The sequence below is a fragment of the Nuphar pumila genome, chromosome 7 (assembly GCF_984573655.1).
Source record: "Nuphar pumila chromosome 7, dmNupPumi1.hap1.1, whole genome shotgun sequence".
Classification (NCBI taxonomy): domain Eukaryota; kingdom Viridiplantae; phylum Streptophyta; class Magnoliopsida; order Nymphaeales; family Nymphaeaceae; genus Nuphar; species Nuphar pumila.
Window position 1 is genome coordinate 108,661,264 of NC_143255.1, and position 72,089 is coordinate 108,733,352.

At 38.0% G+C, this 72,089-nt stretch overlaps 1 pseudogene; it reads left to right on the forward strand.

Moving 5' to 3' along the window:
- Positions 1-16,946: 16,946 nt before the first annotated feature.
- On the forward strand, positions 16,947-22,435 carry LOC149832856 (uncharacterized; annotated as a pseudogene).
- The last annotated feature ends 49,654 nt before the right edge of the window (positions 22,436-72,089 follow it).

Genomic DNA, 72,089 nt, shown 5'->3' on the forward strand with positions numbered 1-72,089 from the left:
GTTTACTTGTTTCCTGTCAAAGAAATAACATAAACTCGTTGCACTTTACATATGGGGCTCTAGACCAAATTTAGCAGATTTTGCTGTCTTTGGTGTTTTGAGACCAATCAGATATCTAAGAGCTGGTAGAGACATGGTTGAGAACACACGAATTGGTGACTGGTACAGGAGAATGGAAGAAGCTGTTGGAGAGTCTTCAAGAATTAAATCTTAGAGAGGCAGGTAAGCGGTCACATGGTGTCTCACCCTCCTGGCAGCTTTTGACATGCAGGTTGCCTGCGGTAATTTTTTTCAGAGAACTGCTTTTCTAAAATTTTTCACACACACACAGCTTTTGACATGTGTGTGTTAACGTTTTGGTAGGATACAGTACGGCCTATTCCATGCCATGATATGCATTGCGGAATGAGGTAAATCCTGATTGGAGAGCTCATCAATGTATACTGTTGCCTATTAGGATGTTGGGGGAATAATCCTGGTTAATAATTTTTTTTCTATTATAACTTATTTGAAATAATGGTGCGGAATCTTCATTTTGTGATATTTGCAAGGGTGATGACGAGGCCTTTCTCCAATTTTATGCTCAAGTACAGCACCAATATTTGGCTGAGTTACATAGGATTGTATTTGGTTCACTTAATTGTACAAGATCTTGATTGCAAACTCTGTTTGAATCTGACCCCACATTTGTTTATTTGGAAGTGCATAAAGTGCACATTGCATTGAGTGTTTTTGATGTAGAAATATAATTTTTTTGAATCATGAGATTAAGTTATATTGTGTATGTTGTACAGTTGGACTGTAGATAAGATCTAGTAGAAAAACGCCACTTTGTTCACTTTTTTTGTTGTTGTGTGTGTGTGGATCTAACCCTGCAGATGTGGTTTGTTTAGTAGAAAACGGCTATGCATCATGTGTTTGCAATGTCTAAGAAAGCTTTTCACGGAAACCTCATGACTCAAGTGATCATGTTTTTACGTCAGAAAAACATGATAAGGTGCAAACAGTAACAGATAAACCGTGTTGAACAACCTGGGGTTAGATTGAGCGGATACAACTTGTATATATATACAACTTGGGGCGAATTAGTTTAGAGGCATTGTTACACAAATAATCACATAGGCGCATCTTTCCATAGATCTAGTGTATCCATGGACATCAATTAACTGCCCCTGCAAAAACGTTGTGATCCCCTCGAAGACGTCTCTCGTCCAACATTCTGTAGAAAGTCATGGCAGTCGGATCCATTGGAAAACCAGATTCGATGCCTTAAGCTTCAGTTCCATTCCTGGAACCAACTGATTTGCCACTAAGATGAGGCTTTCTATCATCCATGGACCACCGTAAAGAACACGAGCCATATCCTCTGCATTTCTTAATCGGATGAGAAAGAGTCCTTGTTGAATAGATGCAAATTTGATCGGGGTGACAAATTTTCACAGGGATCGCTATTCTTGGAAAGCGAATTGATACTCAAGGTGTTTCCTGGGATTTCTTCCTGAGAATCCGGACAGAAAAGGCCATCTAAACGGAATCAGTATTTCATCATGGCGGTCTGGAGAGATCTCCAAACGCAATGAGTCTCCATGATGAACCACTGAGGCTTTTGGGGAGAGTGCATGAGAGGGAGGACACTGTAAAACGAGAGAGACAGAGAGCGTGAGACAGAGAGGGAGTGAGAGTGAGAGTGAGAAAAGAAGAGAGAGAGCCTCAGTGGAAGTTGCATAGACGATGCTTGTTGGGCCTCCAATCATCTCCTGGCAATAGTGGAATCAGAGAGAGAGAGAGAGAGAGGATGCTGCAAAAGGAGAGAGAGAGATGAAGAGTCTCTTTTGTGGTAATGGTGAAAGCAAGAGATGACTCTGCAGAGAGAGAGAGCCGAAAAGCGATCAACGTTACTTAAAAGTGAAACTCAACAAAGCGTTGAGACCCACAAGCACAAACACAACAGCATAACATGAGAACACCAATAACACAAAACAGAACACTCATAGAACACTCATAGAGGACCACAAACATCTATATGAGGATCGGTTTGTGGCAGAGGCAGGTCTTTGAGATATATGCGTAAGATAGCATACACATCAGCCAAGACCCTATGGGTCAAACAGTTAAGGTTGAACAGGACATCCTGAAAAGTAGCATCATTTCTGGCCATCTATATGAACCACCACACTGTAAACAACCAAACTCTCCAAATAGTCCTCCACTTCTTTTCGCGTCTACTTATAGCAGGGCCGAGGATAAGATCTAACGCAAAGCAACCCTCCTGCTTGCCTTTTTTCACGTCCGCAGAGAGAGAGAGGAAAAGGAAAATTTCTTTTTTGCCTTTTTTCGTAATGATTTTTTTTAATGCGGTCATTAGCGGCGTTGCCATTAACGACGTTTGGACAGGAAAACATGAGTGCCACGTGGGATAATCATAGTATATCTTTCAATTGACAGGATTGTCAGATGAAAAAAAATCCCATTTGACAAATGATCTGAGGGTTAGGATCAGGTTGACAATCTTGTACGTTGAGAGATATGCTATTTATAGTTTTTTTTAACGCAGTCGGCCTTACTCCGTCAACGACATTTGGGCGAAAAAACAAGTGTCACTTGAAATAATTGTAGAATATCTTTCGGCGGACAGGATTATCAGATGAGAAAAAATATCATTTGACAAATGACCTGATCTGAACCCCAATGATATAAGTTATCAATACTTTTATAACAAAAAGGCACTATTTATTATCCAGCTGATCCAATCTCTAGTACATCGAGGAGATACATGCTCAACATAATGAACTACTTAGAGAGAGAAAGAGATGGAGAGAGAGAGAGATCTAAGCTTCAGAATCTCCCCACTTTCCCTCCATACACGTACCGATTCATTAATCAGATGGGTGATGGGGAAGGGGATCTAACCACCCCACAAGCCGACTCTAGTGACTTGGCGACGGTCTCAGTGGTGTTCAACACAAAGGGCAACACATCTAAGCATTCTTGTGGAAGATGAACGAGGGCCTTAAGGGCCTCACAAGCCGAGTCACTTGGGGTCTTTCCCTTCTCTACAAAGTCTGAATACTCTGATCCATATTTGCTTAAGGTCAACAGACACGCGAATATTTGGTCTGCTTCATCGGGAGCAGGAGAGCTGGAATCAAAGGAAAAGGGCCCTGGAGCCCACGGACCCGAAGCCCAGGAACCTGAAGCCTGTGCCTGCAGTGGGCTCACCAATGCACCCAGCACCAATAGCAGCAAAAGCAACACCTGAGCACTCTTCATACTGATATATTGCCTTTGAGATGTGCTTCTTGATCGCTCCTTCACACCACGACTTCTACCTCATAAGCCTTGTACATATTTATAGTTGGGCTTGGAGATGAAATTGCCTTCTGGCATTCAGCATCCAACTTAAATGACAAAGTCATTAGCCAACATTCATTGCACAAATTAAATAACAACAATTAATGAAAAAAACTCATTGAATATTATGGTGAATCTCTCTCTCTCTCTCTCTCTCTCTCTCTCTCTCTCTATATATATATATATATATATATATATATATATATATATATATATATATATATATATATGATAGGGTGCTTGCGGGGTCCTACTTACTCTTATTAAATGATTGATTATTTTCAATCTAACAGTTGAAATGAATGCTAAAAATTGATTTCTTGAAATCATAATTATTATGCGTTACAAAAGGGGTGGAGAAGCGGTTTTTAAAGACAAAAACATAAATGAGCTATTAACGTTTTTCTCACCGGGAGAGGTCATGGCTCGCTGTCAGAAACATTCTCTATACATCCATTGATATTGTTTGGTTTATAATTATATTGAAGTTGGCAATACTTAATTGATTTAAATGGTCAGAACATTCCACAAATGGCATTTTTGAAAATATATAATTATTTTAAGATTGTTTTTTTCTTGTTTTGGAAAAGAAAAGTAAAAAAAGATAATAAAAAAACTACAAAATACATGAGTGGTTTTAATTTGAAAAATGAAAGTAATTTTTCTAACCCTAAAAACGACTGTAGTTTTAAACATACATTGCTTTTGAGGGCGTTTTGTCACTTTAATATATCGAACACTGCTAATGTTGATATATATAATATAAAGGCCAAATGCTAGATTAACTTACATGTATATCATTGGCTTGCTAATAATTAAAATCAGTTGTTTTCACTGGTTTATTACAATATTTTTGTAGATCAACCTTTATAAAATACCTGGTTTTTTAATCAAGCATATGTTTTGGGTTGTTCGGGCGTATTGCATAACCAGGTTTCTTAAGAGCTTTTAAATCAAAAAAAAAAAATCCATGTTTGACAAAAATCATGTCTTTATGTTAAAGCTGGGGTTAGGCAGACCCCCACCAGGTATTATTTAACGTTCCACTGGGGTTTGAACCTGCAACATCCCACCACAAGGAGACGTGCACTGACAGCTCTTCAATGAAGTTCCTGATCAATGAACCACGTTGAATGCATCTATCGGTTGGATTGATCATAAGATGTGCCTATCGGTCGGATTGACCATTTTTTTTTGGGAGATTGACTAGATAGGGTTAGTCCGACCCCGACCAGTAAATAAAATCAACAATAAGTTACACATAAATGTGAATGAAAACGAATCTGGTGAATTATTCTTCCAAACTGGAATACACTCGAGGACTCTTAGATTTACTTAGCTTTTGGGGGCATTGTTACACTCTTCAGTAATCCAAATGCATAAAGAATGTGAGCACACACATTCCACGAAAAAATTTTCACGGGAGGGTCAAGGACATGGAACTGTCCTGTATGTTGAGATCCGGCAAATAACTAAAATTATGCATGATTTTAAGTTTGGTGCCACTTATCATGGCGGATTCATCTTGGAAACTCCCTTGAAGTTAGGGATTTTCATTGATTGAACCATATCTAAAGAAGCAACATCAGACCCCATACTAGGTTCTGGCATCAGAATCTTTAGCTTTAGACTTTCAAAAAATAATTGTGTTATAGTGTTGTTCACTGTAGGATTCCAACACTGTATGTGGTTATAGTGGTTCTTCAAGCATGATAACTTCAGTCTTTCACTTTTAAATGCATTTTTCTTCACACCCAAATAAACTTTACACGTACTTGAAATCTTCTCACAGATGCATATTCACTAGCTCTTCATGTTACTTAAACCCTGTGATTTGTGGCACATCTTTCAACATTATGGTCATCTTACTATCTATAAATTAAAATATGTTGCTGCTGAATTTTAAAACCAAACAATGGACTCTAAGAGATTGTGATTGAGGTTCCATGATGTGACCTTCAAGAATATTTAAAAATGTATTTGACCATCCTTTACTGGACTGTTAATGTTAGGAACAACTCATGTGCTTGGAATTAGTAACATCGGTGCGTGCAGGATGTGCCACATGGAATAATCATAGCATATCTTTCAATGGACAAGATTGTCAGACAAGAGAAAATCCCATTTTGACAAATGATCTCAGGGTTAGGATGAGGTTGACAATCCTATTCGTAGAGAGACATGCTATTTATGATTTTTTTTCAAAACGAGGGTGTCACCTGAAATAATCTTTGAATATCTTTTAGCGAACAGGAATATCAGTTGAGAAAAAATATCATTTGACAAATGTCCTGATCTGAACCCTTACCTAAGTTGTATGCTGTGTCGTGCCCATATTTCAATGATATAGGTTATCAATATTTTTCTAACAAAAAAACACTATTTATTAGCATAATCCAGCCAATAGAACATCAAGGAGATACATGCCCAAGAGAGGGTGGTGTATGTCCCCCCCGATGATTTACTGAATCCCACGTCTGTGTTCGGGGCTTTGAATGAGCACCACGTATACAAGCACATGGGGCTCGTATTCCTGTGTATGTTGACATAACTTTGCATCGGACTCTGGTGTTGTTGCAAAGACTTAAGTACCATTTCTTGCTATTCTTCTCATAAAGTGATGGTTTGAGAAAATGACAAAAATGTCCTTCATTCAAAAAAGAAAAAACAAACATTTCAAAAAAAGGACAAACATGTCCTCCATCCAGAAAGTCGAGGATGATGTTGACTCTTCAAAGTCTTCTTCTTCTTTCTCCGTAAAACACTGTAAAACCCCCTCTCTCTCTAGAGAAGAAATCAAGGGAGGATTCTTGACAAGACTTAAGTGCCCCAAAGATGATTATTTAAAACTCAGTCTTTGCACTGCAGGATTATCCGAGAAAGAAATCTCCCCTGAAGGAGGCCATGAACATCAACCCTCTCACTCTCTCTCTCCCTTCTCTTTCTGCTTCTGTGCACATCCAGCAGAAGATCCTACATTGCTCCATCAAGCACCGACTGACCTGCACATTGACTGTTGTGGAGCTTGATTCAGAGTTTTTACCCTTACAGGAGGAGGGTTTGGGGGCTCCTCTCAGCGTGGGTAGCATCATTCAACTAAATGAGTTGTAGATCCTGATTCAGAGTTTTTACCCTTACAAGAGAGGGGTAAAACCTCATCTCACTCTCTCTCTCTTCTCTCTCTACTTCTGTGCACATCCAACAACAAACGATCCAACATTTATTCATCAAACACCGACTGACCTGCACACTGACTGTAGCATCGTTCAACTTGATGAGTTGTGGAGCCTGATTTAGAGTTTTTGACCTTACAGGAGAGGGGTTTGGGGGCTCCTCCCAGCGTGGGTAGCATCATTCAACTTGAAGAGTTGTGGAGTCTGATTCAAAGTTTTTACTCATTCATATTTTAAGGCATTAGATCTCATGTTTGAACATCCACGCATGTGCAGTTTGCTTTCATCATGTTCAGTTGCTTTCTAGATTATACTTTGAATTCTGATGCATTTTAGATCTATCGATTTGTATGTAACAAGAGCTCATTTTAATCTGAATGTTTTACTGCAACTTCATGCATATGTCTTCATGCTCTCCACCAAAAATCAGATCATTTTGAGTTTGTTTGACCCACTTTAAAAACCGAGATTCAGAACCTGTTATTTTGCATCGTCAGGATTTTAGCAGAATCAGGACCAACTTGCGGGAGTGATTTCTCATTAACCAGAAATTATCTTTCCAATCCGTAAAAAAGGTTGTTTTTTAAATTGAATCTAGTTTGTTCATACCAAATTTCAACTATTTCTATGGTGTTTTCATACCAGTTTTGGGTCAAAAACCATAACCCTGTCACCCCGTGTCATTTTAACGGCTCAGATTTTGATCCATTTTGTTTGAATTTTATTTCCCTAATGGAAGACCATTTTCCAATTCTGTAAAACGGTTCTCTTTTTTTATGTGTCTAGTTCATCTTTGTAAATTTTCAGAAATTTTCATGGTCAATTACTATTTTATTTTGATTAAATACCAGAACCTTGTATCCAGATTTTATAAATGTTCTGATTTTGGCCCCATATCATGACTGTTGTAGCACTTTTTCAACAAATCGCTATTTGATTGGCAATTTTCTTCAGCAAATCGTTGTTATAATTTTTTTGGGTCTCTAATGAGTCCCTACTATGATTTGTAGTATTTTTGGGTCTCCAACGAGCCTCACAATGATTTATAGTGTTGTCCGGTCTTTTAACTATGATTTATAGTGCTTTGGGGTCTTGAACGAGCCCCACAACGATTTGTAGTGGTTTTTGGTCTTTTAACTATGATTCATAGTGTTTTCGGGTCTCTAACGAGACCCACATCGATTTATAGTGTTGCTGGATATCGCTATAGCGATTTGTAGTGTTTCTCGCTAAACACTACAGCGATTTGTGATACAAATCGCTATCTGAATCAGGACCAACTTGTCAGGGCCATATCTCTTTAACCAGAGATCAGATTTTAAATCCGTAAAAAATGGTGTCTTCGTTATGAAATCTAGTTTATTCCTGTCAATTTTCAGCAATTTTTATGGTAATTTGTACCCTATTTGTATCTAAAACCAGACCCCTATCAGTCTACCTTATTTGAGTGACATAGGTTTTTATTTCATTTTGTAAGAGTCATATCTCCCCAACGGAAGATCATTTTCCAAATCCGTAAATAGGGTTTTCTTCCTCTATGTGTCTAGTTTATATCTGAAAAGTTTTATAACTTTTTATGCTCATTTGATATTTCAAACCTGTCAAAAACCGAGACATGTTATTATTCCCTTTTAACTGAGTGGATGAAAGTTAATTATAACTTGTTAGAGACATGTCTCGGTTTTTAACAGATTTGAAATATCCAATGAGCATAGAAAGTTATACAACTTTCCAGATATAAACTAGACACATAGAGGAAGAAAACCCTTTTTATGGATTTGGAAAATGATCTTACGTTGGGGATATATGACTCTTACAAAATGAAATAAAAACCTATGTCACTCAAATAAGTCAGACTGATAGGGGTCTGGTTTTAGATCCAAATAGGGTATCAAATGACCATATAAATCACTGAGAATTTACAAGAATAAACTAGACTTCATAACGAAGACACCACTTTTTACGGATTTGAAATCCGATCTCTGGTTAGGGAGATATGGCCCTCACAAGTTGGTTCTGATTCAGATAGCGATTTGTATCACAAATCGCTGTAGTGTTTAGCGAGAAACACTACAAATCGCTATAGCGAGATCTAACAACACTATAAATCGTTGTGGGTCTCGTTAGAGACCCGAAAACACTATAAATCATAGTTAAAAGACCAAAAAACACTACAAATCGCTTTGGGGCTCGTTGGAGACCCCAAAACACTATAAATCATAGTTAAAAGACCAGACAACACTATAAATCATTATGAGACTCGTTGGAGACCCAAAAATACTACAAATCATAGTAGGAACTCATTAGAGACCCAAAAAAATTATAACAACGATTTGCTGAAGAATATTGCCAATCAAATAGCGATTTGTTGAAGAAGTGCTACAACAGTCATGATATGGGGGCCAAAATCAGAACATTTAAAAAATCTGGATACAAGGTTCTGGTATTTAATCAAAATAAAATAATAATTGACCATGAAAAATTCTGAAAATTTAAAAAGATAGACACATAAACGAAGATAACGCATTTTACAGAATTGAAAAATGATCTCCCATTAGGGAAATAAAATTTAAACAAAATGGATCAAAATATGAGCCGTTAAAATGACACAGGGTGACAGGGTTATGGTTTTTTACCCAAAACTGGTATGAAAATACCATATAAATCGCTGAAATTTGGTATTAACAAACTAGATTCAATTTAGAAAACAACCTTTTTTACGGATCGGAAATATAATCTCTGGTTTGGGAGAAATCACTCCCGCAAGTTGGTCCTGATTCTGCTAAAATCCTGACGATGCAAAATAACAGGTTCTGAATCTTGATTTTTAAAGTGGGTCAAGCAAACTCAGAATGATCTGATTTTTTGTGGAGAGCATGAAGACATATGTATGAAGTTACAGTAAAACATTCAGATTAAAATGAGCTCTGGTTACATACAAATCGATAGATCTAAAATGCATCAGAATTCAAAGTATAATCTAGAAAGCAATTGTACATGATGAAAGCAAACTGCACATGCGTGGATGTTTAAACATGAGATCTAATGCCTTAAAAGATGAATGGGTAAAAACTTTGAATCAGACTCCACAACTCTTCAAGTTGAATGATGCTACCCACGCTGGGAGGAGCCCCCAAACCCCCCTCCTGTAAGGGCAAAAACTCTAAATCAGGCTCCACAACTCATCAAGTTGAACGATGCTACAGTCAGTGTGCAGGTCAGTCGGTGTTTGATGGAGAAATGTTGGATCGTTTGTTGGATGTGCACAGAAGTAGAGAGAGAAGGGAGATAGAGTGAGATGATTGATGTTCATGGCCTTCTCCAGGGGGAACTCTTTGTCTCCCTTGATTTCTTCTCTAGAGAGGGAGAGAGAGGGTTTTACAGTGTTTTACGGAGAAGGAAGAAGAAGAAGATGACGATGAAAAGTTCAAACAGACATTTTTGATGACCCAGGTTTGTTTCGTCGGATGACCACGAGAGGAGCCCCCAAACCCTTCTCCTATAAGTGCAAAACTCTGAATCAGGCTCTATAACAAATCAAGTTGAACGATGCTATCCACATTGGGAGGAGCCCCCAAACCCTCCTCCTATAAGGGTAAAAACTGTGAATCAGACTCCACAACTCATCAAGTTGAATGATGCTACCCAAACTAAGAGGAGCCCTCAGACCCCCCTTCTGTAAGGGTAAAAACTCTGAATCAGACTCCACAACTCTTTAAGTTGAATGATGCTACCTACGCTGGGAGGAGCCCTCAGACCCCCCTTTTCTGTAAGGGTAAAAACTTTAAATCAGACTCCACAACTCTTCAAGTTGAATGATGCTACCCACGTTGGGAGGAGCCCCAAACCCCTCTCCTATAAGGGTAAAAACTCTGAATCAGGATCTACAACTCATTTAGTTGAATGATGTTACCCACGCTGGGATGAACCCCCAAACCCTCCTCCTGTAAGGGTAAAAACTTTGAATCAAGCTCCACAACAGTCAATGTGCAGGTCAGCCGGTGCTTGATGGAGCAATGTAAGATCTTCTGTTGGATGTGCATAGAAGCAGAAATAGAAGGGAGAGAGAGTGAGTGAGAGGGTTGATGTTCATGGCCTCCTCCAGGAGAGATTTCTTTCTCAGATAATCCTGCAGTGCAGAGACTGGGTCTTAAATAATCATCTTCGGGGCACTTAAGTCTTTACAACCACTCCTTTTCAAGAATCGTCATTTTTTTTTGGCACCAATGGAGGAGAGGGTACTTAAGTCTTTGCAATCACATCAAACTCCAACGCTAATTAATGCTGACAAACATGGGGATACGAGACACACATGCTTACATACGTGATGCTCTTTGGGACCCCCGAACATGAGATGTAGCTAACTGCCCTGTTGGGGGGGGGGGGACATATAACCTGCTTTGCATGCCCAACATCAATGAACTACTTAAAGAGAGAAAGAGATGAAGAGAGAGAGAGAGAGAGAGAGAGAGAGAGAGAGAGACAGATTCATTAATTAGATGGGTGATGGGGAAGGGGATCTAACCACCCCGCAAGCCAACTCTAGTGACTTGGCGACGGTCTCCGTGGTATTCAATAGAAACGACAACAAATCTAAGCATTCTTGTGGAAGATGAACGAGGGCCTCACAAGCCAAGTCACTTGGGGTCTTTCCCTTCTCTACAAAGTCTGAATACTCTAAGCCATATTTGCTTAAGGTCGACACACACACAAATATTTGGTCTGCTTCATCGGTAGCAGGAGTGCTTGCATCAATGGAAGAGGGCCCTGGAGCCCACGGACCAAGCCTGTGCCTGCAGTGGGCTCACCAATGCACCGAGCACCAAAAACAGCAAAAGCAACACCTGAGCGCTCTTCATATTGATATATATGATGATATATTGCCTTTGAGATATGCTTCGTGATCGCTCCTCCACACCATAAGCCTTGTACATATTTATTGTTGCGTTTGGATTGAAACTGCCTTGTGATGGCATTCACCATCCAACTTAAATGGCAAAGTCATTAGCCAGCACTCATTGCCTAAGTTAAATAACAACAATTAACAAAAAAACACTCATTGAATGTCATGGTTAATCTCTCTCTCTCTCTCTCTCTCTCTCTCTCTCTCTATATATATATATATATATATATATAGCGCGAGAGAGAGAGAGAGAGAGAGAGAGAGAGAGGGTGCTCCAGGGGCCCTACTTACTCTTATTAAACGATTGATTATTTTCAATCTAACAATTGAAATGAATGCCAAAAATTGATTTCTTGAAATCATAATTATTATGTGTTACAAGGAGTGGAAAGGCGGTTTCTAAAATTGAACACACAAATGAGCTACTAACGTTTTTCTCAACGGGTGAGGGTCACGACTGGCTGTCAAAAACGTTCTCCAGACATTCATTGATTTAAATGGTCAGAACATGCTAAAAATGGCATTTTTGAAAATATATAATTATTTTAATATTGTTTTTTTCTAGTTTTGGAGAAGAAAAAGTAAAAAAAGATAATAAAAAAAACTACAAAATACATGAGTGGTTTTAATTTGAAAAATGAAAGTAATTTTTCTAACCCTAAAATCGACTGTAGTTTTACACATACATTGGTTTTGAAGGTGTTTTGGTCACTTTAATATATCGAACACTGATAATGTTCATAAAGGCCAAGTGGTAGATTAGCCCACATGTATATCATTGACTCGCTAATAAAACCAGTTGTTTTCACTGGTTTTTTAAAATAGTTTTGTAGATCAACCTTTCTAAAATACCTGGCTCCCCTAATCAAGCATATGTTTTGGGTTGTTCGGTTGTATTGCATAAGCAGGTTTCTTAAGAGCTTTTAAATCTAAAAAAAAAATCACAACTTTATGCTAAAGCTGGTGTTAAGCAGACAACCACCAGTAATTATTGAGCGCTACACTGGGGATTGAACCTGCAACGTTCCGTCACAATGCTACGTGCACTGAGAGATCCTACCAACCATGCAGAGCCCCCCGTTGGTTGACAATCCTATCCGTTGAGAAAAATGCTATTTACGATTTTTTTTTAGGTGTCACTCCGTTATCGATGTTTGAGAAGAAAAAACAAGTGTCACCTGAAATAATCGTAGAATATCTTTCAGCGGACAAGGATTATCAGATGAATAAAAATGTCATTTGACAAATGACCTGATCTGAACCCCCTACCCAAGTTGTATGCTGGGTCGTGCCCATATTTCAGTGATATAGGTTATCAATATTTTTTTAACAAAAAAGGCATTATTTATTAGCACTATTCAATCTCTAGTACATCGAGGAGATACATGCCGAACATCAACGAAATACTCAGAGAGAGAAAGAGATGAAGACAGAGAAAGAGATGAAGATAGAGAGAGAGAGAGGGATCCAAGTTTTAGAATCTCTCCCATTTCCCTCCATGCACGTACAGATTCATTAATCAGATGGGTGATGGGGAAGGGGATCTAACCACCCCGCAAGCCGACTCTAGTGACTTGGCGACGGTCTCAGTGGTGTTCAACAGAAACGGCAACAAATCTAAGCACTCTTGTGGAAGATGAACGAGGGCCTCACAGGCCAAGTCACTTGGGGTCTTTCCCTTCTCTACAAAGTCTGAATACTCTGAGCCAGATTTGCTTAAGGTCGACAGACACACGAATATTTGGTCTGCTTCATCGGGAGCAGGAGCGCTTGCATCAAAGGAGAAGGGACCTGAAGCCTGTGCCTGTAGTGGGCTCACCAATGCACCCAACACCAAAAACAACAAAAGCAACACCTGAGCGCTCTTCATATTGATATATATGATGATATATTGCCTTCGAGATGTGATTCGTGATCGCTCCTCCACACCATAAGCCATGTACATATTTATAGTTGGGTTTGGAGATGAAACTGCCTTGTGATAGCATTCACCATCCAACTTAAATGGCAAAGTCATTAGCCAACATTCATTTCCCAAGTTAAATAACATCAATTAATAAAAAACACTCATTCAATGTCATGGTGAATCTCTCTCTCTCTCTCTCTCGATATATATATATATATATATATATATATATATATATATATATATATATATATATATAGGGTGCTCCCGGGGCCAATTCACTCTTATTAAACTGTTGATTATTTTAAATCTAACAATTTAAATGAAGGCAAAAATTGGATTTCTTAAAATCATACTTATTATGCGTTACATAAGGGGAGGAGAGGCGGTTTCTAAAGTCAAAAACATAAATGAGCTATTAACGTTTTTCTCATCGTCGTGGCTGGCTGTCAGAAATGTTCTCCATACATCCATTGATGTTGTTTGGTTTATTATATTGAAGTTGGCAATGCTTAATTGATTTAGATGGTCAGAACATGCTTAAAATGACATTTTTGAAAATATATAATTATTTTAAGATTGTTTTTTTCTTGTTTTGGAGTAGAAAAAGCAAAAAAAGATAATAAAAAACTACAAAATACATGTGTCGTTTTAGTTTGAAAATTGAAAGTACTTTTTTCTATCCCTAAAAACGACTTTAGTTTTAAACATACAATGCTTTTGAGGGTGTTTTGGTCACTTTAATATATCGAACACTGCTAATGTTGATATAAAGGCCTAATTCTAGATTAACCTACATGTATATCTTTGGCTTGCTAATAATTAAAACCCGTTGTTTCCTTTGGTTTTTAAAAATATTTTTGTAGATCAACCTTTATAAAATACCTGGTTTGTTTAATCAAGCACATGATTTGGGTTGTTCGGTCCTATTGCATAACCAGGTTTCTTAAGAACTTTTAAATCGAAAAAAAAATCCATGATTGAGAAAAATCATGTCTTTATGTTAAAGCTGGGGTTAAACCCACCCCCATCAGGTATTATTTAACGTTCCACTCGTTTTGAACCTGCAACATCCCACCACAAAGAGACGTGCACTGACAGCCAGGGGCGTAGCTAGGATTCATGTGAGGGGGGGCAAACAGGGTTGTAGAAAAAAAAATTATTTGTGTGATAGTTGGGGGTTCGGGGGAGCGCCCCCGAAATTTTTTTTTTTGAGATAAAATAAAAAATGGCTACAATTATTAATAAAAATCTATTTCATATGGACAAATCAAACTATTTGCTGCAGTCAGGGCTGGGCTAAAAAATGGATAAAAATCTATTTCATATGGAATCAGGGCAGGGCTAGGACTGGGCTTTTAAAAAAAAAAAAATTTAACTGTTTGGGGAGGCAGGACTGGGCTACAGCCCAGTCCTGCCCCCCCCTAGCTACGCCCCTGCTGACAGCTCTCCAATTCCAATGAAGTTCCTGATCAATGAACCACGTTGAATGCATCTATCGGTCAGATTGATCATATAAGATGTACCTGTGGGTTTCAAAACTAAACAATGTACTCTAAGAGACTGTGATCGTGGTTTCATGATGTGAACTTCAAAAAATTTTAAAAATGCATCTTATCTAGCCAGTCCTTTATTTCCTCTATCAATGATAAGAAGCAGTCATGTGCTTAGAATCAGTAAAATTGGTGTATGCAAGATGTGTCACGTGAAATAATCTCCCGTAGCATATATTTCAATGAACAGGATTGTCAGGTAAGAAAAAATCTCATTTGACAAATGATTTGTGGGTTATGATCAGGTTGCTAATCCTGTCTTATGAGAGATATGCTATTTATGGTTTTTTTTACTACAGTCGCATCACTCCGTTAACGACGTTTGGGAGAAAAAACAAGTGTCACCTGAAATAATCGTGTAATATCTTTCAGCGAGCAAGATTATCATATGAGAAAAAATATCATTTTGACAAAAGACCTGATCTGAACCCCGTACCCAAGTTGTATGTTGGGTCTGTGCTCATATTTCAGTGATATAGGTTATCAATATTTTTCTAACAAAAAAAGGCACTATTTTATTAGCAAGATCCAATCACTAGTACACTGAGGAGATACATCCCAACATCAATGAACTACTTAGAGAGAGAAAGAGATGAAGAGAGAGAGGGATCTCAGTTTCAGAATCTCTCCCATTTCCCTCCATTCAGGTACATATTCATTAATCAGATGGGTGATGGGGAAGGGGGTCTAACCACCCCACAGGCCGACTCTAGTGACTTGGCGACGGTCTCAGTGGTGTTCAACAGAAACGGCAACAAATCTAAACATTCTTGTGGAAGATGATCGAGGGCCTTAAGGGCCTCACAGGCCAAGTCACTTGGGGTCTTTCCCTTCTCAACAAAGTCTGAATACTCTGTGCCATATTTGCTTAAGGTCGACAGACACACAAATATTTGGTCTGCTTCATCGGGAGAAGGAGCGCTTGCATCAAAGGAGAAGGGACCTGAAGCTTGTGCCTGCAGTGGGCTCACCAATGCACACAGCACCAAAAACAGCAAAAGCAACACCTGAGCGCTCTTCATATTGATATATGTGATAATATATTGCCTTTAAAATGTGCTTCGTCCTTCACACCATAAGCCTTGTACATATTTATAGTTGGGTTTGGAGATGAAACTGCCTTGTGATGGCTTTCACCATCCCACTTAAATGGCAAAGTCATTAGCAACATTCATGGTTCAAGGGAAATAACAACAATTAATAAAAAACACTCATTGAATGTCATGGTGAATCTCTCTCTCTCTCTCTCTCTCTCTCTCTCTCTCTCTCTCTCTCTCTCTCTATATATATATATATATATATATATATATATATATATATATATATATATATATATGATAGGGTGCTCCCGGGCCCTACTTACTCTTATTAAACTATTGATTATTTTCAATCCAACAATTGAAATGAATGCAAAAAATTGATTTCTTAAAATCATAATTATTATGTGTTACACAAGGGGTGGAGAGGCGGTTTCTAAAGTCTAAAACATAAATGAGCTATTAACGTTTTTCTCACTGGAGAGGTCGTGCTTGGCTGTCCGAAACGTTCTCCATACTTACATTGATGTGGTTCATTTTATTATATTGAAGTTGGCAATGCTTAATTGATTTAAATGGTGAGAACATGCTAAAAATGGCATTTTTGAAAATATATAATTATTTTAAAATTGTTTTTTTCTTGTTTTGCAGAAGAAAAAGTAAAAAAAGATAATAAAAAAAACTACGAAATACATGAGTGGTCTTAATTTGAAAAATGAAAGTAATTTTTCTAACCCAAAAAACGACTGTAGTTTTAAACATACATTGGTTTTGAGGGTGTTTTGGTCACTTTGATATATCGAACACTGATAATGTTGACATAAAGGCCTATGATTCGCTAATAAAACCAGTTGTTTTTTTAGGGTGTTTTGGGTTGGTCGGTTGTATTTCATAACCAGGTTTCTTAAGAGCTTTTACATCTAAAAAAAATCATGACTTTAGGTTAAAGCTGGGGTTACGCAGACAACCACCAGTAATCATTGAACGTTACACTGGCGATTGAACCTGCAACGTCCCGTCACAATGGGACGTGCACTGAGAGCTCCTACCAACCATGCAGAACCACCGTTGGTGATGTCCAATGAAGTTCCTGATCAATGAACCAGAATGCATCTATCGGTTGGATTGATCATATAAGATGTACCTAATTAAGGGTTCTTACTAGAGTACGGTGAGTGTGACCAACTTTTTTTTGGGCGATTGACCAGCTGGGGTTAGTCAGACCCCGACGACTACATAAATCAATGATAACTTGCATATCTAAATCTGAAGGAAACCGATCTGGTGGATTATCCTTCCAAACTGGAATACTCTAGAACACATAGATTTACTTAGCTTTTTGGGGGCATTGGTGCACTCCCTAGGAATCCAAATGCATAAATTATGTGAGCAAGCTCTCCACAGGCCTTTCACATTCCCCGAAAAAAAATCTTACGGGGAACAATCAGGAAGGAAGGTCGACGACATAGAACTGTCCTCCTTGTTGAGATCCGGCAAATAACTTAACTAAAATTTGGCATGATTTTAAGATTGGTGCCACTTGTCAAGGTGGACCCGTATTGGAAACTCCCTTGAAGTTAGGGATTTTCATTGATTGGACCATATTTGAAGAAGCAATATCAGACCCTTTACTAGATTTTGGCCATTGAAATCTTCACTTCCAAAAAATAATTGTGTAATCGTCTTGTCCACCAGTGGCGGAACCAGGGGTGGGCATGGGTGGGCGGCCGCCCACCCTAAAATTTGAAACCGAGTCGACTCATGACTCGAGAAACCGAGTTGAATCGGGACTCGTGAAACCGAGTCGACACGGGACCCGGGCTCTCGATGAGTCTAGAGCCTGCCAAAAGGGATGAGGGGTAAAACCTTCGCCAGTTTTCCTTTCTCCTTTGTGCTCTGCCCCTCCGTTCCGCCGTTCCCCATCTGTCATCGGCAACCCCATTCGTCGGCTCTCCTCCCCTGTGCTCTGCAGTGCCGCCGGCCTCCCTTCGGTGAACCCGCGGTGCCCCCCTCCGAGCTTCTCCCTCTCTGCTGCAATCTCTGGCGATGCGAAGCACCGATGTCGCAGTCAGTCGGACCTTCGCCATATTCCTTTCGCCGGCGACCATCGCTAGCCGCCGGTCGTCGCACTGTCGCAGGTAACCTCCCTAGTCCCTACCCCCTCTCTCTTGCTTTCTAGTCGATCGGCAAACACGATAACCCTGTTTGCGGTTTATGAGAAACTGAAGCCTTCAGTTTCTCAGAAACCGCAAAGCATCAGACGACCCATGTCACCCATGTCGCCGACCGAAAGACCTGTCGGCAACGACTGCCAACACGACGCCCAACCATGCCCACCCCTGGCTCTGCCACTACGCCCAACGGACTTTGCCGACGTCTGATCCCCTGTACTTTCCGGCGATGGCAGCTGGATGGCCAGCCAGAGCTTAAAAGTTAAAATCCCCTTGACCTTACAGAGGGGAAGCCATTAAATCTCCGGTGAAAACGGCGACGCCCAACGATAGAAATTATTGTTGGCTCCCCGACAACGATCCACAGAATTGTTTGATGATTATAAGGATTGTACATACTGAAGAGCCCAAAGGCACATTATATGGCCCCATAGAATTGTTTCTCCTTCACGCTCGTCTCTTTTTCAGTGCATTTTTTGATAGTGGTGGTTCTTTCAGTTTATGGTTTGTATGAATTTATTCAATTAAAATGGGGAAAAAGGTTCTACCCCAGGCTACTTATCTACTGCTCGATATTTTCCAATGGTTTTGGTATTGGCATGGTGCTTTGCTTTGATTTATCAGTCATTGGAGATGCACAATTTTTTCTAGTATGAGTTCATTTTCCGTCTTCATGAAATGGATTTTAAATTGGTATAATATATGTTATCTGGATTTAGGAGTCATATTCATCTAAATTTCAGGATACACTAGCATGCATTTGATCAGCAGACTTTTTCAATTCATGTTGATTCGAGATTTTATATGTTAGTTATTAAGCATTTTTTATATCATAAGTGAATGATGGCTTTCTTATTTCTTCTCTGCTTTGCAGTATGGAAAAAATATTGCAGAATGCTTATGACAATCTATGGCCAGAGTAGGACTGCATATGCGTATTGCTGCATTAGTATGATTGGGCGTTGTTGTTTGTGGCTTTATTTTTTGTATGTTTATGTGACTTCTGCCAAAAATGCTTTTTAGATATAATGAACTGTTATGTTTTGCTATGTTGTCAAATTAGGACAATTATAACATGCATGTTAAGCTCATTGTTTTTCCTTTTTGTTGGTATAATTCATCAAACCTTTGTAGCTAACTTTTGGTAGATGATTTAGGGTCAAAAGTTTGCCTGGCCTTGGGATGTTCTAGGATCTTAACAATAGAATATTGGGTTAAATATATAAATCCTTGGTTTGGACCATGTGACATCTTGTTTCTTCTTTGTGTTTTATGACTAATTTGATGTTCATAATTTCCAAAAAAGGGCCTCCATGTTTGGTTGGTGATACCAAGTCTACCACTAGAAACAACTAAGACTGGTTAAAAAGAATCCAATATTTTGCAGAGATCTCATATCTATCACGAAAAACAGCCAATAGTATTCAGAGAAAAGTCTTTTAAATAAGTAAACAAGTATTGGCTAGCAAGCTTATGTACCTAATATTTCATTATTCAGTTTCTCTAGTTTTAGGCTCAGCCTTATTTACTTTTATGAAAAGAAGTTATTAAAAGTTAAGAATTTGATTGAGTTCTACTGTAGGCTATGTCGCATGGGTACTCCATTTTGACTGTTGTTCCATATCCCTTTATATACAAGTCATACTGGAAACTTCATAAAAATAGTTGTATTCCTGTATTCGCAGTCGTATCCATGTGACATAGGTTGTAGGCATTCTGACAGCTTGTTATGAAAGAAGGTTAAACCTATTTATCTTGATTTCAATGGCCAATTTTATGTGTTATGAGTTGGCTAAATGAATAATCATTCATCAAGAACTTGATTTTTTGGACTGACACTGGACTTTGCTTCCACTGCCTCCTCTGATTGCCAACAGGGGGCTTCGTCCCCTGCCTTGTTCTTGTTCTTGTTCTTGTTGTCATTTCATTTTACTCGATCCTTTTTTGCAGTAAGATTTGGCTTATATAACATTGTCATATTTTTTTTTTGCGTAAGAATGGATAAGTTTATAGCGAAAAGGTCAATCTTTGATAAATCTTCTGTAACTCGAGAAGGAGAACCAAGTCAGAAAATATGCAAAACAGAAAATGATGAATCAGAGTTACCTGCAAACCCTACACTTCGTCCTTCTATTTTTAGTTATCATCCTAATATCGAAGATAATGTTCGTAGAGCATATATGATCTGAGGTCCTTGTCAACCTCGAGATTGTATGTTTCAACTAAACCACCAAAAATGAAGGTTCATTCCAGCTTGGTATGATGAGTATAAGGATTGGTTGGAGTATAGTACAAGTAAGCATAAAGCATATTGTTTGCAGTGTTATCTTTTCAGGCCAAAAAGCACAGAGAAGATTAGTGTAGAAGCATTCGTATTTGAAGGATTTGATAACTGGAAAGACAAGAAGAGGTTTGATAAACATGTTGGAAGCTTTGGCAGTTTTCATAATTCAGCACGAATGAAGTGTCAAAATTTGATGCAACAAAAACAACATATTGATTCTATACATTATCAACAAAGTGTTCGACAAAAAGATGAATATAGACTTCGCCTTTGGGCAACTGTTAATGCAATCAGATACTTGTTAAGTCAAAGATTGGCATTTTGAGGGCATGATGAAGCTGAGGAATCTCTTAATAGAGGAAATTTTATTGAGTTGTTGAAGATATTTGCAAAGATCAATGATGACATAAATAAAGTTGTATTGAAAAATGCTCTAGAAAATAACAAATTGATATCTTCTGATATACAAAAGGATATTGTCAAGGCTGCTTCTATACAAACCACAAATGCTATTATCATGGAACTTGGAGATACTTTTTTTTCTATTTTACTTGATGATTCTCGTGATATATCAACTAAAGAACAAATGACTATTGTTTTACGGTTTGTTAATGAAAAAGGTTGAGTGGTTGAGCGATTTCTTACTCTTGTGCATGTTCTTGAAATAAGTTCTCTCTCACTCAAACAGGCAGTTCAAGAAGCATTCTGTAAGAATAAATTAAGCATATCAAGTTTGTGTGGACAGGGTTATGATGAAGCAAGTAATATGAAAGGAGAGTTTAATGGATTGAAAAGTCTTATATTACATGAAAATGCATCTGCATATTATATTCATTGTTTTGCACATCAACTTCAATTGGCATTAGTTGGTGTTGCTAAAAAAAATTTATTGCTTGATGTGTTTTTCAATATATTAGGTAGGTTGTCAACTTTTTTCTCCACTTCATGCAAGAGATCTGAGCTTATTCGAGAAGCAAAATTTATGTGAATTACTGAAGCACTTGCATTGGGTGAACTTGAAACTTGACGAGGATTAAATCAAGAAATAAGTTCCAAACGACCTGGTGATACTCAGTGGGGTTCTCATTATGATGCTTTGGTTAATTTACTCAGTATGTATTCTTCTCTTATTCAAGTGTTAGATTTCATTGCAGAACATACATATTTAGGAAAAAGTTCAGATGCAATTATTTTATATCATCAGTTGCAAGATTTTGAATTTGTGTTTTGCTTACATTTAATGTGTAAAGTTTTGGGAATAACTGATGATCTTTCACAAGCACTTCAGCGAAAAGATCAAGACATTGTGAATGCTATGAGTTTAGTCACTATATCAAAACAGTGCCTTCAAGGTCTGAGAGACAATGGATGGGACTCTCTCATAAACAAAGTGTTCATATTTTGTAAGAGATTTGATATTCTGATTCTTGATCTAGGGGACTCATATATACCTCAAGGACGACCAAGATGTAAGGTTGAAAAGATCACCACATTTCATCGTTATCGTATTAATGTGTTTTATGTTATTATTGATTTGCAACTTCAAGAGTTGAATGATCGTTTCACTGAAGCAAATACAAAGCTCCTCCTTTCAATGGCATGCTTGAGTCCAAAGAATTCTTTTTCTGCATTTGATAAAGATAAGTTCATTCGTCTTGCTAAGCTTTACCCTAAGGACTTTTCTAAAGTAAACATAATTAGATTGGAAAATCAATTGGATATATATATTGCAGACATGCGAAACAGTGATCAATTTTCAAGTTTAAAATCTTTAGTAGAGATAGCAGAGATGATGGTAGCAACTCAAAAGCACATTGTATTTTCTCATGTGTATCTATTGATTAAGTTGGCATTAACTTTGACAGTTGCAACAGCAAGTGTTGATAGCATTTTCAGCTATGAACAATATCAAAAGTTGTCTACGTAATAGAATGAGAGATGAATGAATCAATGATGCTTTGGTTACTTACATAGAGAAGGAGACATTTGATACCATCAGTGATGATGCAATTATGAATTGTTTTCAAAATATGAAAAATAGAAGATGCCAATTGTAAAATTTTCATGAATTTAGTTGTTTGTATTTCTTAAGTGAACAATTTTTATTTTAGTTTAAAAGTACAATTTAAGGTTTTATCTTATTATGTTCATAAATTTAGTTGTTTGTGTTTGTAACAATTGTTATTTTAATTCAAAGGCTTATTTGAGTTTTATCTCTCCACGAACGTCTGTTCCTCCAACGAAATTTTTTTGGCTCCGCCACTGGTCTGAATAAATGGATCGTCCTTCAAGACAATAGCATTGTCCCCGGGACCCGAAGTCTGCCCACCCAAGGAAAAACTTCTGGCTCCGCCACTGGTCCACCATCGTTGGATTTTAGCAGTGTATGTGGTTATAACAGTTACTGAACCACGACTTTTACCTTTGAATGCATTCTCCTTAGCACCCAAATAAACTTTACACACGTGCTTGAAATCTTCTCACCCATACATACTCATTGTCTGTTCATATCACTTAAATTTGGTGATTCATGTCATGTCTTCTAACGTGATGGTTGTTTTAATATCTAAACATTGAAATGTGTTGTTGCTTTCAAAACTAAACAATGGACTCTAAGAGATTGTGATCGAAGTTTCATGATGTGACCTTCAAGAATATTAAAAAATGTTTATGATCCTTTGCTTTCTCTGTTAATGTTGCTTAGAATCAGTAAAATCGGTGCATGCAGGATACTCTACATGGAAAAATCATAGCATATCTTTCAACGGACAGGATTGTGAGATGAGAAAAAATCTCATTTGACAAATGATCTTAGGGTTAGGATCAGGTTGACAATCCTATCCGTTAAGAGATATGCTATTTATGATATTTTTTAACTCAATTGGTGTCACTCCATTAACGACGTTTGGCTGAAAAAACAAGTGTCACTTGAAATAATCATAGAATATCTTTCAGCGGACATGATTATCAGATGCGAAAAAATATCATTTGACAAATGACCTGATCTTAACCCCTTACCCAAGTTGCATGTTGGGTCGTGCCCATATTTCAATGATATAGGTTATCAATATTTTTCTTACAAAAAGGCACTATTTATTAGCAAGATCTAGTACATCGAGGAGATACATGCCCAACATCAATTAACTACTTAGAGATAGAAAGAGATGAAAAGAGAGAGAGAGGAACCCAAGGTTCATAATCTCTCTCATTTTCCTTCCTGTACGTACAAATCCATTAACCAGATGAGTGATGGAGAAGGGGATCTAACCACTCCACAAGCCAACTATAGTGACTTTGTGATGGTCTCAGTGGTATTCAACACAAACAACAACACATCTAAGCATTCTTGTGGAAGATGTCTCAGGGCCTCACTGACCGAATCACTTGGGGTCATTCCATTCTCTACAAAGTCTGAATACTCTGAGCTATATTTACTTAAGGTCAATAGGCACATGAATATTTGGTCTGCTTCATCGGAAGTAGAAGCACTTGCATCAAAGGAAAAGGGCCCAAGAGCCCACAGACCCGAACCCTAGGGACCTGAAGCCTATGCCTGCAATGGGCTCACCAATGCACTCAACTCCAATACCAACAAAAGCAACACCTAAGTGTTCCTCATATTGATATATATGATGATCTATTGCATTTGAGATGTGCTTCTTGATTTTTCCTTCACATCGTAGACTTTGTACATATTTATTGTTAGGTTTGAAGATGAAACTTCCTTGTGATGGCATTCTCCATCAAACTTAAATGGCAAAGTCATTAGCCAACATTCGTTTGCCAAGTTAAATAACAAGAATTAATAAAAAAACACTCATTGAATGTCTTCTCTCTCTCTCTCTCTCTCTCTCTCTCTCTCTCTCTATATATATATATATATATATATATATATATATATATATATTCCTTATTTCTCAAGTGTTACTCCCAGATTGCAAGTAGGTCAAGGTGATACTTTTCCTCTACGTGTTCCTCCCTTTCCTTTGGAATCTGCTCCTCAAGAGTTGCTTGTGAAGTATCCTTCAGTGCAGCGATATTGGGACCCTCCACTGGTGTACTCACATCGATCACCACCTGATTGCATGCCTTCATCTTCCCCTTCTCTTGAGGTGAGTATTCCTGATCAACCAAAAGCTTCTGTTGTGGATGATGATTTGCCTATTGCTTTACGGAAAGGAAAAAGACATTGTACTCTTCATCCTATCTCTAAGTATGTTACAGATGTGCGCTTTGGAAGAAACTTGCGGAATTTCATCTCAGCATTGTCTGCGACATCTGTTCCCCTCAATCATCGTCAAGCTCTTATGGATCCAAGCTGGAAGCAAGCAATGCAGGACGAAATGGATGCTTTATTGTCACTTGGTACATGGGATCTGGTTGTTCCGCCCAGTAATGCAGATATTGTTGGTTGTAAGTGGGTCTTCACTGTCAAGTATAATTCAGATGGCTTTCTTGAGCGATATAAAGCTAGACTAGTAGCCAAAGGTTATACTCAGACTTATGGTATTGATTTCTTTGAAACTTTCTCATCTGTGGCTCATCTTGGCACCATCTGATTGGTCTTGTATGTTGCGGTGCACTATGAGTGAAGCCTTTCTCAACTTGATGTAAAAAATACCTTTTTATATGGTGATTTATTATATATATATATATATATATACACTCAGTACCAATACCAGCAAAAGCAATACATGAGTGATCTTCATATTGATATATATGATGATATGTTGCCTTTGAGATGTGCTTCGTGGTCGCTCATTCACACCATAGGCCTAGTACATATTTATAGTTGGGTTTCAAGAATTCTTCCGATGGCATTCACCATCCATCTTAAATGGCAAAGTCATTAGCCAAGATTCATTTTCCAAGTTAAATAACAACAATTAATGAAATACCCTCGTTGAATGTGATGGTGAATCTCTCTCTCTCTCTCTCTATATATATATATATACACTACAAGAAAAATGTTAACTAGTGACGGAAGTTTGTGACAAAAAGAATCTATCGCAAATTTGCGACAGATTAGCTAGAGAAAACAATTCATCGCTAAAATTTGAATTATTTGCAGAATTAACATCAAAAAAATTTTTGTCGCTGATTGCATCACTAATTAGCGATGGATTAGCGACGGAAAAATTTTGTCTCAAGATCTTTCGCAACTTAGCGACGGATCAGCGGCAAAAAAAATTTGTCGCTACTCCATCACCAAGTAGCGACGAAATTGTTTCGTTGCTAATTCATCGCTAATTTCCCCCGTAAAACTGTAATGCAAGCTCATTTCCTTCCCTTTCTGTTTCATCCCTCGCTTGTCACTCGCCGCCCGTCGACCTCCCCCTTCGACTCAGTCCCCCTCTCACTTCTGCTCCCCTCTCTCTCTCTCTCTCTCTCTCTCTCTCTTTCTCTCATCATTTTTCTGGACGGCGAGCCCCATCCGGCAACCCCTTCTGACCTCACCCCTTCGGGGTTTTCTGAACCCCCCCCTAAGCTTTCAAGTGGTCGCAGGGGGGGGGGGGGGGGGGCAGGTTGCGACCTCCTCTCTCATTCCCCTCTTGTTCCCTCTCTTGTTGTTCCCCCTATGCAATTTTTGGCGAGCTGACGACCCCAGCTTGCTCTCCCCGCGACGATCGTCGACGTCTCCCGCAGGTAACCCTCCCTCTTGTTGTTTCCCCTTGAAATCAGCATCACTGGAGGTTCGGCATAGGGCCGCCAACCTCTATCGAAGCCTCCCCCTTCCCCCTTATGGTTGTCGGAGGGTCAGCAGAGGTCCAACAGCCTCTATCGGGCCCTCCCCACCCCTCTGTAGTTGGCGAGGGTTGGTAGAGGTCCCGATTGCCACTGCCAAGCCCTCCCCTTGCTCTTGATCTCTTCGGCAAAACAAGGGGCTCCGCCCCCTGTCCTCTTGTTTTCTCTGATAGGATAGGGGGCTTCGCCCCTGTCCTTTCAAATGTCGACAGGGGGCTTCACCTCCTATCCTCTTGACTTCTTTGGTAGTGGGGCTCCGGCCCCTGTCCTCGTTATGATCGGCAGAGGGAGAAGCCCCCTACCCTTTTGTTTTCTCTGGCAGAGGAGGTCTCCACCCCCTGTCCTCGATAATTTCAATAGAGGGCGAAGCCCCCTGCCCCTTGTCTGTTTTTCTGGCAGGGGGTGAAACCCACTGCTATGCTATTTTGCCTTGGCAGGGGGCGAGACCCCCTGCCTCTTGATTGATTTTCGGTAGGGGGCTCGACCCCTGCCTCCCGATGCTTCCCTTCGGGGGTCCCACCCCCTGCCTCTTGTGAATGTTCCGGCAGGGGATTTCGCTCCCTGCCTTGACCTTACTGCCGACAGAGGCAGCGCCCCTGCCTATCTCGCTTTCAACAGAGGGTTGTGTCTCCTTGTCCGAGCTCGTTTTCGACAGGAGGCATCACCCTCCTTGTCATCGGGTAATAAACTTCTTTTCAACATAGTGTCTATTATAGATTCTGCAACGGATCTCGCTTGTGCCCCATGACCTGAGCCCCACATCGCCTACACACGTACAAAATTTTTGAACTCAATCATTCATGATATTGTGTACAAAGTATGAAATTCATCTAGATGTATTACTTACAACTAAATATACCCAAATCTGTTACTAGGAAAAAAAATGCAAAGGCAAAAGCAATACAAATCGGGTAAATACCCATGGTGAGTAAGTAATGCAAGCGCATCACAGGTTATTTAATTTCTTGGATGCAACACTTTTTTGTTCATACACTCAGTTAGTTGTGGATATCTAGGACTTCTTTGATGGAGTTTAGAGATCATGCTGCGCATGATTTTAATGTATAAAAATAGAAGTATTCTTATTTTTAAAGTTCGAATTTCAGTCTAGTCATGGTAGTAGTTAGCATGATAATGGAGTGTGTTTGTTGTAGGTACACGTTTGAAATTGTTTTGATATGAATGTTTTGAATGTATTGTCATGTTTGATATGACTGTATCCATGCTTGCATAAAGCTATTTTCAATTTGATTATGTCTTCCATGTGAAATTGTATCATGAAAAATACTTCAAATGAATGTATCGTGTTATGAATGGGTTTGCACATGAAAATGAATGATAAGTTATCAATGCTTCAAATGAATGGTTTTGCACATAAAAATATTAAGTTATCAATGCATACATCATAGTTCTTGTGATTGAATGACATCATATATATATATATATATATGATATATATATATCAAATCTTTACATTCACCATGAATGCATGATAAATAAAATATTTTCTTCATCATAGCATTTTTATGATTCTCTTTTAACTTGTTAAGATAATATCCGTACTATCATAGAACAAAATAGTTGCAAACCATGAATGGATGTACCGTAGGATATTTGATAATGAGGTATCACTTGAATATATGGATGGTGTTGTCAGTTTTATTGAATTTGCAATGGCAAGTGTCAGTACAATGGTTCTCACAGGTCGGATCAAGTGCTCCTACACGATGTGTAAGAACAATTGATTTGTAAAACCTCATGGCGTTAGACATCACTTATACAAGAAGGGTTTTGTGAGTGATTACCAGAATTGGATGCTTCATGGTGAAGAATTTTGGAACAATTTTGATGCACATGAGGATATGGTACACGATAATCTATATGTGGATTTGATATTTGATGTCGTTGGACCAGAACTGGGTTCTGTTATAGGTCCTAGTGATGTACAAACTGAGGTAGAGGAAGAAGCAACAAATGATCCAGCTAGTAAATTTTATGACTTACTTAGAGATGTTGATGAGCTACTATAGAATGGTTGCGAGAGTTACACTATCTTGTCTGCAATTCTTCAACTACTGAATTTGAAGTTAGAGTATAATTTGAGTCAATCATGTTTTGACCGTCTGTGCCCTATTGTGAAGGCTATATTGCCCAAAGATGAGAAATTGCTACAAAATTTCTATTGTGCGAAGGTTATGGTCAATGCTCTAGGTATGGAGTATCAAAAGATAGATGCTTATCCAAATCACTGTATGTTGTATTTTAAAGATAAAAAAAATAGCAGATCATGTCCATCATGTGGGCATCCTCGGTTCAAGTCAAAGACAAGAGTCAATGGTAGTACAAGGTCAAAAAAAGTGACATACAAGTCACTCCGCTACTTCCCTCTCACCCCTAGATTGCAATGATTGTATATGTCTTCGAGAACAGCTACACACATGAGATGGCATGCAAATAAAGTTCAACATGATAAAGACAAGATCACGCATCATGTTGATGCGGAAGCTTGGAAGCACTTTGATCATACTCATTAGACCTTCGCAATGAAAGTGAGAAATGTTAGGCTCGGTTTATGTACAGATGGATTTAATTCATTTGGGGGTAGATCAACCCCATACTCGTGTTGGCCAGTATTTGTTACCCCATACAATGTTTCTCCAAGCTTGTGTATGAAGCGTCAAAATCTTTTCTTGTCTCTAATGATTCCTCACCCGACGTCTCTGAACCAAAATCTTGATGTATATTTAAGGTCATTGATTAATGAACTGAAAATACTGTGGGATGACGGTATTCTCACGTACGATGCCCACAAAAAACAAAATTTTAATATGAAAGTTGTTGTTCTATGGACAATTAGAAACTTCCCTGCATATAGTATGTTATCTGGTTGGAGCACACATGGGAGGTTGGCATTTTCGTACTGCATGAAGGATACAAAATCTTTTAGATTGATGCATAAAAGGAAGCCGTGTTGGTTTGATTGTCATCGTCGATTTCTACCCAGCAATCATATGTTTCGATGATAAAAAAATGCATTCAAAGCAAGAACAACTGAAATAGAACGTCCATTTACACGGTTGTCTGGCATAGAGATTTTAAGATGATTGTGATACTTTCCTTATGAACTAACAGATGCCTATAGTGCGAGGCCCTTCCTTGGATTTGGAAAGGATCACAATTGGACAAAGAAATCTATATTTTGGAAACTACCATATTGGTCAGCCTTTTTAATATGACATAATTTGGATGTGATGCATGTAGAGAAAAATTTGTTTGATAATGTGTTCAATACGGTAATGAATGTCAAATGAAAAATGAAGGATAATCCGAAGGCCCGTATGGATTTAAAAGTAATATGTAAAAGATCATAATTGAAACTCAAAGAGTATAATGGCAAAGTACTGAAACCAAAGGCAAGGTACGTGCTTGGACCAGATCAAGTAAAGCAGGTATGTCAGTGGTTGAGACAGTTGAGATTTTCAGATGGATACGTCTCTAACATTGCTCGGGATGTGAAGATAGACGAGGGACAATTATATGGGTTGAAGAGCCATGATTGTCACGTTATCATTCAACGGTTGATTCTCCTAGCATTCCATGATATATTATACAAACCTATATGGGGGGTATTATCCGAGTTGAGTCAATTTTTTAGAACATTGTGTGCATCGAAAGTTATAGTAACTGAGGTAAAGAATCTAGAGGATTCTGTCGTCACTACTATTTGTCAACTAGAGAAGATATTTTCTGCAGTATTTTTCAACGTTATGGAATATGTGATCATACATTTGCCATATGAACTTAGGGTTGGTGGTCCTGTGCAATATCGGTGGATGTACCCATTTGAAAGGTAATTTTTTTTTCTCTCTAATACTATTAGAAATTTATTGTATTACGAGATGTATATTGTTGACAAATGCATGTTTGACCTAAAAAAAAGGTTCAGAATAAAGCAAGAGTGGAGGGTTCAATTTGTGAGGTGTACACTTTAGAAGAGATTTCAAATTTCTCATCTATATACTTTAAGCCACACATTCCAACACGTTATACTTGCCCACCTCGTAATGATGATGGAGAACAAGTTATTGTGGTTGATAAACTATCGATATTTAAACCACTTGAGAATGCCTTTGGCAGTTGCTGATCAAGACTCTTGAAAGATCGAGAGCAAGACGCAACACAAATCTATATCATTTTTAATTGCTTAGAGATCGACCCCTACATCAAGTAAGTATACATAATATGTTACACTAAGTTCTCTACGTACATGGTTCGGTAATATAATTATTTGTTAAGTGCAGCCGATTTGATCTGGAGTTGCGAATAGAACTTCCCCATCTCACTGATTCAGAATTACAAAAAGAACGTGAAAATAAGTTTGTGGCATGGTTGAAAGAGTTGGTAAGGACTATGACATGCATTCTTTCTATGTAAACAACAATATGTTACTTAATTGGTCATGTTTACAGTCATTGTTTATACTTATAGGTCCATCATCGTGATGTTAATGACCAAAGAATATGTGATTTATAAAATGGTCCCACCAAAATTATGTAATGTTACAACGAATACATCGTAAATGGTTATTGATTCCATACAGAAGACTATTGTGTAAACAAGTCAATGATGAATAGTGGCGTGTGTGTCAAGGGTAACAGTTACGGTGAAAATAAACTTGATTACTACGGTGTTATAGAAGAAATAATGTAGTTGACTTATGCATAAATAACAGGGTAACTTTATTCAAGTGTCATTGGTTTGATCCCACAACAACAAGAGTTGACAAAGCCTCAGACATTGTGAAGGTGAATCATAAGTCAAGGTTTGGAACATATGAACCATTCATATTATCATCGCAAGCTCAACAAGTTTACTATACTTCATAACCGAATACAAAGAAGTCAGATAGAAATGAATGGTGGGCGGTTTGCAAGTTGAAGTCTAAACTATACCCCGAGTATGATCAGTTACCGGAAGATAAGATTGTTGAAGATGGTGATTACTATCAATCAGATGATATGTATGACTTCTCTTATGGTCACGATGTCACACATGGTCTGCATGTCACATCTCCATTGTCCAATGGTACACGTATAAAAGAATGTGATCTAAATGATATACTAAGTGGTTGGGCGCCCAATGAAGAAGAAGAGGATGAAGAGGAGGAGGAGGAAAAAGAAGAAGAATATGAAAGTCAAACAAGTGATGAGGAAGCATACTCGAGCTAGTGAAATATATTTTGTAATACATACCTTATATTTGATGTGAACGATTTAAATGATTTGAATGTATTGAAATGTATTGCAATAATTTGAATGTATTGCAATGTTTGATGTGAATGATTTGAATGTATTGCAATGTTTGATGTGAATGATTTGCAATGTATTGTAATGATTTGATGTGAATGATTTGAATGATTTGTAATGTATTACAATGATTTGAATGTATTGAAATGCAAGAATGTATTGCATGAAGTTATTTTTTATTTGATTATGTATTCATGATGATATAGAGTTGTGTAACTGATCCAAATAAATTTTTTATTAGTTAGAATATGGTTCGTGGAAATCACAGTGGTCGAGCACTCAATGGTAGTCAGACTCAGCCTTCATCTTCACGGGCTGCTTTGATAGGTATACCATTTAACTAATTGTATACTTGATTAGTTTAAATATGCATTATGTGAATTTATAACTCAATTTTCTATAGGTGATGTTTCGCCTGCACATGATCCACCTACACCATCTAATCATACACGTCACGAGACAATGCTGGATGCAGGATTTTTTCAATCTGACACACGATGACTCATTCAAATAGTGTATATCGATAGTCGACTATAAGTATTTCATTGACACTCATCCAATACTTATCTTATAAATAGTGTATATCGATAGTCGATTATTAATGTATATCAATTCATGTGCAGCATGATGTCCGACTCACAAGAAGTAGTACGAGAAATTAGGAAGTCACTACTGCAACATCTTTCAGGATCGGCCACTCAATAGAAAGAATACCTGAAAGAGGTGTTGGACAAATTATTGTCCTCATTCATGGTATGTAATCATTTATCATAACTAATGTGTTTCATATTTAATTTTTTATTATAGTCATGTGTTAACTTTCTGAAAGTATTTGTAGGCTTCGCATCGCTTCGCGACTATGAACGAGGAGAAAGACGTGAGGGTTATGTGGCAGAAGGTGGCTACCAATCGATTTACCGACATGCTGCATAATATGAATACTGTAGCAATAAAAGCAGCTGGTGGGATAGATGATCCACTGCAGTGGAAGGGTCATGACCCTTCTACTATTAGGAGAGACTATTAGGAGGGAATGTGCGACAAGTGGACGGGCAATGAATTTCAAAACTGCTCAGCAAAGGCTGCACAAAACTGAGCGAAGATGTCCGATGTCTATCTACAAACAGGTAGATTTAGGACTTTTGGGAGCTACCAGAAGAAAATGGTAACTCATCAATATATATTATCAATTTTATAAGTATTTCTGCATACTTTTTAATTGATTTTTTTATCATTTAACCTTGCAGAAAGCAAAAATAGGAGGCATTGTGCCTTACAAGGATGTGTTTGTTGAAACACATAAACGTAAGAGTACGGGAGAGTTTGTATCAGAGAAGGCGAGAGCGACATCAGTATGTATTTATTGTATTAATAAACATTGTAATATACAAGTTACTATGAATTATATTATCATAAACATTGTAATTTGTAATTATTATTTATATTATAATCTTTACTTTGTAAAAGTCATAAGAGCAGCAGATGGTAGAGAGATATAGCGATGACTCCACTCAGCATCCGCCTTTTGATCCTACAGCATGGGTGACTGCAACCGGTAAACCCAAAAAGGGTTTTGTGTTCGGGTTTGGTAGTAACATGAACACCACACGAGTCATTGCCTCCTGCAGCCAAGGCTCTCAGAGTTCTCTCGCTAGTATCAACTCCCACCGTCTGATTGATCTTGCTATATCTTGAGATGGTGTCTGTCAGCGTCTTGAGGACAAAATGCATGACTTTTTATATGAAGTCATTCTCAATCTTGTCCATAATGGGTTGTGCAACTTTTTTCAGGACAGGAAAACTTCGTCTGAATTCAACATGAGCTCTGGTGCCCGTCAGGTATAAAGATTAATGTAATTTGTTTTATGTCGTTAGATTTCAAGCTAGTATATGCTTGATTGAACACATATAAGCATGATTTCATCACTATAAATTTTTTTGACTGCCTTATAACACATATATGCATGATTGAATCACTATGAAAGTTTTTTGACAACCTTAGAACACATACAAGCATTCTTTCATCACTATGACAACTTTAGAACACATATGAGCTTGATATTAGCATATATGAAAGTTTTTTGACTGCCTTATAACACATATATGCATGATTGAATCAATATGAAAGTTTTTTGACAACCTTAAAACACATATATTCATGATTGAATAACTATGAAAGTTTTTTTACTGCCTTAGAACACATATGAGAATGATTGAATCACTATGAAAGTTTTTTGAAAACCTTAGAACATATATGAGCATGATATTAGCATATATAAAAGTTTTTTTACTGCCTTATAACACATATATGCATGATTGAATCAATATGAAAGTTTTTTGACAACCTTAGAACACATATATGCATGATTGAATCACTATGAAAGTTTTTTGACAACCTTAGAAAACATATAAGCACGATTTTATCTCTATAAAATTATTTTACTGCCTTAAAACACATATATGCATGATTGAATCATTATGAAATTTTTTTACTGGCTTAGAACACATATATGCATGATTGAATCACTATAAAAGTTTTTTGACAACCTTAGAACACATATAAGCATGATTTCATTACTATGAAAGTTTTTTTATTGCCTTATAACACATATATGCATGATTGTGATACATAACACATTTATTTGACAACCTTATAAACATTATATGCATGCGTGAATCACTGTGACATTTTTTTGACAACCTTAGAATATATATCTGCATTATTGAATCAATATGAATTTTTTTGTCAATCTTAAAACATATATCTAAATTATGTTGTTGTCCTTCACATTATTGCTAGTCTATAAGTCATTCAGCCATTTACTTTGATTGCATTAGACTAGGTGCATTGCATATAATTTATTTTATTTATCAATATACTAACATTTTGGTTCTCTTGTAGGATGCTTGAGATGATCAGCGTAGAAGAGCTGATGAAGGCATGGATGGAGGGGCATATATAGACAATGAAGAGGATGATGCCTCGAATCTTGGCGAGGATTATATTCATTTGTTTAATTTGTTTCACGTAATTGTAACTAATTAGAACTTGGCAAGGACTGTACTGTAACTTATAACTTGTGTTAAATTTGTTTCACCTGCTTTGTATATGTATTTCTTATGTGTACTTTGTTTTTTATACACATGTTATATAAATTCTATAACGAGAAATTTTTCTTGCTATTCATATTTCAAAAAAAAAAAATTTAAAATTTACGATGATATTATCCGTCGCCAATTTAAATCAGTCGATGTTTTGTGACAGAATTTAATCCATCGTTAATCCTTTGCTTAATTGGTGACGGACTTTAGCGACAGATACGTATTCATTGTTAAATTTGAACGACGGATTAGCGACAAAATACATTCCTTCACAAAACTAAATCAGTCCTTATTTAGCGACGAATTAGCGACAGACATTATCCCTAAAAACTACAAAACACATGAGTGGTTTTAATTTGAAAATTCAAAGTAATTTTTCTAACCCTATAAACGACTATAGTTTTAAACATACATTGCTTTTGAGGGTGCTTTGGTCACTTTAATATATCGAACACAACTAAGGTTGATATAAAGGCCTAATGCCAGATTAACCTACATGTATATCATTGGCTTGCTAATAAAACCAGTTGTTTCCATTTGTTTTTAAAAAAAAATTGTAGATCAACCTTTATAAAATACTTGGTTTGTTTAATCAAGCATATGTTTTGGGTTGTTCGGTCGTATTGCATAACCAGGTTTCTTAAGAACTTTTAAATCGAAAAAAAAATCCATAATTGCAAAACATCATGTCTTTATGTTAAAGCTGGGGTTAGACAGACCCCCACCCCACCAGGTATTATTTAACGTTCCACTGGGGTTTGAACCTGCAACATCCCACCAAATGGTGCACCGACAACTATCCAACAAAGTTCCTGAGCAATGAACCACGTTAAAGGCATCTTTCGGTCGGTTTGATCATGTAAGATGTACCTATGGGTTCTTACTAGAGTACGGTAAGTGTGACCAATTTTTTTGGGGAGACTGACCAGCTAGGTTTTGGCAGACCCCGACCAGTACCTAAATCAATGATAAGTTACACATATAAATGTGAAGGAAGCAAATCCAGTAGATAGGAAGGAATCTTAGATTTACTTAGCTTTTTGGGGCATTGTTACACTCTTTAGGAATCCAAATGCATAAAGAATGTGAGCACGCACTCCACAACCCTTTAACATTCCATGAAAAAATTCTCACGGGGAACAAATAGGAAGGAGGGTCAAGGACATGGAACTGTCCGTGTTGAGATCCAGCAAATAACTTAAATTAGGCATGATTTTAAGCTTGGTGCCACTTGTCATGGCGGACCCATCTTGAAAACTCCCTTGAAGTTCGGGATTTTCATTGATTGAACCATATCTAAAGAAGCAACATCAGAACCCATACTAGATTTTGGCATCGGAATCTTCATCTCTCGAATTCCAAAAAATAATTGTGTTATCGTCTTGTTCACCATTATCGGATTCTGACAGTGTCGGTGGTTATAGTGGTTCTTTGACCATGAAAACTTCAGTCTTTCACTTTTAAATGCCTTTTCCTTCGCACCCAAATAAACTTTACACATGTGCTTGAAATCTTCTTACCGATGCACATTCACTGGCTCTTCATGTTACTTAAATCCGATGATTTGTGGCAATCTTTCAACATTATGCATATCTCAATATCTACAAATTGAAATATGTTGTAGTTCGATTTCAAAACTAAACAATGTAATCTAAGAGATTGTGATCGAGGTTTCATGAATTTTAGAAAATGTTAAGAACCACTCATTTACTTGAAATCAGTAAAATTGGTGTATGCAGGATGTGGATGTGCCACATGAAATAATCGCAGCATATCTTTCAATGGAAAGGATTGTCAGATGAGAAAAAATCTCATTTGACAAATGATTTGACAGATATGCTATTTATGATTTTTTTTAACGCTGTCGTGTCACTCCGTTAACGATGTTTGGGAGAAAAAACAAGTGTCACCAGAAATAATCGTATAATATCTTTCAGCGAACAGGATTATCATATGAGAGAAAATCTCATTTGACAAATGATCACCAGATCTAAACCCCCTACCCAAGTTGTATGTCGGGTCGTGCCCATAATTCAGTGATATCGGTTATCAATATTTTTCTCACAAAAAGGCACTATTTATTAGCAAGATCCAATCACTAGTACATTGAGGAGATACATGCTCAACATCAATCAACTACTTAGAGAGAGAAAGAGACGAAGAGAGAGAGCGGGATCCAAGTTTCAGAATCTCTTCCATTTCCCTCCATGCACGTATAGATTCATTAATCAGATGGGTGATGGGGAAGGGGATCTAACCACCCCACAGGCCGACTCTAGTGACTTGGCGACGGTCTCAGTGGTGTTCAACAGAAACGGCAACAAATCCATGCATTCTTGTGGAAGATGAAGGGCCTCAGATGCCAAGTCACTGGGGTTTTTTCCTTCTCCACAAAGTCTGAATACTCTGAGCCATATTTGCTTAAGGTTGACAGACACATGAATATTTGGTCTGCTTCATCGGCAGCAGGAGCGCTTGCATCAAAGGAAAAGGGACCTGGAGCCCACGTACCCGAAGCCCAGGGCCCTGAAGCTTGTGCCTGCAGTGGGCTCACCAATGCACACAACACCAAAAACAGCAAAAGCAACACCTGAGTGCGCTCTCTCTCTCTCTCTCTCTCTCTCTCTCTCTCTCTCTCTCTCTCTATATATATATATATATATATATATATATATATATATATATATATATATATATGATAGGGTGCTCCCGGGCCCTACTTACTCTTATTAAACTATTGATTATTTTCAATCCAACAATTGAAATGAATGCAAAAAATTGATTTCTTAAAATCATAATTATTATGTGTTACACAAGGGGTGGAGAGGCGGTTTCTAAAGTCAAAAACATAAATGAGCTATTAACATTTTTCAAACAGGTAGAGGTCGTGGCTGGCTGTCCGTTCTCCATACTTCCATTGAGGTGGTTTGGTTTATTATATTGAAGTTGGCAATGCTTAATTGATTTAAGTGGTCAGATTTTGCTAAAAATGGCATTTTTGAAAATATATAATTATTTTAAGATTGTTTTTTTTCTTGTCTTGGAGAAGAAAAAGTAAAAACAAGATAATAATAAAAAACTACAAAATACATGAGTGGTTTTTAATTTGAAAAATGAAAGTAATTTTTCTAACCCTAAAAAACGACTGTAGTTTTAAACATACGTTGGTTTTGAGTGTGTTTTGGTCACTTTAATATATCGAACACTGCTAATGTTGAACTAAAGGCCTATTGGTAGATTAACCCACATGTATATCACCGACTCGCTAATAAAACCAGTTGTTTTCACTGTTTTTTTAAAATATTTTTTTAGATCAACCTTTTAAAAATACCAGGCTCCCTTAATCGATCATATGTTTTGGGTTGTTCGGTTGTATTGCATAACCAGTTTCTTAAGTGCTTTTAAATCGAAAAAAAAAAATAATGACTTTATGTTAAAGCTGGGATTAGGCAGACAACCACCAGTTATTATTAAACGTTCCACTGGGGATTGAACTTGCAACGTCCCATCACAATGGGACGTGCACTGAGAGCTCCTAGCAACCATGCAGAGCCCCCGTTGGTGATTTCCAATGAAGTTCCTGATCAATGAACCAGAATGCATCTATCGGTTGGATTGATCATATAAGATGTACCTATCCTATCGGTTCTTACTAGAGTACGGTGAGTGTGACCAACTTTTTGGGGGGGGAGATAGACCAGCTGGATTATTCAGACCCTGACGAGAACATAAATCAATGATAACTTACGTATCTAAATTTGAAGGAAACCGATCCGGTGGATTATATGTTGAGTCCGGCGGGGTTTTTCTTCCGACGAGGCCGCAGACTTCCGGCATCCCTGTAGCAGTGGCCCTGCATAGCAAACAGAAAACAGAAACACGCAGGGCGTACCTGAGGCGGCCATTGAAGGAGCTGTGCTTGCCGGAGAGGAGGTTTCCTTCAACTTAGCCGGTATGCAGCCACCAAGAGCGCAGGCCTCCGAATGCTACCGGTAAGTCGACCTTTTTCCCCTCTTGTAATTTCTGTATTGCGCTTATTCAAAGGGTTGCTCATGAGACCCTTTTATAAACACGAAAATGGGAACGGTTGAGTAACCGTTCCCTCTGATTTCAGGTTTAACGGAAGGAACGCATTCATGTGGGGAAGCGTTACCCACATCGTGGGTAACCACCACCAACGTGGTGGTTTAACCCAACATTCTCCCACTTGTTCCGACGATAAACCCTTTAATCAGAAAACCTTATGAGAATGACTTGATGAATAGAATGACTTTTATATTCTATTCTAAAGGTCCTTAGTTGAATCTCTAATCCTTATGAGATTAACAACAACCATAATGAGAATCAAAAGACTGAAAGTGATCACTTTATATATATGCATATGTCAAAAAGAGTTTAACAATCCCATCCTCATTACATATTCGAAATATAATCCCGGTGCTAGCCCTTTAGTAAGAGGATCAGCGATCATCTCTTTGGTACCAATATTGACAATATGCACTAAATGATTCTCCATCCTTTCTTTAACAACAAAATACTTCAATTTCATATGCTTGCATGACGTAGTACTTTTGTTGTTGTTCAAAAAGGACACCGCAGCTTCATTATCACAGTAGACCTTCAGTGGCTTCCCAATGGAATCGACCACCATTAACTGTGATATGAAGTTCTTTAACCATATAGCCTGCGAAGTAGTCTCGTACAATGCAATGAATTCTGCCTCCATGGTGTGGGCAGCAGTGGTCATCTGCTTTCCACTCCTCCAAGAGATCGCTCCCCCAGCAAGTAATAAGACGTACCCAGTAGTAGACTTTCTACTATCAAGGCATCCTCCTAAATCCGCATTTGAGTTGCCAATGACCTCGAGGTGATCAATTTTATGATACGTTAACATATAGTCTTTTGTCCCTTGCAAGTACCACAAGACTTTCATGGCAGCCTTCCAATGGGGATGGGGTAAACCTGGATTAGATTGAAATCTGCCAAGTACCCCTACTGCAAAAGAAATATCTGGTCGAGAACATGTCTGCGCATACTGCAAGCTGCCAACAACTGATGCATATGGATAAGCACTCATCTGTGCTTTGTCAATATCGTTCTGTGGACAATCCTTTACGCTCAGCTTGTCACCTTTTGATATGGGTGTAGAAGTAGGAGAACAATTCTCCATCCCATATCGCTTTAACACCTTTTCTATATAGGATCTTTGGGAGAGGCCTAGAAACCCTTTTGCTCGGTCTCGACGAATCTCAATGCCAAGAACATAAGCAGCCTCACCCATATCTTTCATATCAAAATGTGATGCAAGAAATTGTTTTGTCTCTTAAAGTAACTTCATATCGTTGGTTGCAAGTAAGATGTCATCCACATACAACATCAATATAATGAACTTACTCCCACTTTCCTTAAGGTATATACATTGATCAATAATGTTTTCTGTAAACCCGAAAGTCACAATGACTTGGGAAAATTTAATATACCATTGTCGGAAGGCCTGTTTAAGTCCATATATTGATTTGTTAAGCTTACAAACCAAACGATCATTTTCAGAGAAACCAAGAGGTTGTTCCATGTATACCTCTTCATTCAGATCCCCGTTGAGGAACGTTGTTTTCACATCCATCTAATGTAGCTCTAAGTCATAATGAGCTACGAGGGCCAGAATAATCCTCATTGACTCCTTAGTTGAGACAGGAGAAAATGTCTCATTATAGTCAATACCCTCCATCTGGGTGAATCCTTTAGCAACCAATCTTGCTTTATGTCTTTTTATGTTACCTTTGGAGTCCTTCTTAGTCTTAAAGACCCATTTACACCCTACGGGTTTTACTCCTTTAAGTAACGTGACAAGATCCCACACTTGTTTTGTAGCCATAGAGTCTAACTCTTCTTTCATGGCTTCAATCCAGTGCGAAGATTGTTTGCTCTCAACAGCTTCCATAAAATTCAACGGGTCATCATCCAGGCTCCTGAAGGTACACCACATAATCAGGATGTATGGCAGATCTCCTAATCCTTGTGGATCTCCAAACAGGTCATTTCTCAGGCTTAGATTGAACCTGATCATCCTGTTCGTGCTCTTTCGCATTGTCCACAATAGGTTCACTTTGGATTTGTGCATTAACAATCGAATGATCAAACACACCATCATTAGGAATAACAATGTGGTATCTTTCGATGTTTTCCTTAACAGGTGATGAAACTGGATCTTGTATTTCCTCAAAACCAATGCTTTGAAATGCACTTAATCCTACTGAACCATCTTCTAGGAATTTAGCCTTATCCGTTTCAACAATCTGTAGTGAGTGAGATGGGCAATAAAATCTGTACCCTTTTGATCTTTCTGGATAACCAATGAAATATCCACTGGTTGTTCTTGGATCAAAGGCTTTAATGTGGGGGTTATACAGTTTAGCCTCTGCAGGACATCCCCATATGTGCATATAAGACAGTGATGGTTTCCTACCTGTCCACAGCTCGTAAGGAGTTTTAGGCACAGATTTTGTAGGAACCTTATTCAAAATATGCACAGCTGTCCTTAAGGCTTCACCCCACAACTTTATGGGAAGTGTTGAATAATTCAACATAGCCCTGACCATTTCTTTAAGCGTACGATTTCTCCTTTCAGCTACACCATTCTGATAGGCACTACCAGGCATGGTATATTGAGGCACAATGCCTTCCTCTTTAAGAAATCGCGCTAATGGTCCTTCCTTTTGCCCCATCTCAGTAAATCTACCATAATATTCGCCACCTCTATCAGACCTGACTATTTTAATAACCTTATCGGTTTGTTTCTCTACTTCTTTCTTAAATTCCTTAAACATCTGAAAAACATCAGATTTTTCGAAAATCAAGTAAAGATACATATACCGAGAATAGTCATTAATAAAGGTGATGAAATATTTTTCGCCTGTGTAACAGGGGGAAAATGGTCCACATACATCTGTATGGACTATTTCTAATATCTCACTACTGCGTTTGGCACCCTCTTTATATGTGTTTGTATGCTTAGCCTTTATGCAATCAACACATGGGTCATTGTCAGTAAAATCTAGAGATTGCAAGATCCCTTCATTTACCAGTCTCTTTATTCTCTTTTCAGAGATATGACCCAACCTTCGATGCCAAAGCATGTAAGATTTATCATTCATCATGCTACGTTTATTTCCAACTAATGCGTATTCAGAAGTCAAATACTCCTGAGTTTGGATCTTCACATTCAATCTATATAAACCATCATAAACTGATGCAGAACCAATTTCAATTGAATTTCTGAATATGAACAATTTGGAATTTTCAAACTTAAAACAATATCCAAATTTATTCAACTTTGAAATTGAAATTAAGTTTCTACTATACGATGGAAAATAAAAGACATCATGAAGATCTAAAATTACGCACGTATCCAGAGTAATCCTGCAGGTTCCAACACCCTTCACATGTGAACGCATCTTGTTTCCCGAATAGATGCTTTTTTCATGCATTGTTGGTTCTCTTCTGCTCAGGAACAACTGTAGACAGTTGGAAATATGAACAGTAGCACCAGAATCAATCCACCAGCTATTTTCAGGAATTTGTAATAAATTACATTCATGAGAAACAAATGACAAATTACCTCTCTTTTCCAACCACTTCTTGTACTTTATGCAATCTGCCTTTATGTGTCTCTTCTTCTTGCAAAGGAAGCACTTTATGGGAGCAGAGTTGGATTGCTTATCTTGGGATGACTTATCCGCAGTTGGCTTCTTCCTAGCATTTCTCTTAAATGCATTCTTCCTTGGTCCTACCTTGGACGTATGAGAAGTCATATGTGCACTCTGCACCTTTCATCCTCTCTTCTTCTTCAACACACTTAGACATAAGTTCATTAAATGTTCATTCATCATTATGTGTGTTGTACGAGATTTTGAAAGGTCCGTATTCCAAGGGTAAGGACGTTAGAACTAAATGCATTAGGAAAGAATCAGGGATAGTGAGCTTCATGTCATTCAGCTGAGACGCTATGTTTCTTATTTCCAAAATGTGCTGGCGAATGTTTCCCCCTCCCGTATATTTCATAGATATCAGTTTTGACATCAGGGTACTGGCTCTGGCCTTGTTTGAACTCACAAACTGTGCCTGAATGACATTCATGAATTCTCTCACTGTTCTGCATTGTGGGATAGCACTTCGAATGTTCTTAGCTACTTTAGATTGCAAAAGCAACAAGCTAAGTCTATTCGAGCGCTTTCACTTCTCAAAAGCAATCTTTTGATCAGCAGTACTCTGATCAGTGAGGGCAGCGGGTTCATCTATCCTTAGGGTCAGATCTAGATCCATATACCCTAATGCAAAAGTAACAGTTTCTTTCAAATCACTAAAATTGGATCCATCTAGAAAAGGTATATAGCTAGAGCCATCTAAAATCACAGAACTAGAAACTGCATGACAAAAGATACGTATCAGGAAGCATTCATACGAGACTAAAACTTTAGTGGAAAAAGCAAAATAATAAAAGCCCTTGATATGCTTCTTTCCAGGCGAGTGAAGGGGGTCATCGGAGTCCTACTTTGGTAAGAGCTCCGACACGCGAAACCACTTCGCCTACCGACCATATTCGGTAAAACTAAGGTTCTTGTGAAGATAGACCATCAACACAAGGTATCTTTGGATACACATGTGTGATGTATCTCGACACATTTACCTTATTCTACCCTACTTAAATTCCAAACACGATAAAACTACCTTTGGGTCATCTATCGTTTCATGAATATAAGTACAATGTGCATATCGGCTTAGGAACTGGATGATAGTATAAAATTCATTTATGACTCACGTGTATTTAATCACTTTGGTGACATGAAAACACTGATTCATTTAACTATCCTTAATGCTAATATGCAAAATTATATCTTAAAATGGTCCGTAAACCGAATGGACTAGACATATGACTCTCGAAATGGTTCTAAAACTGAATGAATCTGTCATATGTTTCACGAACCGGTCTTAAAGCACTCTGAATCGGTCTGAAACAGCCCCGAACCGGTCATCCAAGGGTCCGAACCGGGTCAAATATAAACAAAAGTTCATTAAAACCCTATAACCGTATGCCAAAACCCCTATATTTTCTTATATTTAAGAAAATAGAGTCTTAGCATCTCGGAACCGGTGAGAAACTGGAAGGAACCAGCCAAAAACGGCTCTGAACCGGTCCCGGAAGGGGACTGAGTCAGTCCCTGATCCGGTTCAGGCCAAATAGTGCCTGGACCCTTCTGGATCCGGGTCAGACCCAACTGCTAACTGGATCCGGGTCAGACCCGGGGTTATCCGGTACAGTCCTGATTCGGGTCGGACCCGGTTATAACTGGATCCGGGTCAGATCCGGTATTGACCGGATCCGGGTCAGACCCGGTATTGACCGGATCCGGGTCAGACCCGGTATTGACCGGATCTGGGTCGAACTCGGTTAAGACCGGATCCGGGTATGACCCGGTACATACCGGATCCGGGTCAGACCTGGTACTAACCGGATCCGGGTCAGACCTGGTACTAACCGGATCCGGGTCTAACCCGACTCAGATTGGATCCGAGCCAAACCCGGTAATAACCGGATCCGGGTCGGACCCGGTAATCGCTGGATCCGGGTCTGACCCGGGGTTTACCTTATCCGGGTCGGACCCGAGCGGGTCCCCACCCGAATCCCTGATCCGATCCGAATCACTTTATGGATCGGTATCAGGTGGTCGGGTCTGGTTCAGAAAATGAACCCGACCCAAAAAAACAAAATGATAAGGGTCGAGTTAGGGTTTACAGAAACCCATTTCGCCCCTTTTCATTTGTTGCAAGGTGTTGTCGCCGCCTGCCGGCAACCAACGCCGCCGCCTGCCGGCGATCAATGCCGTCGTCCGCCGGCGACCGACGCTGCCATCTGATGGCGCCCTTCTCCGGCAAAAGCTTCCATTCGCCGGCCAAAACCCGATGTCGCAGAAGATTTCTGAAATTCGGTGACTCAAAAAATCGCCGGCGATAGCTCCCGCAGCCTCCTAATGGCGGATGAAGAAGAAGACGTCGGCGGGATCCTCGCCGACAGGAAAAACCCCCAAAAACCAGAGGTAAGTATTTATATATATATATATATATATATATATATATATATATATATATATATATATATATATATATATATATATATATATATATATATATATATATATATATATACTGTCGCCCAACGGCGACAGTCGCCCAACGGCGACAGGCGCCGGTGACCAGCAGCAGGGTCACCCCACGGTGACCTGCGTTTCTGGTCAAAACCGGAGCACACCCCGCAGCGGAAGCAGGGTGTGGGCCCATAACCCAATGTTGGGTCCGGCGGGGTTTTTCTTCCGGCGAGGCCGCAGACTTCCGGCATCCCTGTAGCAGTGGCCCTGCATAGCAAACAGAAAATAGAAACATGCAGGGCGTACCTAAGGCGGCCATCGAAGGAGCTGTGCTTGCCGGAGAGGAGGTTTCCTTCAACTTAGCCGGTATGCAGCCACCAAGAGCGCAGGCCTCCGAATGCTACCGGTAAGTCGACATTTTTTCCCTCTTGTAATTTCTGTATTGCGCTTATTCAAAGGGTTGCTCATGAGACCCTTTTATAAACACGAAAATGGGAACGGTTGAGTAACCGTTCCCTCTGATTTCAGGTTTAACGGAAGGAACACATTCATGTGGGGAAGCGTTACCCACATCGTGGGTAACCACCACCAACGTGGTGGTTTAACCCAACATTATATCCTTCCAAACCCAATACACTCCAGGACACTTAGGTTTACTTGGCTTTTTGGGGCATTGGTGCACTCCGTAGGAATCCAAATGCATAAAGAATGTGAGCACGCTCTCCACAGGCCTTTCACATTCCACGAAAAAAAAAATCTCACGGGGAACAATCAGGAAGGAAGGTCGAGGACATGGAACTGTCCTTGTTGATATCCGGCAAATAACTAGAATTTGGCATGATTTTAAGTTTGGTGCCACTTGTCATGGCGGACTCATCTTGGAAACTCCCTTTACTAGATTTTAAGTTAGGGATTTTCATTGATTGAACCATATCTGAAGAAGCAACATCAGACCCTTAATTAAATTTTGGCATTAAAATCTGGACTTCCAAAAAATCATTGTGTTATCGTCTTGTTCACCATCGTTCGATTCCGGCAATGTCTGTGGTTAGAGTGGTTCCTGAATCATTATAACTTCAGGCTTTTATCTTTGAATGCATTCTCCTTCGCACCCAAATAAAAACTACAAGAAAATTGTCAATTAGTGACGGATATTTGCGACGGATTTTTTTCGTCGCCAAGTTGAGGCGGATTAACGAGAGAAACTAATATGTCGCTAAGATTTGTAATAGTTACGGACCTAACGACGGAACACTTTTGTCGCTACCTCTGTTACTAGTTAGTGACGGCAGGTTTTTGTCGCAACACACCCGACAGTTAGCGACGGATTTGGCGATGGAGGTTTTTTCGTCGCTACGTAGCGACGACGTTAGCGACGAAACTATTATGTCGCTAACTAGTCATCTAAATTTACGATGGTTCTGCGACTGAATTCGGTCGTCACCAAATCCGTCACTAATTTTCACGTAAATCCCTAATCAAGGCCCTTTTTTCTCTTTCCTGTTTTGTCTCTCCAGCCCGCCCGACGCAATCCTTCACCGCCCGTCGCTCCATAATCCGCCGCCCAATCCGTCGCCCCGGTCCACCGCCCGCCGTCGGACGACTCCCAGGTAAATCCATTTTTAGGTTTTTCTTGATAAAATGGGCGCCTACCCCCTTTATTTTTCTGGCAGGGGGTCGCCCCCCCCCCCCTGCCTCGTTTGTATTTTCGGCAGGGGGGCGACCCTCTGGCGCGTTTTGTGTTTTTCGATAGGGGGGCGACCCCCTGCCTCGTTGTTTTATTCGAGCAGAGGGTCTCCCCCCTGCTTTTCCGGTAGGGGTCCCCCCCCCCTGCCGCGTTTTGTGTTTTCCTCAGGGGGACGACCCCCCTACCTCGTTGTTTGATTCGGGTAGGGGGTCGCCCTCTGCTTTTTCGGCAAGGGGTCGCCCCCCTGCCTCGTTTGTTTTTTTCGGCATGGGGGTCGACCCCCTGCTGTGTTTTATGTTTTTTGGCAGGGGTGTTTTATTTGGGCAGGGGGTCGCCCCCCTGCTTTTCCAATAGGGGGTCGCCCCCCTGCCGCGTTTTATGTTTTTCGGCAGGGGGGTGACCCCCCCTGCCTCGTTGTTTGATTCGGGAAGGGGTTGCCCCCCTGCCTCGTTTGTTTTTTCTGGCAAGGGGGCGAACCCCTGCCACATTTTGTTTTTTTCGGCAGGGGGCGACCCCCCTGCCTCGTTGTTTTATTCGGGAAGGGGGTCGCCCCCCTGCCACTTTTTTTTTTCAACAGGGGGGGGGGGACCCCCTACCTCATTTTTTTTTCGGCCCCCTGCCTCGTTTTTTTATTCGGCCAGGGGGTCTCCCCCGTGCCTCTTTTTTTCTGGCAGGGTGGGCGACCCCTGCCTCATTTGTTTTTTCCGGTAGGAGGTCGCCCTCTACCTCATTTTTTTATTCGGGCAAGGGGTCGCCCCCCCTGCCTCATTTTTTTTTCGGCAGGGGGTCGCCCCTCCTACCTTATTTTTTTTCCGGCAGGGGGGTGACGGGTCGGGTGGCGCCCAACGATTGTTGGGTTCTTAAACCACGGCATCACCTTATGCATGCCGCTTCAGGGGATGATCACTGCCTCCGGAGACCTCGTGTTGTTGTCATACATGACTGGCCTACTGACTGGTCGGCCGAACTCGAGGGCGGTCGGGCCGAATAGAGAGGTGGTCAACGCCCGGGAGGCGTTCTGCCTTGTCGGAATCCTGTCCGACTTCGATATTTATTCTAATTTTTTTCTTTCGGCAGAGGGTGACTTCATTTTAACACAGTGTCTTTTGCAAATTTCTAAATGCATTCTGCTTGTGCCTCGCCACCCGTGGTAAGTAAGTGAAAAAAACAATGCAAATCGGGTCAATACCCGTGGTGAGTAAGTGATGCAAGCACATCACTTGTTATTTAGTTTATTGGATGCAACACTTTACTGTTCACACACTCACTTAGTTGTTGATATCTAGGATTGCTTTTGTTGAAATTTGGAGATCATGCTGAGCATGATTTTAATTTATGAGAATAGAAGTGTTCTTATTTTTGTTGTACGGATTTCATGTTAGGCATGGTAGTAGTTAGTGGGATATTGGAGTGTGTTTGCTGCAGGTACATGTTTGACATTTTTTTTATATGAATGTTTTCGATGTATTGCAATGTTTAATGTGATTGTATCCATGTTTGCATGTAGTTACTTTCAATTTGATTATGACTTACATGTGAAATTGTATAATAAAAGCATGCTTCAAATGGATGTATCATATTATGAATAGTTTGCACATGAAAATATTAAGTTATCAATGCACGCATCATAATTCTTATGATTGTATGACATCATATATGGCATGATAAATTTGATATTTTCTTCATCATACTGATGATTCTCTTTTAACTGGTTAGGATATTATTCTTAACATCATACGTCAAAATGACTGCAAACCGTGAATGAATGTACCGCAGAATAGTTGACAATGAGTTATCGCATGAATATATGGATGGTGTTGAAAGTTTTATTGAATTTGCAACGGCAAGTGTTAGTATAGTGGATCCTACAGGTCAGATTAGGTATCCCTGCAAGATTTGTAAGAACAATCGATTTGTAGAATCTCATGGCATTAGACATTACCTATACATGAATGGTTTTATGAGCGATTATCAGAATTAGATGTTTCATGGTGAAGAATCTAGAAACAATTTTGATGCATGGGTGAATATGGTGCATGATAATCCATATATGGATTTAATATTTGATGCCGCAATAACAGAACTATGTTCTGCTATGGGTCCTAATGATGTAACAACTGCAGTCGATGAAGAATCACCAAACGATGCAACTAGTAGATTTTATGATTTACTTAGAGATGTTGATGAGCCACTTTGGAACGGTTGCGAGAGTCACACTATCTTGTCTGTAGTTCTTCAACTAATGAATTTGAAGTTCGAGTATAATTTGAGTCAATCATGTTTTGACCGTTTGTGCATGATTGTGAAGAGTATGTTGACCAAAGATGAGAAATTCCCACAAAATTTTTATTGTGCGAAGGTTATGGTCAACGCTCTAGGTATGAGGTATAAAAAGATAGATGCTTGTCTAAATCACTATATATTGCATTTCAAGGATCAGGAAAACAACATATCATGCCCGTCATGTGGGCATCCTCAAAGACAAGAGGCAATGGTAGCACGAAATCAAAAGAAGTTTTATACAAGTCGCTCTGCTACTTTCCTATCACTCTGAGATTGCAACGATGGTATATGTCTTCAAGGACAGCTAAACACATGAGATGGCATGCAAATAAAGTTCGACATGATGAAGACAAGATCACGCATCCTGTTGACGCGGAAGCCTGGAAGCACTTTGATCATACTCATCAGAACTTCGCAATGGAAGTGCGAAATGTTAATTAGACTCGGTCTATGTACATATGGATTTAATCCATTTCGGGGTAGATCAACTCCATACTCATGTTGGTCAGTATTTGTAACTCCATACAACCTTCCACCAAGCTTGTGTATGAAGCATCCAAATCTTTTCTTGTCTCTATTGATCTCTGGTTCGACCTCACCTGGCCAAAATCTTAATGTATATTTAAGGTCATTGATTGATGAACTAAAAGTATTGTGGGATGACGGTGTTACTATGTATGATGCCCACAAAAAACAAAATTTCAATATGAAGGTCCTTGTTCTATGAACAATCAGTGACTTCCCTGCATATGATATGTTATCCGGTTGGAGCACACATGGGAGGTTGTCATGTCTGCACTGCATGGAGGATACAAAAACTTTTAGATTGGCGCATGGAAGGAAGTCTTGCTGGTTTGAGTGTCATCGTCGATTTCCACCCAACGACCATCTGTTCCAACGACAAAAGAATGTGTTTCGAGCAGGCACAACTGAAATGGAAGGTCTACCAACAAGATTGTCTGGCATAGATATTTTAAGAAGATTGTGATACTTTTCAGATGTATTAGCAGATGCCCGTAGTCTGACGCTCTTACTTAGATTTGGGAACAATCACAATTGGACAAAGAAATCTAATTTTGGGGAACTACCATATTGGTCGACCCTATTGATACAACATAATTTGGATGTTATGTATGTGGAGAAAAATGTGTTTGATAATGTGTTCAATACAGTAATGAATGTTAAAGGGAAAACATTGGATAATCCGAATGCCCGTATGGATTTAAAAGTAATATGTAAAAGACCAGAATTGGAACTCAAAGAGTATAATGGCAAATTACTAAAACCAAAGGCACGGTATATGCTTGAATCTGATCAAATAAAGCAGATATGTCAATGGTTGAGACAGTTGAGATTTTCAGATGGATATGTTTCTAACATTGCTCGGGCTGTGAAGATTGACGATGGACAGTTATGTGGGTTGAAGAGCCATGATTGTCATATCTTTATGTAACGATTGATACCCCTAGCATTCCATGATATGTTAGACAAACCTATATGTGGGGTATTGTCTGAGTTGAGTGGATTTTTTAGAACATTGTACGCATCGAAAGTTGTAGTATCTGATGTAAAGAATCTCGAGGACTATATCATCACTACTGTTTGTCTGCTAGAAAAAAAAATTTTGCCAACATTTTTTGATGTTATGGAACATTTGATCATACATTTGCCATATGAACTAAGGGTTGGTGGTCCTGTGCAATATCGATGGATGTACTCATTTGAAAGGTATATGTTTTCTTATATTTGTCTCTTCAATGACAGATATTTCAAATTTGAAATGTATATTTTTGACAGATGCGTGTTTGACCTAAAAAAAAGGTTCGTAATAATGCAAGAGTAGAAGGCTCTATTTGTGAGGCGTACACTTTAGAAGAGATTTTAAATTTCTCATCTATGTACTTTGAATCTCACATTCCAACACGCTACATATGCCTGCCTCGTAATGATGATGGAGAACAAGTAACTGTAGCTGACAAGCTATCGATATTTCAACCACTTGGGCATGCATTTGGTAATTGTCGATCAAGACTCTTGACAGATCGAGAAAAAGATGCAGCACACATCTATATTCTTTTTAATTGCTCAGCGATCGACCCATACATCAAGTAAGTATATATAGATGCAACACAATTCTAAATCCTTTTATGTCCTATATGTGCATACATGGTTTGATAATATAAGTATTTGTGGTTTGTAGACGATTTGATCTGAAGTTGCGAACAGAAGTTTCACATCTCACTGATGCAGAAGTATAAAAAGAATGTGAAACTAAGTTTGTGGAGTGGTTGAAACAGTTGGTAAGGACGCTCACATAAATTGTGTACTTGTAAACAATACTAAGTTACTTAATTAGTCGTGATCACAATCATTGTTTATGTTTGTGTGTAGGTCCGCCATGGTGATGTTAAAGATCAAGGAATATGTGATTTACAAAATGGTCCAACCAAAGTTGTGCAGTGTTACAACGGGTATATCGTAAATGGTTATCGATTCCATATAAAAGATTACGGTATAAACAAATCAACGATGAATAGTGGTGTGTGTGTCAAAAGTAACAACTACGGTGAAAACGAACATGATTACTACGGTGTTATAGAGGAAATAATGGAGTTGACTTACTTAGGCATAAATAATAGGGTAACTTTATTTAAGTGTCATTAGTTTGATCCAACTACAACAAGAGTCGACAAAGCCTCAGGCATTGTAGAGGTGAATCATAAATCAAGTTTTGGAACATATGAACCATTCATATTAGCCTCGCAAGCTCAAGTTTATTAGACTTTATATCCGAGTACAAAAAAGTCAGATAGAAATGAATGGTGGACAGTTTGCAAGGTGAAGTTCAAACTATACCCTGAGTATGATCAGTTACAGAAAGACAAGTTAACTGAAGAGAGTGATTACTATCAATCAGATGATATCTATGACTTCTCTTATGGTCACGATGTTGCGCAGGATATGCATGTCATATCTCCATTGGTCGGTAAAACATTCATAGAAGAATGTGATCCAAATGATATACCAAGTCGATGGGAAAACAATGAAGAAGAAGAAGATAAAGAAGAAGAATATGAAAGTCAAACAAGTGATGAGGAAGAATTCTCAAGCTAGTGAGCAAAATCTTGTAATACTAACCTCTATTTGAATATATTGCAATACTTGATATGAATGATTTGAATTATTTGAATGTATTGTAATACTTGATGTGAATGATTTGAATATATTGCAATACTTGATATGAATTATTTGAATGTATTGCAATGATGTGAATGATTTGAATGTATTGTAATACTTGATGTGAATGCGTTGAATGTATTGTAATACTTAATGTGAATGATTTGAATGTATTGCAATGATGTGAATGATTTGAATGATTTGAATGTATTGCAATACTTGATTTGAATTATTTGAATGTATTGCAATACTTGATGTGAATGCTTTGAATGTATTGCAATGATGTGAATGATTTGCAGGTATTCCAATGATTTGAATGATTTAAATATATTGTAATACTTGATTTGAATTATTTGAATGTATTGAAATGTATTGCATTGATGTAATGATTTGAAACAATTTGAATGTATTGCATGACATTTTTTATTTGTTAGAATATGGTTCGTGGAGCTTACAGTGGTCGTTCATCCAGTAGTAGTCAGGCTCAACCTTCATCTTCACGGGCTCCTTTGATAGGTATATCATTTAACTAATTGGATGCTTGATTAGTTGAAATGCATATTCTAAGAATTTCTAATGTATTCTTTTACAGATGATGTTTCGCCTGTACATGACCCACCTACACCAGTTGATCATACAAGTCAGGAGTCAACACAGAATGCAGAGTCTTCTTAGTCTGGCACAAGAAGACTCATTCGAATAGTGTATATCGATAATCGACCATAAGTATTTCATTTTCACTTATTGTATATCTTATAAATAATGTATATTAATATTTACTGTGTACCAATTCATGTGCAGCACGAGGTTTGAGCCACAAGAAGTAGTACGTGATATTAGGAATTTACTTCTTTAACATTTACTAGGACCGGTCACTCAATGGAAAGAGTATACAAAAGAGGTGATAGACAGATTGTGGTCCTCATTCACGGTATACAGTCATCTATCATAGTTAATGTGTTTCATATTTAATTTTTTGTTATAGTCATGTCTACTAACTTTCTGAAAATATATATAGGCTTTAAATCGCTTCGCGACTATGATAGAGGAACATGATGCAATGAAGGTGTGGCAGAAGGTGGCTGCCAATCGATTTGTAGACATGATGCACAATATGAAGACTGCGGCAAAAAAAGTATCTGGCGGACTAGATGATCCACTACAGTGGAAGGGCCATGGCTCTATTACTGTCAGGAGATATTATTGGGAGGGAATATGCGATAAGTGGGCGGGGGATGCATTTCAAAATCGCTCAGCGAAGGCTGCACAAAATCGAGCGAAAATGCCTGAAACTCATCTACACACAGGTGAATCTAGGACTTTTGGGAGCCACCTGAAGAAAATGGTAACTCATTAATATATATATTGTCAATTTTATAAGTATTATTGCAAACTTATTAACTAAATCTTTTATCATTTCACTTCGCAGAAAGCAGAAAAATGAGGCATTGTACCATACAAGGATGTGTTTGTAGAAACACATAAACGTAAGACTACAGGAGAGTTTGTATCAGAGAATGCGAAAACGACAATGGTATGTATTTATTGTATTAATAATCATTGTAATATACAAGTTATCATAAACATTGTAATTCTTAATTATTAATGCATACTGTAAACATTATTTTGTATGAGACATATGAGCAACAGATGATAGAGCGATATGGCGATGACTCTACTCAGCATCCATCATTTGATCCTGCAGCATGGGTGACTACAGCAGGTGAACCCAAAAAGGGTCGTGTGTTCGGGTTTAGGAGTAATATAAACACTTCATCAGTCGTTGCTTCCCTCCAGTCACGACTCACAGACTTCTATCGTCGACATCAGCTCCAAGCATCCTATTTTTTCTAGTGATGATGTACGCCAAATCGTTAAGGACACAATGCATGAATACTTCCATGAAATAATTGCCGACGTTCTCTGAGATGAGTTCAACAGTTTTTTGCAAAACAGGGGAACTTCGATTGCAGATGCCTCTCAGGTATGAAAATTTCATGTGATATATTGCATGTCGTTAGATTTCCTATAACTTTGATTGCCTTAACTTAGGTGCATTAGATATAATTTATTTCAGTATATTTTGTTTATCAGTACTGACCTTTTATATAATATTTCAGTATAATATTTTTACTGCCTTTAAACACATATGAGCCCGATAGAATCACATATACAGCTTTTTTACTGTCTTAGAATACATATGAGCAAGATAGAATCACATATACAGTTTTTTTACTACCTTTGAACATATATGAGCATGATAGAATCACAAAGACAGTTTTTTCACTGCCTTTAGAATACATATGAGCATGATTGAATCATATATAAAGTTTTTTAACTGCCTTAAAACACATATGAGCATAGTAGAATCACATATACATTTTTTTGCGTGCCTTAGAACACATATGAGCATGATAGAATCACATATACATTTTTTTACTGCCTTAGAGCACATATGAGCATGATAAAATCACATATACAATTTTTTGTCTGCCTTAGAACATATATGAGCATGATAGAATCACATATAAAGTTTTTTTGTTGCCTTAGAGCACATATGAGCATGATAGAATCACATATACAGTTTTTTTGACTGTCTTAGAACACATATGAGCATGATATAATCATATATACAGTTTTTTGCCTGTCTTAGAACACATATGAGCATGATAAAATCACATATAAAGTTTTTTTACTGCCTTAGAACACATATGAGCATGGTAGAATCACATATAGAGTTTTTTTTACTGCCTTAGAACATATATGAGCATGATATAATCACATATATAGTTTTTTGTCTGCCTTAGAACATATATGAGCATGATAGAATCATATATAAAGTTTTTTTACTGCCTTAGAGCACATATGAGCATGATAGAATCACATATACAATTTTTTTTACTGCCTTACAAGACATATGAGCATGATATAATCACATATATAGTTTTTTGTTTGCCTTAGAACACATATGAGCATGATTGAGTCACATATAAAGTTTTTTTACTGCCTTAGAACACATATGAGCATGGTAGAATCACATATAGAGTTTTTTTTACTGCCTTAGAACACATATGAGCATAATATAATCACATATATAGTTTTTTGTATGCCTTAGAACACATATGAGCATAATGAAATCACATATAAAGTTTTTTGACTGCCTTAGAGCACAAATGAGCATGATAGAATCACATATACAGTTTTTTTTACTGCCTTAGAGCACATATGAGCATGATTGAATCATATATCAATTTTTTTTACTGCCTTAAGAACACATATGAGAATGATAGAATCACATACACAGTTTTTTTACTGCCTTAGAACATATATGAGCATGGTAGAATCACATATACATTTTTTTTACTGCCTTAGAGCACATATGAGCATGATTGAATCATATATAAGTTTTTTTTACTGCCTTAAGAGCACATATGAGCATGATAAAATCACATATGTAGTTTTTTTACTGCCTTAAAACACATATGAGCATGATAGAATCACATATACAGTTTTTTTACTGCCTTAAAACACATATGAGCATGATAGAATCACATATACAGTTTTTTTCCTGCCTTAGAACACATATGAGGATGATAGAATCACATATAGAGTATAATCTATTTCAATATATTTTGTTTATCAATACTGACCTTTCTTTTCTTGTGTAGGTTGCTGACGATAATCAACGTAGTGGAGCTGAAGGGACAGATCAAGATAATGAACAAGAGGACGCATAAAATCTTGGCGATGATTAGATTCATGTGTTGAATTTGTTCTACCTTCTTTTTGTTTAAAAAATGTAAATGTTGAATTGTAAATAATTAGAACTTGCGAATTTTAAAGTGGATCGATTAATTGTTTTAGTTTCCATTTATATGTATTTTGATGTCTACTTTGTTTTTTATTCACAGGAAATATAAATTGCATCACGAAAAATTTTTCTCGATATTTAATTTTTAAATAATTTTTTTTATTTTTTTTCCTTGTTTGTGATGGATTAGCGACGAATATATCCGTCGCTATTTAATATTACTGTTGAATATAGCAACGGATTAGCGACGACTATAAATATGTCGTCAAACCAAAGTCGTCGTATAGTAACGACGGCCTTGCGATGGATGTTGGCATTCGTTATTCCGTCGCAACTTAGCGACAGACCTGGCGATAGATACAGTCTGTCTCTACTTAGGGACGGAATAGGTGACAGATATATTCCGTCGCTATTTAGCGTCGAAAAATTCGCGATGGAAAATATTCGTTGCTAATCCGTCGCTAAGCTGTTTAGCGACGGATTAGCGGCGGATTTAGGTCATCGCGGCACAACGGGCGCGCGCACGCGCATGTGGTAGTCATCCCAACCTCTTGTTCTCAGGAACAAATGTAAGAGTTTACATGTGGGTTATAAAGGCCACAACAAACTCAAACACCGTCAATATGGGACTATTCCACGTCATCAAAACCAAACTTTTTCCAAAAAGGAAAATCGGCCTACGTTTCTTCTTATGAATTCTCTCTCCCCTCACTTCTTACACCTAACATTCAACACAAACAACAACACATCTAGGCATTCTTGCGGAAGATGTCTGGAGCCTCACAGACTGAGTCACTTGGGGTCTTTCCCTTCTCTACAAAGTCTGAATACTCTGAGCTATATTTGCTTAAGTTCGATAGAAACGTGAATATTTGGACTGCTTCACCGAGAGTAGAAGCGCTTGCATCAAAGGAAAAGGGCCCTGAAGCCCACGAATCCGAAGCCGATCGACCTGAAGCATGTGCCTGCAGTGGGCTCACCAATGCACTCAACACCAATACCATCAAAAGCAACACCTGAGCGCTCTTCATATTGACATACATGATGATATATTCCATTTGATATGTGCTTCTTGATCGCTCCTTCACACCATAGGTTTTGTACATATTTCTAGTTGGGTTTGAAGATGAAACTTCCATGTGATGGCATTCACCATCCAACTTAAATGGCAAAGTCATTAAACAACATTCATTTCCCAATATATATATATATATATATATATATATATATATATATATATATATATATATATATATATATATATATATATAGGTGTTCCCGAGGGCCGACTCACGCTTATTAAACTACTGATTATTTTCAATTTAACAATTGAAATGAATGCAAAATTTTGATTTCTTAAAATCAAAATTATTATGTGTTACACAAAGGGTGGAGGGGCGGTTTCTAAAGCCAAAAACATAAATGGGCTATTAACGTTTTTCTCTCGGGAGAGGTCGTGGCTGGCTGTCTGAAACGTTCTCCATACTTCCATCTATGTTGTTTGATTTATTATATTGAAGTTGGCAATGCCTAATTTATTTAAATAGTCAGAACATGCTAAAAATGTTATTTTTGAAAATATATAATTATTTTAAGATTGTTTTTTTCTTGTTTTGGAGAAGAAAAAGTTAAAAAAGATTTTTAAAAAACTACAAAATACATGGGTGGTTTTAATTTGAAAAATGAAAGTAATTTTACTAACCCTAAATACGACTGTTGTTTTAAACATACATTGGTTTTGAGGATGTTTTGGTCACTTTAATATATGGAACACTGCTAATGTTGATATAAAGGCCTAATGCTAGATTAGCCTACTTGTATATCATTGGCTCGCTATTAAAACTTGTTGTTTTCACTGGTTTTTTAAATTATTTTTGTAGATCAACCTTTACAAAATGCCTGGTTTGTTTAATCAAGCATATGTTTTGGGTTGTTCGGGTGTATTGCATAAGCAGGTTTCTTAAGAGCTTTTAAATCCAAAAAAAATCAGGACTTTATTTTATTGCTGGGGTTTGGCAAACAACCACCAGTTATTATTCATAGTTCCACTGGAGTTTGAACCTGCAACATCCTACCCCAATGCGACGTGCACTGACAGCTCCTACCAACCATACAGAGCCCCCGTTGGTGATCTCAATGATGTTCCTGATGAATGAAGCAAAATGCATCTATCGGTTGGATTGATCATATAAGATGTACCTATGGGTTTCTTACTAGAGTACGGTATTTTAGTGACATAGGTTAACAATATTTTTCTAACAAAAAGGCACTATTTATTAGTAACATCCAATCTCTACTACACGAGGAGATACATGCCCAACGTCAATGAACTACTTAGAGAGTAAGAGATGAGAGAGAGAGAGATACAAGCTTCAGAACCTCCCCCCTTTCCCTCCATGCACGTACAAATTCATTAATCAGATGGGTGATGGGGAAGGGGATCTAATCACTCCGCAAGCCGACTCTAGTTTCTTGGCGACGGTCTCAGTGGTGTTCAACACAAAGGGCAACACATCTAAGGATTCTTGTGGAAGATGAACAAGGGCCTTACGGGCTTCACAGGGCGAGTCACTTGGGGTCTTTCCCTTCTCTACAAAGTCTGAATACTATGAGCCATATTTGCTTAAGGTCGAGAGACACACGAATATTTGGTCTGCTTCATCAGGAGCAGAAGCGCTTGAATCAAAGGAAAAGGGCCCTGGAGCCCACGGACCCGGAGCCCACGGACCTGAAGCCTGTGCTTGCAACGGGCTCACCATTGCACTCATTACCAACACCAGCAAAAGAAACACCTAGCACTCTTCATGTTGATATATATGATGATATATTGCCTCTGAGATGTGCTTTTTGATCGCTGCTTCACACCACGACTGCCACCTCATAGTCCTTGTACATATTTATAGTTGGATTTGGGGATGAAACTGCCTTGTGATGGCATTCATCATCCAACTTAAATGGCAAAGTCATTAGCCAACATTGATAGCCCAACTTAAATAACAACAATTAACAAAAAAAATTCATTGAACGTCATGGCAAATCTCTCTCTCTCTCTCTCTCTCTCTCTCTCTCTCTCTCTCTCTCTCTCTATATATATATATATATATATATATATATATATATATATATATATATATATATATATATATATATATATATATATTATGATAGGGTTCTCCGGAGGCCCTACTCACTCTTATTAAACTATTGATTATTTTCAGTCTAACAATTGAAATGAATGTTGAAAAATGATTTCTTGAAATCATAATTATTATGTGTTACAAAAGGGTTGGAAAGGCCGTTTCTAATATCGAAAACATAAATGAGCTATTAACGTTTTTCTCTCCGGGTGAGGTCATGGCTGACTGTCAGAAACATTCTCCATATATACATTGATGTTGTTTGGTTTATTATATTGAAGTTGGCAATGCCTAATTTATTTAAATAGTCAGAACATGCTATATAATTATTTTAAGATTGTTTTTTTCTTGTTTTGGAGAAGAAAAAGTTAAAAAGGATAATAAAAAACTACAAAATACATGAGTCGTTTTAATTTGAAAAATGAAAGTAATTTTTCTAACCCAAAATACGACTGTTGTTTTAAACATACATTGGTTTTCAGGATGTTTTGGTCTCTTTAATATATCGGACGCTGCTAATATTGATATAAAGGCCTAACGCTAGATATTAGCCTACATGCATGTATATCATGGGCTCCCTAATAAAACCAGTTGTTTTCACTGGTTTTCTAAAATATGTTTGTAGATCAACCTTTATAAAATACCTGGTAGGTTTAATCAAGCATATGTTTTGGGTTGTTCGGTTGTATTGCATAACCAGGTTTCTTAAAAGCTTTTAAATTGAAAAAAAAATCTATGGTTGAAACAAATCATGTGTTTATGTTAAGATGTTAAAGCTGGGGTCAAGCAGACCCCACCAGTTATTATTCAACGTTCCCCTCTGGGGTTTGAACCTGCAACGTCCCACCACAAGGAGACGTAAATTGATAGCTCCTACCAACCATGCAGGGCCTCCCCCGTTGTATATCTCCAACGAAGTTCCTGATCAATGAACCACGTTGAATGTATCTATTGGTCGGATTGATCATATAAGATGTACCTATGGGTTCTTACTAGAGTACGGTAACTGTGACCCATTTTTTTTTGGGAGATTGACAAGCTGGGGTTAGGCAGACCCCGACCTGTACATAAATCAATGATAACTGAAATATCTAAATCTGAAGGAAACCAATCTGATTATCCATACAAACTGGAATACACTTTTTAGGAATCCAAATGCATAAAGAATGTGAGCGCTCTCCACAGGCCTTTCACATTCCACGAAAAAACTCTCACTGGGAACAGTTAGGAAGGAGGGTCTGTGCCACTTGTCTTGTCTGACCCGTCTTGCAAACTCCCTTGAAGTTAGGGGTTTTTCATTGATTCAACCATATCTAAAGAATCAACATCAGACCCCATACTAGATTTTAGCATCGTAATCTTATCTCTGGACTTCCAAAAAATAATTGTGTTAGTCTTGTTAGCCATTGTCGGATTAGGCAGTGTATGTGGTTATAGTGGTTCTTTGATCATGATAACTTCAGTTTTTCAGTTTTGAATGCATTCTCCTTCACACTCAAATAAAGTTTACACATGTGCTTGAAATCTTCTCACCGATGTATGTCACCCAACATTATAGTCATCTCAAAATCTACAAATTGAAATATATTGTTGCTGGATTTCAAAACTAAACAATGTACTCTAAAAGTCTATGATCGAGATTTCATGATGTGACTTTCAAAACATTTCAAAAATGCATCTTATCTACCCAGTCTTTTGCTTCTCCTGTTAAATTTAAGAATCACTCGTATGCTTGGAATCAGTAAAATCATTGCACGCAGGATGTTCCACGTGAAATAATCATAGCATATCCTTCAACGAACAGGATTGTCACATGAGAAAAAATCTCATTTGATAAATGATCTGAGGGTTAGTATTAGGTTGACAATCCTGTCCGTTGAGAGATATGGTATTGATGATTTTTTTTTAACGCAGTCGGTGTCACTCCGTTAACGGCGTTTGGGTGAAATAATCTTATAATATCTTTCAGAGAACAGGAATGTCAGATGAGAAAAAATATCATTTGACAAATGACCTAACTTGAACCCCCTACCCAAGTTGTATGATGGGTCGTGCCCATATTTGAGTGATATAGGTTATCAATAATTTTCTAACAAAAAGGCACTATTTATTATCAAGATCCAATCTCTTGTACATCGAGAAGATACATGCCCAACATCAATGAACTATTTAGAGAGAGAAAGACATGGAGAGAGGGAGAGAGAGAGAGGGATCTCAGTTTCAGAATCTCTCCCATTTCCCTCCATTCAGGTACATATTCATTAATCAGATGGGTGATGGGGAAGGGGATCTAACCACCCCACAGGCCGACTCTAGTGACTTGGCGACGGTCTCAGTGGTGTTCAACAGAAACGGCAACAAATCTAAGCATTCTTGTGGAAGATGATCGAGGGCCTTAAGGGCCTCACAGGCCAAGTCACTTGGGGTCTTTCCCTTCTCAACAAAGTCTGAATACTCTGTGCCATATTTGCTTAAGGTCGACAGACACACAAATATTTGGTCTGCTTCATCGGGAGTAGGAGCGCTTGCATCAAAGGAAAAGGGCCTTGGAGCCCACGGACCTGAAGCCTGTGCTTGTAGTGGGCTCACCAACGCAGCCAACACCAAAAACAGCAAAAGCAACACCTGAGCGCTCTTCATATTGATATATATGATGATATATTGCCTTTGAGGTATGCTTAGTGATGGCTCCTTAACACCATAAGCCTTGTACATATTTATAGTTGGGTTTGGAGATGAAACTGCCTTGTGATGGCATTCACCATCCAAATTAAATGTCAAAGTCATTAGCCAACATTCATTGCCCAAGTTAAATAACAACGATTAATAAAAAATACTCGTTGAATGTCATGGTGAATCTCTCTCTCTCTCTCTCTCTCTCTCTCTCTCTCTCTATATATATATATATATATATATATATATATATATATATATATATATATATATATATATATATATATATGATAGGGTGCTCCCGGGGCCTTACTCACTCTTATTAAACCATTGATTATTTTCAATCTAACAATTGAAATGAATGCTGAAAACTGATTTCTTGCTATCATAATTATTATGTATTTCAAAAGGGGTGGAAAGCCGGTTTCTAAAAATCGAAAACATAAATGAGCTATTAACGTTTTTTCTCACCGGGAGAGGTCACGGCTGGCTGTCAGAAACGTTCTCCATACATCCATTGATGTTGTTTGGTTTATTATATTGAAGTTGGCAATGCTTAATTGATTTAAATGGTCAGAACATGCTAAAAATGGCATTTTTGAAAATATATTATTATTTTAAGATTGTTTTTTTCTTGTTTTGGATAAGAAAAAGTAAAAAAAAAAAAATTAAAAATACAAAATACGTGAGTGGTTTTAATTTAAAAAATGAAAGAAATTTTTCTAACCCTAAAAACGACTGTAGTTTTAAACATACATTGGTTTTGAGGGTGTTTTGGTCACTTTAATATATGAAAGACTGCTAATATGTTGATATAAAGACCTATTGCTAGATTAACCCACAGGTATATCATTAACTCGCTAATAAAACCAGTTGTTTTCACTGGTTTTTTTTTAATATTTTTGTAGATCAACCTTTATAAAATACCTGGTTCCCTTAATCAAGCATATGTTTTGGGTTGGTCGTTTGTATTGCATAACCAGGTTTCTTAAGAGCTTTTAAATCGAAAAAAAAAATCATGACTTTATGTTAAAGGGTTAGTCTGACAACCACCAGTTATTATTAAACGTTCCACTGGGGATTGAACCTGCAACGGCCCATCACAATGGGACGTGCACGGAGAGTTCATACCAACCATGCAGAGGTTCCGTTGGTGATCTCCAATTAAGTTCCTGATCAATGAACCGGAATGCATCTATCGGTTGGATTGATCATATAAGATGTACCTGGGTTCTTACTAGAGTACGGTGAGTGTGGCCAACTTTTTTTTGGGAGATTGACCAGCTGGGGTTAGGGTTAGTCAGACCCCGACGAGTACATAAATCAACGATAACTTGCGTATCTAAATATGAAGGAAACCGATCTGGTGGATTATCCGTCCAAACTGGAATACACTCTAGGAGACTGAGATTTACTTAGCTTTTTGGAGCATTGATGAATTCAGTAGGAATCCAAATGCATAAAGAATGTGAGCGGAACAATCAGGAAGGAACGTCGAGGACATGGAACTGTCCTTGTTGAGATTCGGCAAATAACTAGAATTAGGCATGATTTTAAGTTTGGTGCCAATTGTCATGGCGGCCCATCATGGAAACTCCGTTGAAGTTATGGATTTTCATTGATTGAACCATATCCGAAGAAGCAATATCAGACCCTTTACTAGATTTTGGCATCAAAATCTTCATCTTTGGACTTCCACAAAATAATTGTGTTATCCTCTTGTTCACCATCGTTGGATTCAGGCATTGTATGTGGTTATAGTGGTTCCTCAATCATGATAACTTCATTCTTTTACCTTTAAATGCATTTTTCTTCGCACCCAAATAAACTTTATACATGTGCTTCAAATCTTCTCACCGATGCACAGTCACTAGCTCTTTATGTCACTTAAATCCGGTGATTTATGTCACATCTTTCAACATTATGATCATTTCAATATCTAAAAATTGAAATGTGTTGTTGCTTTCAAAACTAAACAATGGACACTGTGAGATTGTGATCGAGATTTTATGATGTGACCAAATTTTTTTAAAAATGTTTATGATCTTGTCAATCCTTTGCTTCCTCTGTAAATGTTAGGAACAACTCGTGCTTAGAATCAGTAAAATCGGTGCATGCAAGATGTGCTACATGGAATAATCATAGCATATCTTTCAAAGGACTGGATTGTGAGATGAGAAAAATCTCATTTGACAAATGATCTCAGGGTTAGGATCAGGTCGAGAATCCTATCCGTTGAGAGATACACTATTTATGATTTTTTTTTAATGCAATCGGTGTCACTCTCTATTAACGATGTTTGGGAGAAAAAACAAGAGTGTCACTTGAAATAATCATAGAATATCTTTCAGCGGATATGATTATTGGATGAAAAAAAATATCATTTGACAAATGACCTGATCTTAACCGCTTACCCAAGTTGCATGTTGGGTCGTGCCCATATTTCAGTGATATAGGTTATCAATATTTTTCTAACAAAAAGCCACTATTTATTAGCAAGATCTCATTTTTAGTACATCGAAACATGCCCAACATCAATTAACTACTTAGAGGGAGAAAGAGATGAAAAGAGAGAGAGAGAGGGATCCAAGCTTCATAATTTCTCTCATTTCCCTTCCTCTATGTACAAATTCATTAATCAGATGGGTGATGGGGGAAGTGGATCTAACCAGCCCCACAAGCCAACTCTAGTGACTTGGTGACCGTCTCAGTAGTGTTCAACACAAACGGAAACACATCTAAGCATTCTTGTGGAAGATATCTGAGGGACTCACAGACCGAGTTACTTGGGTTCTTTCCCTTCTCTACAAAGTCTGAATACTCTGCACTATATTTCCTTAAGGTCGATAGGCAAGTGAATATTTGGTCTGCTTCATCGGGAGCAGAAGCGCCTGCATAAAATGAAAAGGGCCCTGGAGCCCACGGACCCGAAGACTAGGGACCTAAAGCCGGTGCCTGCAGTGGGCTCACCAATTCACTCAACACCAATACCAGCAAAAGCAACACCTCAGCGCTCTTCATATTGATATATATATATATGATGATATATTGCCTTTGAGATGTGCTTCTTGATTGCCCCTTCACACCATAGGCTTTGAACATATTTATATTTGAGTTTGAAGATGAAACTTCCTTGTGATGGCATTTATCATCCAACTTAAATGGCAAAGTCATTAGCCAACATTCATTTCCCAAGTTAAAAAACAACAACTAATAAAAAACTCATTGAATGTCACGGGGAATCTCTCTCTCTCTCTCTCTCTCTCTCTCTCTCTCTCTCTCTCTCTCTCTCTCTCTCTCTCTCTCTATATATATATATATATATATATATATATATATATATATATATATATATATATATATGATAGGGTGCTCCCGGGACCAAGGCCCTACTCACTCTTTTTAAACGATTGATTATTTTCAATCTAACAATTGAAATGAATGCTGAAAACTGATTTCTTGAAATCATAATTATTATGTGTTACAAACGGGGTGGAATGGCTGTTTCTAAAATCAAAAACATAAATGAGCTATTAATCTTTTTCGCACCGGGTGAGGTCAAGGCTGTCAGAAACGTTCTCCATACATCCATTAATGTTGTTTGGTATATTATATTGAAGTTAGCAATGCTTAATTGATTTAAATGGTCGGAACGTGCTAAAAATGGCATTTTTAAAAATATATAATTATTTTAAGATTGTTTTTTTCTTGTTTTGGAGAAGAAAAAGTAAAAAAGATAATAAAAAAAGTTACAAAATGCATGAGTGATTTTTTAAAAAAAAAAAGAAAGTAATTTTTCTAACCCTAAAAACGACTATAGTTTTAAACATACATTGGTTTTGAGGGTGTTTTGGTCACTTTAATATATGGAACACTGGTAATGTTGATATAAAGGCCTAATGGTAGATTAACCTACATGTATATCATTGACTCGCTAATAAGACCAGTTGTTTTCACTGGTTTTTTAAAATATTTTTGTAGATCAACCTTTATAAAATACCTGGTTCCCTTAATTAATCAATCTTATGTTTTGGGTTGTTCGGTTGTATTGCATAACCAGGTTTCTTAAGAGCTTTTAAATCAAAAAAAAAATCCATAGTTGAAAAAAATCATGACTTTATGTTAATGCTGGGGTTAGGCAAACAACAACCGGGTACTATTCAACGTTCCACTGGAGTTTGAACCTTCAACGTCACAGCACAATGAGACGTGCACTGACAGCTCCGACCAACCATGCAGAGGCCCCGCTGGTAATCTCCAATGAAGTTGCTGATGAATGAACCAGAATACATCTGTCTTACTAGAGTATTGTATTTTAGTGATATAGGTTATCAATATTTTTCTAACAAAAAGGCACTATTTATTAGCAAAATCCAATCTCTAGTACACGAGGAGATACATGCCCAACATCAATGAACTACTTAGAGAGAGAGAGAGAGAGAGAGAGAGAGAGAGAGAGAGATACAAGCTTCAGAACCTCTCCCCTTAATTTCCCTCCATGCACGTACAGATTCATTAATCAGATGGGTGATGGGGAAGGGGATCTAACCACTCCGCAAGCCGACTCCAGTGACTTGGCGACGGTCTCAGTGGTGTTCAATACAAAGGGCAACACATCTAAGCATTCTTGTGGAAGATGAACAAGGGCCTTAAGGGCCTCACAAGCCGAGTCACTTGGGGTCTTTCCCTTCTCTACAAAGTCTGAATACTCTGATCCATATTTGCTTAAGGTCGACAGACACACAAATATTTGGTCTGCTTCATCTGGAGCAGAAGCGCTTGCATCAAAGGAAAAGGGCCCCGGAGCCCACGGACCCAAAGCCCAGGGACCTGAAGCATGTGCTTGCAACGGGCTCACCATTGCACTCAGAACCAACACCATCAAAAGAAACACTTGAGCACTCTTCATGTTGATATATATGATGATATATTGCCTTTGAGATGTGCTTTATGATCGCTGCTTCACGCTACGACTCCCACCTCATAGGCCTTGTACATATTTATAGTTGGATTTGGAGATGAAACGGCCTTGTGATGGCATTCAACATCCAACTTAAATGGCAAAGTCATTAGCCAACATTCATTGCCCAAGTTAAATAACAACAATTAATAAAAAAACTCATTGAATGTCATGGCAAATCTCACTTTATTTATATATATATATATATATATATATATATATATATATATATATATATATATATATATATATATATATATATATATGTGATAGGGTGCTCAGGAGGCCCCACTCACTCTTATTAAACTATTGATTATTTTCAATCTAACAATTGAAATGAATACAAAAAATTGATTACTTTAAATCATAATTATTATATGTTACACATGGGGGTGGAGAGGCGATTTATAAAGTCAAAAACATAAATGAGCTAATAACGTTTTTTCTCACCGGGAGTGGTCGTGGCTGGGTGTCCGAAACATTCTCCATACTTCCATTGATGTTGTTTGGTTTATTATATTGAAGTTGGTAATGCTTACATTATTTAAATGGTCAGAACATGCTAAAAATGGCTTTTTTGAAAATATATAATTAGTTTAAGATTGTTTTTTTCTTGTGCTGGAGATGAAAAAGTAAAAAAATATAATAAAACATCTACAAAATACATGAGTGGTTTTAATTTAAAAGATGAAAGTAATTTTTCTAACCCTAAAAACGACTGTAGTTTTAAACATACATTGGGTTTGAGGGTGTTTTGGTCACTTTAATATATGAAACACTGCTAATGTTGATATAAAGGCTTAATGCTTGATTAACTTACATGTATATTATAGGCTCGCTAATAAAACCAGTTGGTTTCACTGGTTTTTTAAAATATGTTTGTAGATCAACCTTTATAAAATACCTGGTTGGTTTAATCAAGCATATGTTTTGGGTTGTTCGGTTGTATTGCATAACCATGTTTCTTAAAAGCTTTTAAATTGAAAAAAAAAAATCGATGGTTGAAACAAATCATGTCTTTATGTTAAAATGTAAAAGCTGGGGTTAGGCAGACCCCACCAGTTATTATTCAACGTTCCCCTCTGGGGTTTGAACCTGCAACTTCCCACCATAAGGAGACGTAAATTGACAGCTCCTACCAACCTTGCAGGGCCTCCCCGTTGTTTATCTCCAATGAAGTTCCTGATCAATGAACCACGTTGAATGCATCTATTGGGTTCTTCCAGCTAGGGTTAGGCAGACCCCGACCAGTACATAATTCAATGACAACTAAAATATCTAAATCTGTAGGAAACCAATCTGATGGATTATCCTTACAAACTGGAATACACTCTAGGACTCTTATATTTAATTAGCTTTGTAGGCATTGTTACACTCTTTAGGAATCCAAATTCATAAAGAATTTGAGCACGCTCTCCACAGGCCTTTCACCTTCCACGAAAAAATTCTCACGGGGAACAGTTAGGAAGGAGGGTCAAGGACATGGAACTGCCCTCCGTGTTGAGAAACTCCCATGAAGTTAGGGATTCTCATTGATTGGACCATATCGGAAAAGCAACATCTTACCCTTAGTAGATTTTGGCATAGGAATCTCCATTTTTGGACTTCCAAAAAATAATTGTGTTATTGTCTTGTTCACCATAGTCGGATTAAAACACTGTCTATGGTTATAGTGGTTTCCTCAACTATGATAACTTCAGTCTTTAACCTTTAAATGCATTCTCCTTTGCACCCAAATAAACTTCACACATGTTCTTGAAATCTTTCACTGATGCACACTCACTGGTATTTCTTGTCACTTAAATATGGTTATTTGTGTCACATCTTCCAACTTTATGGTCATTTTAATATCTAAAAATTGAATTGTGTTGTTGCTGGATTTCAAAACTAAACAATGGACTCTAAGTGACTGTGATTTAGGTTTCATATTGTAACCTTCAAGAATTTTCAAAAATGCATCTGATCAGTCTTTAGCTTCCTCTGTTAATGTTAAGAACCATTCATGTGCTTGGAACCAGTAAAATCAGTGCATGCAGGATGCGAATCTTTTGGTTGTGGATCCTGCAATCATAATTAATTTTGTTGGAATTAATCAAATGTTGTACTTTAATTATTGAATATAATACTCAAATTCAAATCACATACATATGTGACAAATTAATCATTGGATTACAATATTCAAAGAACTTGTCTTACAAATATGCTTACACACAAATATATTTTAGATATTGATTTACAAGAATCAATCTAATTATCCTAAAAATATGTTTCATACATGCTATCCTATAAACATACTTCATACACACATATATACAATTTAATGAATATATATTTTAAAAACATGCTTTAAACATGTGTATATATAATAATTTAATCAATAAATTGCAACACTCAATATACTTATCTTATAAACATGCTTCAAACACACATATGTGTAGCATTTTAAACATTGAATCACAACAAGTCAGTGAAAGTAGTGGTTTGCAAAGATCAAGTCAGTGAACCCTAGGCAGATTACGGGCGAGATTTTCAATAAGTGAATTCAATCATTAAATGTCTTGGATTTTGAACATGCATTTCTATACATCCATTAAAACTTCACATGTGAGGCATTTTGAAATCAAATTAAAGCAAAAATATGCAAAATTGCGTAATTTAAATAGAACATGAATACACAAAACTATATACTTTGAATAATTATATACGTATATATAATTACGCATATAACAAAGTAACGTCTGCCAAAAGGCCATTATAAATAAAGCAAAAGTATGCAAAATTATATACTTTAAGTAAATGCATAATTTAAAATAAAACAAGAATATGCAAATTTGTGTCACATAAATAATTTTATATATATATAAATATATATATATATAACAAAGCAGCATTCACTATAAAGGCCATCATAAATAAAGCAAAATTACTCAAAACTATATACTTAAAATAAATTCACAATTCTAAAGAAAGCCAAATTATGCAAAACTGCATACTTGAGGTAAATGTTTATGCATCTATATATACATGTATAATAACATTATATTTACATTTGATGTAAATATAAATACATATATTAGAAATGTTCCATCGCCATCATCGCATGTATTTTTCCATACCTTAGAGGTAGTTTGAATGCTTGACGATTCTGAGCGTAGGTGTCAGCTTGTTCGTGCCTTAGTATTCATACCAGAGGTATGAAGTCTTGCCAGTTACACCGAGATGGTGTACTCAAAAGGTTTTTTATCGAACTGCATAAAGAATGAGGTTACAGAGCCATTTTATGGCAAAAAGGAGGCAATTATCGCGTCATTCGAGTCAAACTTGATCCTTGCTTGAGCTGACTGGTCCAAGTCAGGCTCATGGTGGCTAACCCGAGGTGGCTTGGCTTTATGAAACGACCCGAAAAGACTCTGATGCATCAAAAAGATGATGCATGTCTTAGCAAGGGTCCAACCGAGCCAAGCTGCTCATCAAGGGGCAAAAAGACCAAGTTGGACTTGGTTGTGACCGAAATTGCTTAGCTTTGACAAAAAAAATGTGAGCTTGGCTCAGTTTGGGGAAACCAAGCCAAGCTCAATGATGGTGAACCGTGTCAAGCTCGGCTTCGAGGAAACCAAGTTTGACTCGGTTTGTGAGGAAGCATCCCCAAGACCAAGCTAGACCCGAAAAGAAAAGAGGGATGGTGGTTGGGCTTGGCTGGGTCTCAACCGAGTGCTCGATTGAGTCCGAACTGAGCCCACCCTAAGAGGGAGGGGGTTGGGCCCAAAAGGTCAAGTCAACTCAGCTAGAACACCGAGTTGGGCTTGGTTCAAAAGAGGACAGGGGGGGCGTGATCAAGCCATGCTTGGTGACAATGGACTGAGTTAGACTCGGTCCAAGGTTACGGCAGGGAGACCAAGTTGAGCTAGGTCCCCTTAACAAATAGGGACTGAGTTGGGCTTGGTTTCGACTAAGCTTAGCTCGACCTTGGTTGTTCTCCAGGCAGCAGCAACATCTGCTGCTCGAGAGGGCCAAAGGACTGGGGAGTCATGACAATCAAACTGAGCTGGCTTGATTCACAGTCGAGCCAAGCCTGATCCTGACCCCAAAGGAGACTGAGTTGTGCTCAGCTTGACTGAGTCCTTTGAAAGGCAGCAACAACAACCTATGTTGCTACTACCGGGAAGTTTGAGGGCGACGACAATGCTAGTGGCGTTGTTGTAGGCCCTTGCCTACCACCAATAGAGCAGCTTGGGTCGGGCCATTGCCAACGACAGTGACTCGCAGTAGCAATAGTAGGTTGCTACTACCCCAACTACTATCAACAACACCTGGTCGAAAGAAGAGGCAGAGAGGGGCAACAGCAACAGCAAGTTGTTGCTTCTATCCTTTAAAAAAATAGAGGAAGAAGAAGACAAGGAGGAAGGGACCTCACCTTAGCCGAGTGATGGTGGTGGCATCGAGGCACAAGCGAGAACATAGTGAGAGAATTGAGGGAAAGTGTTGAGAGAAGGGAGGTGGGGTGTTGGTTTAAACTGACCGAGAGAGAAAGAGAAGTGAGAGAACCATGTAAGGAGTTTAAATAGGAAATAGGGGGTCAGTTTGGGATGGTTTGGGTCTGGGTTGGATCCAACCTTGATCCACCTTAAGGTCAAGGGGGCATGTCAGGGTGTGGACCTGGGTTAGATCTGACTAGGTCCAACCCAAGTCCAGACTATCGTAAAGAGGGATAGGGGTCGGATTGGGTTGGACCCAACTTGATCCAATTTATGTATATATATATATATATATATATATATATATATATATATATATATATATATATATATATATATATATATATATATATATATATATATTCATATATATTCATTTTGGATTGGGCTGGGTCCATTGGACCCAACCTAATATAGGGTGGCTACCACAATGACAGTGGGAAAAATCGAGGGTATGCTGGTCAGCACCTGTAACTGGGCCCTTCTTTGAGCCTTCGAATAAACTTATTTGTTCGCTCATGATCATCTGCAAAAAGGTTAGAGCAATACCATTTCAGGTTCTGAAACTTGGTGGTTTAATCCACCAAACTTAGGTTTTTCTAGCATAGTTTCAGGAATTCTACCTTCTTATCGTCATGAGCATCGAGGAGAAAGTAATTCTCTAGGAAAGCTCTCCAAAAAGCTTCTCAAGGAATAACTTTCACTCCGGGAAAATGGACTCCTTGAGTCGTGTCTCATAATTTTCTAACATTATCCTTAAGATAAGTACCAAAATCCATTTTTTTCTCTTTTGGCATTGACTGTACCCGAAAGGCTCATTCGGTTTCCTCAACCTAGCTCTAAATGAGCTCTGGATCAAACCTGCATGTGAAGGTCGAAGGGTCTAACTTCAAAAACTTTTCATATGTGACCACATTTTGATGATGGCTTGTTCTTATGGTTGTAACATGTTCCTATTGGGCACATACTTAGCTCCTGATGGTTGTGGTTAAGGTATTGAGGAAAGCCATAATGAATCCATGTTGTTTTGACCATTCGTCGGATGATTCACCATTGGTACATCGAGTCATCTTTTATTTGTATCAAATGATGATTATATCAAGATTCGATAAAGCATTTGAGGCATACTGAGAAGGTAGTACAACCAAATGTGTTACAAAAAACCAACATTGTTGGTTGACCTTGTAGAAAGAAAATTCATCAAATAGGAGTT